This window comes from Rana temporaria, chromosome 1 (assembly GCF_905171775.1).
Source record: "Rana temporaria chromosome 1, aRanTem1.1, whole genome shotgun sequence".
NCBI classification, from domain to species: Eukaryota; Metazoa; Chordata; class Amphibia; order Anura; family Ranidae; genus Rana; species Rana temporaria.
In genome coordinates this window covers 620,141,936-620,214,024 of record NC_053489.1, presented here as the reverse complement: position 1 = coordinate 620,214,024, position 72,089 = coordinate 620,141,936, and positions in this window count along the sequence as shown.

Below are 72,089 nucleotides of genomic sequence, written 5' to 3'. Positions count from 1 at the left end.
GTATCACGTTGCACCCTATGGATCCATTCATGTTTGTTTTCCTGCAATATAACTTGCATGCATTTCAAGTTGAATTTCCATGTGCCGAGTTCCCACCTACTGTATGTTCTGCCGCATCTTGATCATTTTTATTGTGTTTACATCTTGTTAAAAAAAAAAAAGAAGAGGATAGGCAGTTTTTCTGGCACACTCACAATTTAAAATGGTATTAAATCCAAAACTAAAAATGTAATATTTTGCAGCTTACTAAATATTAGATGTGGCGGCTGCATTAGTTTACCTTTTTTCCCTCTATTTTCACCTGGTGATCTAGCGACTAACACACCTCCTGTATTAGAGTGCATCTACTCTGGATGAAGGAGCACAGGGGGCATAGCAGACAGCAGCATTGACAGCCTGAACGGTGTGTGTGTGTGTGTGTGTGTGTGTGTGTGTGTGTGTGTGTGGGGGGGGGTGTTAAATGTACCAGCAGATTTACAGGAACGTTAAAGGGGTTGTAAAGACAAAAATATTTTCCTCTTAAATTAAAGTCTGACAGTAGCTGATAAAGTAAAAAGTAATGTTTTGCATTATAACTAGTTTGATACCTGTTGAAATAGAGCTGTTTTATTCACCTACGTCACTCCTGATTCGTTAATCTAACTGACTTCCTGGTTTGCGGTGCGCATTCATTCTTGCTACATCACGGCCTAATGGGAACTACAGTTCCCATTAGGCTTAGCCTCCATGCCTGTGAGGGATAAGAGAGCATCTTCACGCAGGGCTGTAGTCATAGGGAGGGGGTGAGAACATTCTGCTTTCCACCATGCAAACGGCTCAGATGCTGGTGGAAAGCAAGAAGAGGAGTGACAGGAAATGGCATTTTCAAACCTGGATTACTGTATTTTGGAGGTCAAAAGGAAAAACGAGGTAAGTAATATTTAAGTGCTCTAGCTTACAGCAATCAATTGATCTAATAAAAAACAAACCTTTAGTGTTCCTTTAAAGACAATTATTTTTTTTAAATAACAAACATGTTGTACCTACCTCCACTGTGCAGCTCGTTTTGCACAGAGTGGCCCCGAACCTGGTCTTTTAGGTTCCCTCGGCGGCTGTCTCGGCTCCCCCCAGCAAGATCTTTCCACCTTCATGCAACCTCTCCAGCATGGTGGAAAGTTATTGCAGGCGCGTTCCCATGATACAACCGGCGGCTATAGCCGCTCACTGTATCACTCGGCCCCGCCCCCGGCGCGCAGCGTCATTGGATATGATTGACAGCAGCGTGAGCCAATGACGAGTCGGCTCAAGCTGGGGGAAACTGTCGTGGGAGCAAGCCCATGGAGTTTCTGGGCTTAGGTAAGTAAAACCGGGGGGCTGGGGGGGCTGTCATTGCCAGGTTTTTTTCACCTTAATGCATAGGATACATTAAGGTGAAAAAAAAACGAACCTTTACAACCCCTTTAAATACTGACTTTAACCACTTGCCGACCTCCTCATGTAAATATACGTCAGCAGAATGGCACGGACAGGCACATGCACGTACCTGTACGTCCTCTGCTTGACGTGGGTCGGGGGTCCGATCGGGACCCCCCCCGGTACATGCGGCGGTCGGTAAGCCTTGGGGAGCGATCCGGGACGACGACGCGGCTATTCGTTTATAGCCGCCCCGTCGCGATCGCTCCCCGGAGCTGAAGAACGGGGAGAGCCGTGTGTAAACACGGCTTCCCCGTGCTTCACTATGGCGGCGCATCGATCGAGTGATCCCTTTTATTAGGGAGACTCGATCGATGATGTCAGTCCTACAGCCACACCCCCCTACAGTTGTAAACACACACTAGGTGAACCCTAACTCCTACAGCGCCCCCTGTGGTTAACTCCCAAACTGCAACTATCATTTTCACAATAAAGAATGCAATTTAAATGCATTTTTTGCTGTGAAAATGACAATGGTCCCAAAAATGTGTCAAAAGTGTCCGCCATAATGTCGCAGTCACGAAAAAAATCGCTGATCGCCGCCATTAGTAGTATAAAAAAAAAAAAAAATGCAATAAAACTATCCCCTATTTTGTAAACGCTATACATTTTGCGCAAACCAACCGATAAACGATTATTGCGATTTTTTTTTACCAAAAATGGGTAGAAGAATACGTATTGGCCTAAACTGAAGAAAAAAAAAATGTTATATATGTTTTTGGGGGATATTTATTATAGCAAAAAGTAAAAAATATTGCATTTTTTTCAAAATTGTCGCTCTATTTTTGTTTATAGCGCAAAAAATAAAAACCGCAGAGGTGATCAAATACCACCAAAAGAAAGCTCTATTTGTGGGGAAAAAAGGACGCCAATTTTGTTTGGGAGCCACGTCGCACGACCGCGCAATTGTCTGTTAAAGCGACGCAGTCCCGAACTGTAAAAACCCCTTGGGTCTTTAGGCAGCATATTGGTCCGGGGCTTAAGTGGTTAAATACTGTACACTAACAAATTGAAGCCAAACTCCAGTTCACACGTTTTAATTAGTCACAACAACTTTTTTTTTTGTTCGTTTGGGATACACATTTTACATGAATAATATAAAATCTGATCAAATGTTTTTACTCATCCCAATAAACTGATACATCAGGAATGGAGCCGAGGAGAATCAGGAAGACGATAGCGACTATTAATTCACTATTGTCACACAATTGGGTGGGCTCAGGGAGCAGTGCTTACCCTTTTTTTAAGCCAATTAGAGCCTACATGGCAGTTACTAAGAAAACGCCATGTACAAGGCTGGAGGTGACCGGTTAGGATGTACCAGCAGCAAAAATAATTTGAACGAAGACCGCTTGTTGTAGGTAAGACATCAAGCGTGTCCCAGGGCCAGGTGTGTATCACACCTGGCCCTGTAACTGCCGCCTATTACCAGATAGGTCCCAGGGTCTTTAACCTTCAATACCTTTACACAGTCACCACAGGTCCTCTTTGTGCTGGGGTAATTTTACCAACTCAACCTCCGTGTGAGAATTTTTCTCCACGCTGGACCTATGCTCCCCTAGCAAGTGGATTTCTTGTGCACAGAATAATATCTCCTGACGAAGCTACCACAGTAGCGAAACTAGTAGAGATGAGATCCTGATCTATATGACCCCCTTCGCTTCACCGCCACCCTCAGATTAGGGTTCCATACCATCTCGGTGATGAGTTGGCTGGTCGTATAATCTGTCTGTTTTACATTACTGATGATGTATTTTTTAAAACTGTGTATTCCCTATTTTTTTATGTTACTTTCAATAAATTGATTCACTTTTTTACTTTTACTACATTTCTCTGTTTAACTTACCTACCTAGTACCGATATAGTCCCTCCGCCCCTACTTACCTCCCTGGCTTTTTTGGGCCTCTGGGGTCCCAACAAACCCTATTTCTATTCAAACGTATAACTCCACACAGTAATGCGAGGCTTTCTTCCTGGTGTGGAGAAAGCCTCTTGAGGGGGGAGGGGGCTAGCAGGAGTGTCAGGACGCCCACTAACACACAGCTCCTTTCTCTATCTGCAAAGTAAAGAGTGTCCTGACCCTCGCCCCCACCCCCCGCAAGAGGCTTTCTCCACACCAGGGTGAAAGTGTTGCATTACTGTGTGGAGTAACAGACAGAAGGAGAACATGACCAGAGTTCTTCGGATAGTTCAATTACCCCCCAAAACCATCACCCCCCATTTGTTACCATACCTTAACCCCTTTCTAGATTAACGAGAGACACAGATTTTTGTGTGAGTAAATTGGCCACGACAGCCAGTTTTTTATTTTTAAAGCATAATTAATTTAAATAAAATAATTAAATCACACTAACTTTTCCTTAAACAATTCAATAAACACTTTTAATAATAATAACCCAGCTTGTTGGTCTATGACGGTAACCCGGCTTAAACTTCCTTTCTTTAACCTTTAACCTTACACTGCGGAAACATTAACCATAACCGGCCCCCAGCCGAACCAGCTCGGAGACGAACCTTTTTCCACCGCAGTGCAACCATCACCGTATTCCAGCAGACACCGTTCCACTGGAATAAACCCCCATAAGGGTCCCATCCCACCGATGAGCCCACCACCATTTCCATCCCATCTGTAACTGCCACCATCAAAGACCAACGAACACCGCACACCGCCAACCCCACTTCACAGCTGTCATGACGAACTCAACCTTCCGACCTGAAAGACAAGAAAACACACAAACGACACCAAGAAAACACACAACACATAGGGAGGGTGGGTGGGAAAATCCTGCCTCCTTGGTCTTTTCCTCCCGCACTTTTCACCTGAGTCCACACCTCCCCTTTATATAATACCCCTCCCCTCTCCTCTCAGGCTGCCTTTTCCTGTTCCTCCAATCAGCTTCCACCTTTTATTTAACTCCTGCTTGCCCTACCTCCACACAGTCATGCCTGGCCCTGCGTTATTTTGCTGTGCTGTCTTTTCACTCCGGGCCTCCCTGGAAGTGAGGATTTCTCAGAAGAAATAAGGACATTTAAAAGCAAAATCGAAGGATGAGGTAAGTGAAGGAGGACTGCACTGAGGTTAAGGAAGCTATTTAGGGGACATTTTTTTTTTACCTTTACAACCCCTTTAATCTATTAAGAGTAAAGCCTGGTACACACTATGGGGTAGATTCAGATAGGAGCTACGACGGCGTATCTCCTGATACACCGTCGTATCTCTGAGTCTGGCCGGTCGTATCTATGCGCCTGATTCATAGAATCCGTTACGCATAGATTTCCCTAAGATCCGACCGACGTAAGTCTCTTACGCCGTCGTATCTTAGACTGCATATTTATGCTGACCGCTAGGTGGCGCTTCCGTATATTTCCGCAAGGAATATGCAAATTAGGTAGTTACGCCGATTGAGAAACGTATGTCCGGCCGGCGCTTTTTTTTACGTCGTTTACGTTAGGCTTTTTTCAGCGTATAGTTACCCCTGTTATATGAGGCGTATCCTATGTTAAGTATGGCCGTCGTTCCCACGTCGAATTTTAAAAATTTTACGTCGTTTGCGTAAGTCGTTCGCGAATAGGGATGTATGTAATTTACGTTCACGTCGAAAGCAATGATGTTTTGCGGCGTATTTTCGAGCATGCGCACTGGGATTTTTTCAAAAAAAACGTCAGATACGCGGGGTCACAGTTAATATACATAAAACACGCCCACATCATCCACATTTAACTAAGAGCGCAAGTTGTATCTGAATACGGAACTTGCGCCCTAAATTACGGCGGCGTAACGTATCTGAGATACGTTACGCCGGGCGGATAGATAGACCATTCTATCTGAATCCAGCCCTATGTTTTTTTCGTAAAACAAAAAACAAAACTGTCAGTAGTCAGAGCCGCTGTGCTAATGATCCGATGTTAGTACATCGATCTCCCCCACTGAGCTGTTTTGTTCTGACTGAGGGATGCCCCACCACCACCAGAACACTCTGACCAGGAGCCGGTCACCTGCTGGTTTTTCAGCATGCTCGTCCAACAGAATCTTCTGTTGGACAGATTGCCATACACACAGGCCGAATGTTGGGCGGGTTTTATTGAACGGTTGCTGTCATCTGGCATTCGGCCCATGTGTACAAGGCTTTAGTAATGCATATATTAGAGAGAGGAGAGATCAGAGAGGAACCAGTGCTTTGGATTGCGGTTAGTGCACACTATAGCAGGGTGTGCTTTGTTTATTTTTCTTGTCTGAGGCTTATAACCACTGTAGCATAGGTGTGCACAGCCTATTGCATTAGAGAATGTGGTGTATGTATTGCAATTGCTGCATTTTTACTTGCTGTAGCATTTTTGACATGTTATAAATTAAACTGAATAACTGAAAAAAGGCTAATAATAAACGATTGACAATGATAGTAATTATATCATAATAACATCAGATATTAAGTTACAGAGGATCTGGGTGGATTGTAATCCATTTGTTGGAAGACCGTGAAGAGCCGTGTGTTGCGTGTGACTGTGCTGAGCTCTCTCCTTCCTGTTTGGTCTGACACTGTGGATAATGACAGGGCTTGTCCATAGTAGGTTTCTTTTAAGTGACAGATGCTTTAGAAATTATCTGCTATTAACTGCATATTTTTACCACTCTGAATATATAAGGCGCCGAAGCTTGGAACTCCTAGAACAAATATTTACTATCATTGTTGGTGCACGCACAGGTGTCCTGGAGACTTGGATGCTCTGAAATCTGATTATCAGGGTGGAGACCAACAGGCACTGTGCCTAAAGGGATTAGAGGGAAACTATTACGTATTTTCAGTAAGACTATTATTGTAATGTTTACATTTCTACTTACTTGTGCTTGTGTTTTCATCATCCAATTTTTTTTACATGTAGCACCGTGGAGTTTAGGCAGGGATGCTCCTCACAAATTTACTCGCCAGGAGTAGTTATCCTGGTCGATTGTTAGAGATCCATTTCTCCCTAAGTTTGGTCTTATTGCACTTTTCTCTTCTACCACTAGGTGGCCGGGTACTTGGTGGTACTGGATATGAGAAGGGCAACTCAAGGTCAGGTTATGGATATGTGGGGTATCTCAGCCAATGGGCAGGGGTTTTCTTGGCTTCCTTGACCTGCTGGGAGAATCTATATATTCAGGAGTCATGTGATCACTGTTCTGTGCCACCTGGACGGCTGTCTGGGTGGACGTGTATAGTTTTGCCCGGGCTGCTAGGCCGGAGATTGGGCCTATCCTGGGGGCATCTGGATGCTAGGCTGTCTGAGGCCCATCCAGAAGCAAGAGAGAGCAGCGCAGGGTTGTGATTGCGGCTTGCAGTCCAACCAAAAGTGACGGTTCTGCCAGCCAGAGAACCTGTTGTGGTCAGAGGTAGAAGAGAAGCTGTCACCACTAAGGGATGATCCGCCTTATTACCCGGGACCACAGTGGGTAACTGAAGCAAGTACTTGAGCAGCATTCTCACCGAAGGGGCACAGTGGAGAATCGGGAAACTTCAGATGGTGATCAAGTTAGGGACCCAGAGCAGGTCAGAGCAGCCTTGTGTGCCAAGTCAGGGTCCGGGCAGGATATGGGGTCAAGCTTGAGAAGTATCGGGAGTACCAAGCTAGGGACCCAGCTACCGTAAAGATTGGAGGAGCTCAAGGGATTGAGTGGCAGAGAATCAGAGGGTATAGTGAGAGACCGGGAGCTCAGTGGGCTGAAGAACTACAAGGAGAAGTTGTAGTGAAAGGGAAGTAACTGTTACGTTTGGTGTTAGTAACAGTTAAAGACTGTTGCCATAAGAGACAGCATTCTTGCACGTGCAGATGTGGCTTCTTGCTGAAGGCCTTTCCCTACACGGCTGTCCTCCTACTGAAGTCTCAGAGTCTGTGAATTGAACTTGCAACTACTCAAGGGTGTCCTGACCCTAACCCTCTTTCCCCCATAAAAGTTTGTAAGAGAAATAAACATCTATTTTTATTATTATTATACAGGATTTATATAGCGCCAACAGTTTGCGCAGCGCTTTACAACATCCGGGAAGATAGTACAGTTACAATACAATTCAATACAGGAGGGATCAGAGGGCCCTGCTCGTTAGAGCTTACAATCTAGAAGGGAGGGTTAAGTGGAACAAAGGGCAGTAGCTGTGGGGGATGATCAGATGGACAAAATTAAAATACAGTTGTTAGGTGTGGGTAGGATAGGCTTCTCTGAAGTGGAGGGTTTTCAGGGATCCTCTAAAAGCTATTAGAGAAGGAGATAGAGGGACAGATTGGGGTAAGGAGTTCCATAGGCTTGGAGGCTCTGGAAAAGTCCTGGAGACGAGCATGGAGGAGGTGATGAGAGAGCTAGAGGTCTTGAGAAGAACGAAGAGAACGATTAGGTTGGTATTTAGAGACTAGGTCATTGATGTAGCTGGGGGCAGAGTTGTGGATGTCTTTGTAGGTAGTTGTTAGTATATTGAATTTAATTTGTTGGGCGAGCGGAAGCCAGTGGAGTGACAGAGCGGTTGGTAAGGTTGATGAGTCTGGCAGCAGCATTCATGATGGACTGAAGGGGGGTTAGAGTATGCAGAGGTAAGCCAATGAGGAGGGAGTTGCAGTAATCGAGGTGAGAGATGACCAGGGAGTAAATTAACCTCCCTGGCGGTATGATTCTTTCAGAAAAAAGGTGCTGAAAGCGGTACCATTATTTGCAAGGAAATTTGGTGATTTGTACTGTAGGCCTGTAATTTTTAGGAATAACTCACTTAAATCTGACCCGGTATTGTAGGGATCCCGGGTATGAATTTTTTTTAAAAACAAAATTATAAATGATAATATAATAAATAATTATAAATAATTATAACAAATAATAATATAATTCAAATAAAAATTATTCAATAATGTAATCAACTCAAAATCACTGAAATTTGCTCAGTTGCAGAATTGTCGCTGTCATTACTTTTTTGACATAAAGGGACACTTTTGGTTGCTATGGACAATCTACAGTTTGCAGGGAGAAAGAAAGGTTTTTATTATATAAAAGTACATGTAGGGCACTGGGTAGACCACTAGGGACAAGGGGGGTGTGTATTTTTTACATACAGTACTGTAATCTATAAGATTACAGTATACTGTATGTAATGTGTTTGTTTACGTTTTTGAATTTGGCGCCATTCTCCGCTCCCGTGCGTCGTAACGTCGCAGGGAACAGAGATCGGCGGCACAGCAGGACGCTGTGTGAATCGAGCGAGGTCCCGCTCGCTCACACAGCGCGGTGGTATCGCTGGATCCAGGGACAAGGTAAGAAACCACTGCCTGTGGATCCAGCGAGGCGAGCCCGAGTCTAAATCGGGGTTACCGATCGCAGCACAGAAATCTAACCCCGAGTCAGACTCGGGAATACCGCCAGGGGGGTTAAGAGCTTTGTTGTGTCATTGGTTAGAAAGGGGCATATTTTGGAGATGTTGCAGAGGTTGAGGGGGCAAGATTTGGACAGTGATTGGACATGGGGCTTGAAGGAGAGTTCGCCTTGAGGCGATTAAGTTTGCATTTGTTGCGCTATACAAGTTACTCACTCACTCACTCAGAGTCCAGGACTACTCCTAGGACCTTGGCATGTGGGGATGGGCTTATGGTTGTGCCATCAATTTTGACAGAGAGATCAGGGGAAGAGGCACGTGGGGGAGGAAAAATTATAAGTTCCGTTTTGGATAGATTGAGTTTGAGGAAGTGGTGTGACATCCAAACTGATATATCTGATAGTAAATTAGTGATACGTGAGGAAAATAAAGGGGCGAGTTGAGGGGAAGAGAAATAGATTTGAGTGTTGTCAGCATAGAGTTGGTATTGGAAGCTGTGGGAGGCTATAAGCTGACCCAGGGAGGAGGTGTAGATTGAAAATAGGAGGGGTCCAAGAACAGAACCTTGGGGGACCCCAACAGAGAAAGGAAGAGGAGAGGAGGAAGTAGAATTGTAAGTAATGCTAAAGGTGCGGTTGGATAAGTAGGTAGAGAATCAGCGAAGAGTACAGTCACGGAGACCAAAGGTGTGGAGTTTTTTGAGGAGGAGGGGGTAGTCAACCGTATCAAAGGCAGCAGAGAGGTCCAGGAGTAGGAGTACAGAATAGTGTCCCTTAGTTTTGGCTGTTAGTATATCGTTTGTTAGTTTTAGGAGAGCAGTTTCTGTGGAATGTTGAGGACGAAATCCAGACTGAAGGGGATCAAGAAGGTTATTATCGGCAAGGTCGACGCTCAGTCGGTTGTAGACTAGACGTTCAAGGAGTTTGGATAAAAAGGGGAGCAAGGAGATGGGGCGTAGGTTGTCAAGATTGGATGGGTCCAGTGAGGGCCTTTTAAGTATTAGGCTTACAAGTGCATGTTTCAAAGAGTTAGGGAAGATGCCAGAAGAGAGGGAGAGATTGAAGATGTGGGTTAGAGAGTGTAGAATAGAGCCAGAGGGTGAACGTAGCATTTGCGAGGGAACAGGATTTTGCATTCAAGAAGTGTCTGGCACCCAATAACTTCCACCTTGCACCCACTATGCCTCACAACCCACCACATACTGAAGGGTGTCAGCTATCTCTGGCCCTGGAGGTTCTCATTAGACTGAAGGAGGCCGGAGACCTTGCTACATACAGATTTGTATGTGCTGCCTTTTGTTGCCATATTCATGACGGATAGTGCAATCAGCATCCTTACCTAATGTCCGCTGCAAAAAAAGGCAAGATAAGTGGTAAAGGAATAGAGTAGACAAATTCATGTCCTAAAAAACATTTTTTTGAGAATTGCTCGCTGAGGCCTTTCTCCGTGGCCACCAAGTCCTCCATTGCTTTGATCTCTGTTACTTTTTGTACCCAGACACCGCTCGTTTTTAAAAATACAACTTACACAGTGTGCTATGCCAGCCTCTAATAGAGGGTCTGGCATAGACTTATAATAATGCATTAACAACCACTTTAAAGTGTTACTAAAGTCACAACAGTAAAAATCAGTCTGTATATGCAGTAAATCATGCTTGTTATACTCATTGTGGAATGTAATGCCCTGTACACAGGATCGGACCTTTGTCCGACCAAATTCACATCGGAATTTCCGACGGAATTCCATCGGAGGAAAAGAGAACATGTTCTCTATGTAATCTCTGATGGAATTCATCGGAATTTACGATGGAATTACTCCGATGGGGCATACACACGGTCGGAATTTACGATGGAAAAAGTCTGTCTGACTTTTTACATCGGAAATTCTGATCGTGTGTACAAGGCATAAGGGGTTCATCCTCTGCAGTGTGCAAAAAGTTTGGTTGATCCTGTATGCACAGATCTTCCCCTTCTTGCACTGACTCCAATAAATCTTCAGATAAGACAATTACTGGAGTAAGGCTGCACATGCTCAGTTTGGTGTGTATTGCTAGAGAGTTTTTTTCTTTTCTTGGGAGAATGCATGCAATCAGCACAGGGCCAATCAGCTCTGTCCAGACAGAGGGTCAGGGGTCCTGCATCCTGATAGCCAATGCAGTATGAAAACTCCTCCTAAAAGCTTTAACCAGACACTAATAGAAGTCACAAGACTGCTATATACTGCTGATGAGAAAAGGTATTTAGCAGTTTATATTTACTAAAATAATTGCATTTCCATGTTCTGTGTAGTGTGGGAGACCAGGTATAGTGAATGCAGGATTCTGGGTTTAGTAACACTTAAAAAAAATAAAAAAATGAAAGAACAGACCTGCAAAAATGTTTACGTGGAATAAAAAATGACTTTACGGTAAACAAAGAAGTAACTTACAATAAGTGTATACTGAGAATACACTCTACCTTCTTCTTCAGTGTAGAAAAGGGTTACAGATAACTGCAGCGTTTTCAGTAAATAAATCCAGACTAAACAAAGGCTTATAGAATGGCCCCAAGTTCATCTTCAGCAGACAATAAAAATAACCTATCTCTGTGATTGTGCAAATAGTTATTCTTTGCTTGCCTAAGCTTTACATTTATCCCCAGACAAGAGATTTTTTTTACTGTTACTTTACTTTAGACTTTGATGGATTTTCACAGGCTCAGCCGGTAAATATTTTGGCAGGTACACATACGTTTCTTGCACTGGGGAGCAGTTGCAGGGAAAAGTAGAAAGAATTTGTATTATTTTGGTTGTAACAGTCGGAGAGAAAGCACAGCAGGGTCAAGTAACAGGTAAAGCACCGTGACAGTAGATTGCTGGAGGGATCGCTGGGAGACACCAGGACAAAGCAGGCAGACAGCTTTTTTCTGACACTAAAGAAAGGCTGAAGGGGTTATTGGGTAATATGATCCACTTCCCTAGAGATATGAGCTTTCCTTGAAATATTAACTCTGTACAAACCACAAATATGGTTTCCATACACCTAAGTGCCAACTCGGACAAGTGTACTGATTTTCAACGCAAAAGATGCCAGCAAGATCCTGAGTTTTAATGTATATGTAAACCCTCACCTTGTAAAACAACCCATTCATTTTAAAGAGGTTGACCCCCCCCCCAAAAAAAAACAAAAAAACAAACCTGTAAGACAAAGGCATTATAAAATACTTACCTTAGAACAGGGGTTCTCAACCTTTCTAGTGCCGTGACCCCTTGATAAAATTTCCCAAGTTGTGGGACCCCTAACAGTAAAATTATTTTCGTAGCGTGGGATGTCCGCACCCAAGGCAAGGCAGGGGGATGAGTGGCAGTGCTGGCGGGGATTTGGGATGAGTGGCAGTGCTGGCAGGGATTTGGGATGAGTGGCAGTGCTGGCAGGGAGTTGGAATGAGTGGCAGTGCTGGCAGGGAGTTCTGATCAGCCGACTTAGGTGCTCTTGATCAAGGTCATCTGCTGATCTGAGAACTGTAGTGGGGACTTTTAATCGCAACTATAATCACAGGTTGTGTTACTTACTGTATCTCTGACTTTGTGGTATCTCATAGCAGTGACACCTATGCCAAAATCAGGAGATAGGGTCTCCAGCTCCTCCCATTTCACATTCCTCACCAGTCAGCTGACATCTAGTTTCTGTTCCCCAGCCAATGCCGTGAACTGAATGGGCGGCTGTGAAGAGGCTGTGTGGGTGGCCACGGGCCCCAGGAACAGCCCTGCTGGGCAGCCACAGGTTCCAGGGACAGCCCTGCTGGGTCACCGCAAAAAGGCTGGGAGAGCAGTGCAGGCTTCAGGAACAGCCCAGGATTTGGTGACCCCTGGCAAATCCCCATTCGACCCCCAAGGGGGTCCCGACCCCCAGGTTGAGAACCACTGCCTTAGAACAAAGCCATCTCCACAACGCCTGCACACTGCTAAGACGGTTGACATCTTCCGCAGTGTTTCTTCCAGGTTCAGCGCTGTGATTGGCCGGAGCCGTGAGGACGTCACTCCCGCACATGGCACAGGGCCCTGAAGAGATCCTGAAGGCACAGGGCCCCGAAGAGACGTAATGAGAATATATAAGGTCTGCAGTCACCAGTGATACACCTCCATCCCTATATACATATACACAAAAGAGGGTCGCCCTGGGTCTTTAAATGAGGTGGTCTCAGTTAGCCACTGAGTAACAAGAGTGGTAGCAGTATAAATATTTATTAAAAATAAATGTACATACATAAATATTGTAACATAATAGCTCAGCCAATGGATGAGCACATAAAGAAGAAGATAAAATAAAATAAATCAAATTGATACAGACATAACATATGCAGGCATCAGAATAACCCAACACGTGTTTTTGCGAGATCAATGCTTGCTCATCAGGGGTGGATGCAACTGAGATGTATCTGAATAAACAAAAAGATATATCACAGTGGTGAATGTATAAACAATTGTAGAAGGGGCCAAACAAGACGGCCCGATACTTACCAATGAATTAAACCAGAGTGTCCATCGCTGAACCCCCAGTGGACGGTAGCAGCAAGAGTCTGGCATGGGAGCTGAAGGGGAGAAGACGAACACGGGTGCCCCAGAGGGAAGCGCCAGGCATGGCATGGGTGAGGTGTGTGGTCCTAATTGTCTCAGTATTTAACTTGATTGATATCAGCTATAAACATAGATGTATACAGTCAGGTCCATAAATATTGGCACATCGACACAATTCTAATCTTTTTGGCACTATACACCACCACAATGGATTTGAAATGAAACTAACAAGATGGGTTTTAACTGCAGGCTTTCAGCTTTAATTTGAGGGTATTTACATCCAAATCAGGAGAACAGTATAGGAATTACAACAGTTTGTATATGTGCCCCCCACTTTTTAAGGGACCAAAAGTAATGGGAAAATTGGCTGCTTAGCTGTTCCATGGCCAGGTGTGTGTTATTCCCTCATTATCCCATTTCCAAGGAGCAGATAAAAGGTCCAGAGTTCATTTCAAGTGTGCTATTTGTATTTGGAATCTGTTGCTGTCAACTCTCAATGTGAGATCCAAAGAGCTGTCACTATCAGTGAAGCAAGCCATCATTAGGCTGCAAAAACAACATAAACCCATCAGAGAGATAACAAAAAAATCAACTGTTTGGAACATCCTTAAAAAGAAAGATCGCACCAGTGAGCTCAGCAACACCAAAAGACCCAGAAGACCACGGAAAACAACTGTGGTGGATGACCTAAGAATCCTTTCCTTGGTGAAGAAAACACCCTTCACAACAGTTGGCCAGATCAAGAACACTATCCAGGAGGTAGGTGTATGTGTGTCAAAGTCAACAATCAAGAGAGTGAATACAGAAGGTTCACCACAAGATGTAAACCATTGGTGAGCCTCAAAAACAGGAAGGCCAGATTAGAGTTTGCCAAACAACAACTAAAAAAGCCATCACAGTTCTGGAACAACATCCTATAGACAGGTGAGACCAATGTAGCGCTACCCCCGCAGGAGCCGCTGGCAGGGCTGCTGTTAGAAATCATGGGGCCCCATACAGCCTACCTGGAAGGGCCCCCCCCCTCAAATATATCAAAACAACATTTTCACAATAAATATACTAAAATCATTCTTAGCAGACAAACAGATAACAGAGAAGCTGTGTGAATTAGCTCCTTTTTCAATCGTTTTTTTTTTTTTAAATATAATTTTATTAAAAAGTTTAAATGTTTTAAAATAATTTTACAGTTTTACAAATTATTTTTTTACAATTTTTTCTTTTTTTGTAAAAAAAAAAAAATTGTAAAAAATTATAATTTGTCATTTCAACGTTTTAAAAAAATTATAAAATGTTTTTGTTCAAAAATGTTAAAAACTACAATTACAATTTTTTTTTAATGGGACAGAGAATCCGGCAGCTGTGTCTGTGTCTGTCCCTGCACCAGCTGAAAGTCGGCGGGAGGGTTTTCATCTGTTGCAGAGAGCCACACAGGGCATCCTGTAATTGCCCCTCCTTCCCTCTGGTGTTTGGGCCCCCTGTGTTACTGGGCCCCCTACAGGAGGACTGGTGGTCCCCCCCTATCAGCAGCCCTGGTGGTGAACAAGCAGCAGAGGGCCTGAGCCAGAGGTGGTGGAACTGAGTTCCACCAAGTTCCAGATGAAAAAAAGCCATGATATGTACACACCCTACCTGTTGTACATCCTATCTGTTGTCTTTGTGCCACTTGGCTAAAGTCTTTCTCTGCCAAGAACTCAGAGGTCACTAAAAATTAGCTGGTAAGTCTCCGGAGTAACTCTTGCAATGCAATGTGCCTGGTTTGCATTATTTGATAAATAAATACCTCCGGGGACTTTCCTTTTACTATATTTTTTACATTTTTGGTAACCATAGTGTTTGGTCCAAAGAAGCAATAAAAGTCCAACACACTGTGGTATGTTAAATTGGGGAGATAAAAGATGTTCTCCACAATGATTTTAGAAGAGAATCATAGAAGTAATAACTGGACCATGAGATCTAGGGATGTCCAGTGACCATGGAATTCTGGGACATTCCGATCTGGTATTGTTAATTGGTCAATTCATTCTGTAGGAGGACTTGTGTTTTAACCGATTGCCACCCGCCGGCAGTCAAATAACGGCTGGGCGGTGCGGCTCTTGTTCTGGCCAGGCGTCATATGATGTCCTCGGCTTTTTGGCCTCCAGGAGGCTCACTCGCGCCGCCAGTGCTGCGCAAGTGCAGCTGACGCGTCATTTGGGTATAGGGGCGTGTGCCCGACGGCCACGATGTCCACCGGGCACCTGCGATTACAAAAATCCATGTCCTGTCAGAGGAGAGAAGACCGATGTAGGTTCCCAGTACAGAGGAACACCGTTCGGTCTCCTCCCCTTGTGAGTCCCCTCCCCCTACAGTTATAATCACTCCCTAGGACGCACAGTTAACCCCTTGATCACCCCCTAGTGTTAACCTCTTCTCTGCCAGTCACATTTACACAGTAATTGATGCATTTTTATAGCACTGATCGTTGTATAAATGTGAATGGTCCCAAAATAGTGTCATAAAAAAATTGCAGATCGCTGCCATTACTAGTAAATAAAAAATATATATATTTTGCCATAATTCTATCACCCTATTTTGTAGACGCTATAACTTTTGCGCAAACCAATCAATATACACTTACTGTGATGTTTTTTTTTAATAATAATATGTAGAAGAACACATATCAGCCTGAACTGAGGAAAAAAAAAAAATATTTTAAAATGGGATATTTATTATAGCAAAAATTAAACAATATTGTGTTTTTTTTTTTTTCAAACTTGTCACTATTCTTTTGTTTAGAGCACAAGAAATAAAAAATGCAGAGGTGATCAAATACCACCAAAAGAAATCTCTATTTGTGGGGAGAAAAAACATAAAAATTGTATTTGGGTGCAGTGTTGCCTGACCTTGCAATTGTCATTCAAAGTACGACAGTGCCGAAAGCTGAAAAATGACTTGGGCAGCAAGGGGAGTTAAGTGCCCTGTATTAAGGTGGTTAAAAAGAAAACAATGCAACCAAAATGATTGAATGAACAGACTAACTAACAATTGTTCTGTGGGAAATTGATCAATGGAATCTCCCAGAAACCCACGGTCCAGGAACTACTTATTACTACTTCTCATTTCCTCTTTCCCTCTCACTTTTTCCCATCCTCTCTCACTTTTTTTCCGGGTCTCTGTTCCTTCCCCATCCTTTCTTTCTTCCTCTCTCAACTTCAAACTCTTTTTTTCTTGTCACTCTCTTTATCCTTTTTTTTTTCTCATTCTAGTATGAGCTGAAACTGCTAAATCAGTTCTTTATGCACTTATGTGACCCGTTTTTAGCCAACAGCGAGCTAAAACCTCCGGTCGGCGGACGTCACTCAGCCGGTTCAGGCTCGGAAAAGATCCCAACCAAATGGTTGGGATCCACCCAGATGCCTGTACCAGAATCTGGCTCAGGCTCTCAGTGATCCGCTGAGAGCCTGAGCCAGCCCTTACCGCCCCTTCACAGCCCACCACTTCAGTGAGTACTGGAGGGGAGAGCAGAGAGATGTTGAGGGACTGTCACGGCTTTCTACTCAAAGTGGAAGGGGAGAACTAAGTGATCAGTGGTGTTTGATCGCTCTGTTCTCATTGCAGAGCCGGCGGGGGACAGGGGCAGCATTGGACCAATGCTGCATCCACCTAGGCGAGTTAAATTATTTGTTTTTTAAAATCCTTAACTTATCTTTTAGCACTGGTTCATACCAGTGCGGCTTTGAACTAGCACTACTTCAGCATAATTCCAAATTAGCAGATTTTGCAATTTGGATCTCCGATTTCATTGCGGCTCGCGACCTAATTTAACAGAAGTCAACGCAAGTCGCAATGAGATCACAGAAAATTAGTCCTAGAACCTTTTTCAAAGTTGCTGCAACTTGAGTCCATTGCCAAAAATAGGTTGCAACTTGTCATGCAATTTTGAACTGTCTGTCAAATCACATGACAAATCGCATTAGTGTGAATGTGGGGCTTAATCTTTTTTTTAAAAAAGCTTGTATTATTTCTATACTGATGTGCAGCTATATATTTTTTTTTCTCAAACAAAGGTTTTTTATTGAGCATATATAAAAATAAAACAGTTTACAATCTCCAGAGCATATTCACATTGAAAATCACATGGGAGAGTACACACAAAACAAAACTTTGTACTACAGTCAAATCTCTGCATCGTGGTAAAATTCCCTGCAACTATTCCCGTCTCCTCCCCCTGCAGGGCTTATGAGGTTGCTCCCCTCCCGACTGGAAGAGGTTCTAAAATAACCTGTCGTATACCAAATCTATTGGGGCAAGCCCAGGAACATCCAGCCACTGGGCCCATAACTTCTCATATTTACCGCTTGTCCCTCGTTTCTGATACACCACCTTCTCCAACCTCAGAGTGACCCCCATTTGTTTAACCCATTCCTGGACTGTTGGTGGTTCAGTGTCCTTCCAGTGTCTCAGTATTATCAAGCGAGCCTGAAACAGAGCTCTGCCTATAGCCTGTCTAGGGATATCCTCTACCAGGAGACCCTCCGTGATCCCCAGGAGACACACCTTGGGCTCCAAAGGAACCTGAGCCTGAAAGGCCCTGTTAATCGTGTCCACCACCCCTGACCAGTATAGATGGAGCTTCGGGCATCTCCACAGGAGGTGAATGAGTTCTCCATGGTCTCTACAGCATCTAGTACAGCAGGGGTCTACCCCCAGTCCCATCCTCGCCAGTCTGGCCGGCGTGTAGTGAACCCGTAGGAGTATGTAAAGTTGTGAAAGTCTCTGTGCCACGTTCAGGGAGCAAGCGGGAACCGCCTGCAAGGCCTCTTCCCACTGCTCATCCTCAAATGCTCCTACATCCCGTTCCCACAGCGCCACCGCCTTGTGAGGGGCACCCGGTAAGAAGAGGTTTAGCAGCATAGCATAGCAACTGGATATAAATCCCTTGTAGGAGGACACGTCCGATAGGTAATTAAAGACCGGTGCCACATCCATGACCCATATGTTATCCTCCCGCTGAGCTTCAAATGCATGTTTGAGTTGTAGGTAATAAAAGTGCATGGATGTCGGGAGCTGAAAGTCAGCCCTGAGCTCAGCGAAAGGTCTCAGCCGGCCTGCCCTTACAATGTGTGACATGAGGGATATGCCATGTTGTTTCCACCTCGAACCATACGGTATTTTCGCTATCTCACGGTAGTGTAAATTATCCCATATGGGGCTATATTTAGTGTACCCTGTCACACCCTGCATCATCCTAACCTTGTTCCAGACTTTCTGCATGAGTACATATGTTGGAAACCGTTTGTTGGATTTCGCATACCGCAAGCAGCTATATATTTATGGTCAGTGTTATATGCTGGTTGCAGAAGTTCCTCTTTACCGATTAGATTCCTGGTTAATTTCCCAGGAAGGGAATCCCCTCTATTCACAGAGGCCCTGACTTGGGTGGAGGCACTGACAACTTTATTATCAAATCCACTCTTCCACTTAGCAAAGGTTCTGGTTCTCTTATTGACCTACAGGTTTAACAAACTATCCTGTTTGGGGAGGATCATTTTTCATAACCCCTCCTCAAGAGTGCTACAATAGTATGTTTGATTCCCTGTTGATCACAAATGGTTGATATTCCCTGAAAGTATGGGCAGTTTTTCTGTCTGTGCTATCCCTTATCTCTCTCCCTGTATGCCTTCTCCTCTCTCTCTTTCTCCTTGCCTCTCGTTTTCTCCATTGCTCTCCTCTCTCTCTTTTTCTAATTACTGACATCTCTTACTATAGTTACGGTAGAGATGTTTTTGGATACATGGACCCAGCCAGCTTATTTATACATGATTATAAGCATGACTCTATGGTAAATTTTTAATTAACACAGGAAACAAAAATAGCGTAGAAGCATCTGTTTCCAATATACGTGGTCGATCTAATTTACTCATTCTCCTCTGATTATGGCTGTTTACCTGTATCATATAAGGTACAGCAGAGACTGTTTTGGACAGGAGCAATGTAGCACAGAAGAGAGCTAAAGAAATGTGTTTTGAGTAATTTTCATTTATTTTAACTAAAGCTCAACTTTCCCCGGAGGATCGGTGACCGTCAATATTGAATTACAGCTGAATTATAGCCAAAACTTATATTTTTGTTTTTTGTAGGGTGGGAAATTGTTATGCCCTGTACACACGAACGGTTCGTCCGATGAAAACGGTCCGATGGACCCCATAGTTTTTTTTCCCATCGGTGAAAAAAAATAGAACCTGTTTTAAATTTTCTGATGGTTAAAATCCCGATAGAAAAAAACGATCGTCTGTGGGAAAATCCATCGGTCAAAAATCCATGCATGCTCAGAATCAAGTTGACGCATGCTCAGACGCATTGTACTTCATTTTTCTCTGCACGTCGTTGTGTTTTACATCACCGTGTTGGACACAATCTGATTTTTAACTGATGGTGTGTAGGCAAGACTGATGATAGTCAGCTTCATCGGATACCTGATGAAAAAATCCATCGGTCCGTTTTCATCGGATGAACCGATCGTGTGCACGTGGCATAAGGGAGATTTCTTCTCTCTTGGTCCCATATCACAGTAGCGAAAGGTTAGAATCTCGATCAGATTTTTTATTTTAATTTATTTTTCTGATTTTCGTTATAGAAAACAACACAAAGACTTCATTAAAGCGGGGTTCCAACCACAATTAGCATTTTTAAAATGTATGTCCTTTCATCATGCGTTTTTATAATATAAATCCGATCACTTACTATTTTACAATCCGCCGCCGCTCCGCATAGTTATTAAAAAAAGATGTAGCTAGATTCAGAGATGTTTACGCCGGCGTATCAGTAGATACGCCGTCGTAACTCTGAATCTACGCCGTCGTAAATTTAAGCGTATTCTGGAAACCAGATACGCTTAAATTAGGCTAAGATACGAGCGGCGTAAGTCTCCTACGCCGTCGTATCTTAGGGTGCATATTTACGCTGGCCGGTAGGTGGCGCTTCAGTTGATTTTGGCATAGAATACGTTGTTTACGTAAGGCTTTTTCCGGCGTAAAGTTAGTCGAACAAAAAGCTGGCCTAGCCAATGTTAAGTATGGACGTCGTTCCCGCGTCAAATTTTTTTATTTTTACGTCGTTTGCGTAAGTCGTCCGTGAATGGAGCTGGACGTAATTTACGTTCACGTCGAAACAAATACGTCCTTGCGGCGTACTTTGGAGCAATGCACACTGGGATATGTCCATGAACGTCGGGTCACTAGTCATTAACATAAAACACGCCCCCCTGTTCATCATTTGAATTAGGCGTGCTTACGCGGGCCCATTTACGCTACGCCGCCGTAACTTAGGAGGCAAGTGCTTTGTGAATACAGCACTTGCCTCTCTGACTTACGGCGGCGTAGCGTATATGCGATACGCTACGCCGCCTCAAAATTAAGCCAGTCTATCTGAATCTGGCTATTGGTTTGTAAAACTATGTCCACATCGTTGTCATTTTGCTTGTGGGCATTGTGAAGCCCACAAGCACTTACTTCCTGGAAGTCTTGGATGGGGAGTTATAATGAGGTAGCGCACTGCATCCTGGGAAATGATGACACACATTTCCCAGGAGCAATAGCGTGCTGAGGAGCCTAGGGAGATGATGTCAGAATCCTAGGTGATTCCGAAGGCAGATTTCGTGGGACCTCATAGCAACAGGCATTTCCAGGTGAGTAAAACATTTTTTTTTCTTTTTTAGGTCTAATGAGCACAATAATGAAAATCATTTTTGGGGATGGAAACTCCACTTTAACTACTTGTTTTCGTTATACCGGTTGGAATCTAAAACGTTTTCCAAATTCTATATTCTATTTTCAGACAGATCCAAAATCATTGTGAATATTAGCTGGTTGTTAAGGAGTGGGCAGCCGCAGCATCCTTAACAACCGTGACTCATCTGCTGTCATTGGGATTCCTCACTGACAGCAGAATGTAAACAAAAGAAGTGCTGGTTGAAAATGTAAAAAAACAACAACGTGGGGTTCCCAATTCATATAAGGCCCTTTGGGTCTGGTATGGTTTTTGAGGGGAACCCCACTCCAAAATGAAAAAATAAAATAGCGTGCCCCCCCCCCCCCAAATCCATACCATACCCTTAAGTCTGGCATGGATTTTAAGGGAAACCCCAAGCCAAAATTGTTTTTAAAAAATGGCATGGGTCCCTCTTAAAATCCATACCAGAACCTTATCCAAATATGAAGCCTGGCAGGCCAGGAAAGGGGAGGGGATTCCCATGATTCCCATGACTGCATGCCCTGACCATATGCTCCCTCTAAAGCACCTTGTCCTCATGTTGATGTGGGCAAGGGACTTTAACAAGGGGGCCACCACATCCCCCACCCCCCCATTTGAGTAACAAGTTCTTTATTAACAAAAGTAAAAACATGTCCCCTGCTGTAAATCCAGTGATGAACGTCAGCCTGCACAAAAATACGGGGTCACTTGTAAATGTACCAAAGTCTTTAACCCCTTCCAGCCTAATAAGCACCTTCAAGGCCAAAGACAGCTGACATCCTTCAATATGTAGGGGGCTGTGAGGCATAGTGGGTGCAAAGATGGTGAAAGTCATTGGGCGCCAGACAATTCTTGGATGCAAACAAGGTTTTATTTCTTTTAACAGTCCTTTTATATTTTGAAGGGAAAGGGGGTTAGGACCAGGACACCCAGTATTTGCAATTTCAATTAGCAGACTCAGAGACTTCAATAGGAGGACAGCCGTACAGGGAAAGGCCCCAGCAAGGTGGCACTTCTGCATGTGCAGAAATGCTATCTCCTATGGCAACAGTACTTAACAGTTCCTAACACAAAGTTCAACAGTTCACTCAGCTTCACTACAACTTCTACTTGTAGTTCTTCAGCCCCTTGAGCTCATGGTCTCTCACTGGACTCTCTGATTCACTGACTCTAAATACTCAAGGCTTTTGCAGTGGTATCTCCCTCAAGCGTTTCTCCCTCAGGCTAGGGACCCAGGTGGGCTCCTATCGAGAGGTCAGGGTGTGGGCCTGTGCAGCTTGAAGCTATAGGTAAAAGAGCCAAGGAAGTGATGGAGAGTTCCATGAGATGGGGTGGCTCAAGGCAGGAGCCTGTACATTTTAGTGGGCATTTTTGTTTGCTTGAAAGCCAAAGGAGACGGCATGATGAGCCTGGGCAGAGACCAACTCAGAGACAATAAAGTGATAGCTAGGAGGCGCAATATTTTTTGTTGAACTGATGCAGCACCGACAATCCCCCTGTGAGGGCAACTATGTTTGTTTTAACTGTCTTTTGTTTTTAATAAAAGTGGGCCAACAAGCCCTTAAATATAGTTCATGTCTGGCCTGAAGTGTAACAGCTGTACATTGAGTGACTTTCCAAAGAATATCACATAGTTTACAAAAGGCAAATGTTCAATAAATGAAGTAGAGTGCAATAAAGACAGCACTGTGTGGTCATTTATATACAGTTGAGTATTGGAGACACAATGGGCCTGATCCTCAAAAGGAATACGCCGGCGTAACTGCTGTTACGCCGTCGTATCCCTGTTTCTAACTATGGAACTGATCCACAGAATCAGTTTCCCATAGTTAGGCAGAAGATCCGACATGTGTAAGGGACTTACACTGCCGGATCTTAGGATGCAGTACCGCATCCGCCGCTGGGGGAATTTCGTGTCGAAATGCCGCCTCGGGTATGCAAATTAGCACTTACGGAGATTCACGAAGCTTTTACGCTTCGTTTTTTCTCCGTAAGTTTTAGTTTGCAAACGCAAAATTAGGGCTGCTTTTACAAAGTGTAAACTGTTTACACCATGTAAAAACAGACCCTTCTGTCCAGCGACGCGATTTTTTTTTTGTTTTGAATTTTTTTTTTCCGCCGTATCTTTTTTTTTTCCCGACGCAACTTTATTGACCCGACGCGATCCACAAAGCTCGGCGTAATGTAATTTCGCGCTATGCACGTCGGGAAAATGACGTCACGAGCATGCGCAGTACGGCCGGCGCGGGAGCGCGCCTAATTTAAATGGGAATTGCCCCCATTTGAAGAGGAACGCCTTGCGCCAGCGGAATTTAAGTTACACAGCTGAAAATTTCTAGGTAAGTGCTTTGTGGATCGGGCACTTAGGTAGAAATTTTAAGGCAGTGTAACTTAAATGGAAACATTTACGTTACGCCGGCTCTTTGTGGATTTGGCCCAATATGCAAACAGCATTGTAGTCCAAGCAAAAGAACATATAAGATTGGAGAATGTGTTATCAACACTTGTCCCAATTAAAGGAGAAGTACAGCCAAAGCTCAGGAGACAGGGAAGGGATGAGAATGGGGCACAAAGTAGGAGTTTCCCAGCTATCACACAGAGGCTTCATACAGTGAATAGGCTCTGTATATGTAGAGATCTATGACAATATGTGATCCATGGGTCCCAGAGCTTGAGAAAATGTGGGCGGGTTGGGAGCCCTGTATACCCGGGTCCTGCCCCATGGGACATGTAGCAATGCAAAAAATTTTTTTCAGGAGCAGTGATTTTAATAATGCTTAAAGTGAAACAATGAAAATGTAATATTCCTTTAAATATCGTGCCTGGGGGGTCCCCTTAGTCTGCCTGTAAAGTAGTGCATTTTTCCCATGTTTAGAACAGTACTACAGCAAAATGACATTTCTAAAGAAATAAAATGTATTCAAATTGCTCATGGCTGTAATGTATTGCCAGATCCCAGCAATATACATAAAAAAGGCCCTTTGGGTCTGGTATGGATATTAAGGGGAACTATACGCCAAAATGTTTTTAAAAAAAATAGTGTGGGTGTCCCTCCCAAAATTCATACCAGACCCAAAGGGCCTGGCATGGACGGGGGAACACACGCCGTTGTTTTCTTAGTTCTATCATAGGGCTCCCCTTAACAACTTCAATACACTTTATTATATATTTACACTGCAGTATATACCCTGCACTGTATTATATATACTACACTAACTGCACTACATACTCTGGACTGCAGTATATATTCTATAAGGACTGAACTATATACTATGAACTGCAGTATATATGCTATACGGACTGCACTATTGTCATGGATCCACAGTAATGTTTGTCTGTCAGCTTACCTCTCCATATGTTCAGCTTGAGAGACCAGCCACCCTTCACTGGGCTGCTTCAGTTTTCTCTCCTCAAAACATGGCTCCACCCCAGCCCCTATCAGGGAACACTATAATAAACTGTGCACTGCAAGCCAGCCCTACTGATCAATATTGTGTGTTTGGCTTCCATGTGCTCCTTACTGTGTATTCTACGTCTGATTCTAGTTACTGTTATTGGCTTGTTCTTGACTGTCCTTGTCTGCTTCATATCTCGACCTGCTTGTTGCCCCGACATTTGGCTATCTCCTGACTATTCTTTGTTGTCAAAGTCTGCTGCTTCCTCTCTACTTTCCTATAGTTTACCGTGAGCTTGAGTTCGAAGGGCCTGGGGGTTGTGACCTGGAGCCAGACTGCAGCTAAATTCATCCCCACCACTAGGGGCCTCTGGTGAACACCCGCTGGCTCATAAATTCTGTGCCCTGGGAAATCTCATGCTCTAGCTCCCAGTGTGATCCGTGTTGGTGTTCAAGAATACCTGCTCTCCTGAATCACCTAGAGCTCTATCCGCAGCAGTCAGCCATAGGGTCCACTACCTTGCGTTGCACTACTGACCCCAACGGGGTGCATTTGTCACCTGGACAACTATATACTCTGCTGAAAAATTAGGCCTTATGCCGCGTACACACAATCGGATTTTCCGTTGGAAAAACCTTGGATGGTTTTTCCGACAGAATTCCGCTCAAGCTTGGCTTGCATACACACGGTCACACAAAAATTCTCTGAACTTTCATCTGTCAAGAACCCGGTGACGACAACACTACGATGAGCTGAGAAAATGAAGTTCAATGCTTCCGAGCATGCGTCAAATTGTTTTCGAGCATGCGTCGGAATGTTGCGCGTCGGAATTGCTACAGATGATCGGATTTTCCGAAAGGAATTGTTTCCGTCTGAAAAATTGAGAACCAGCTCTCAATCTTTTCCTGGCGGAAATTCTGACAGCAAAAGTCTGATAGAGCATACACACGGTCGTAATTTCTACTCAAAACCTCACATCGGACTTTTGCTGTCAGAATTTATGATCGTGTGTATGGGGCATTAGGTGTTAGTGGTGGCAGAACATGGTAACCCCTCACAGTTACTCTTGTTGGGGGCGCAGGAATGGTCCCTGCTGTTAACTATTATTTAAAAAATATTTAATTACATGTCCCTGTTAAACAAGGGCAGAAAAATTGGGCCTTGGGTGGTGGTGCCACAACAATATAACCCCTCATAGGTACTCTTGTAGGGCGCAGGGGCCCTACTTTTAAATTGTATTTAAAACATTTTAATTCCTTCCCCTTGTTAAACAGGGGCAGAAAAATTAGGCCTTGGGTGGTGGTGGTGCCCTAAACCAAAAATATTGTTGGAAGCTAGCATCATCAAGATTAAGGAGGAATAGGCAGCATAGGCATTCAATGGATCCCAGATCCATAGCAAATTCAATAAGTTACATCAGCATCAGGTGCTTGATAGCTGCTGATCCAGGACTGATACATTTTTATAAATGTGAGCCTATCAATGGAGTCTGTGGACAGGCGCACTCTTTGATCCATTTCAAAAATCCAGCAGCACTGAACGTGCATTCAAAAAGCACGCTGGATACAAGACAGGCCAGTAGCTTAATTGCATGTTGAGCAAGTTCTGGCCAGTGGTCCAACCTCAAGACCCAGTAACTCAGTTCTCCGTAGCTCTTTCTCTGACCGAGCAAAGCCTCAGAAACACGTTGGTCAGCACAAGGAAATGGTAACCTCCCAATATCTGGAAATGCGTTACACACACTTTTCTTCAAGGCCTCCTGAAGATGTTTCATCCTATGCTCCCTCTGCAAAGGCAGGATAGGTTCTGCAACCTTACACTTGTAATGTGGATCAAGAAGGGTTGCCAGCCAGTAATTAGCCATCTCCTTAATACCACAAATCCTAGGATCCTTTAGCAGGCTTTGCAGAATCAGGGAGGCTCTGCAGTGTAAGTTTGCAGAGGCTTTCAATTCTGAGTCCTCTGGGTCACTAAGAATCACATTATCCGTAACTACCTCCTCCCAGCCACATACAACACCTTGGGTTTCTGGGGACTGAAAACCATCCCTTGAAGACTGCTGCGTGTTATCCTCGACATCCATGCTGACACAATCCTCCTCCTCCTCCTCCCCCTCTTCTTCTTCCTGTGTGTTTGGCAGACCCAAAGGAATGCTTTCTGGATAAAGGGGGATTTGAGAGGAAAGGAAGTCCTCCTCTTCCTGAATGAATGAATGAATGAATGAAAAACGTATAAAGCGCGGCGCATGCGAACTGAATTGCTTCTGGGCGCTAGTTGTTCGTGTCTCATGACATCAAAAGAGCAGAGTTTTGATCTGTCTTCTGAAAGTCAGGTGGTTTTCCTCCAACCGAATGCTGGTTGGTAAAGCGTTCCAAAGTCTAGGACCCTGAAAAGCAAACCTTCTTTCTCCTTTGGACTTGTATTTGGTTTTTGGTACCCTGACCAGATTTTGGTCGGTGGATCGCAGAACGCGATTCGAATTGTGAGGTTCTATCTTGTCGCAAAGATATTTCGGAGCCTTCCCATGGATGCACTTATGTGTCAGGCAGAGTGCTTTAAATGCAATTCTGTCTTTTACTGGCAGCCAGTGAAGGGTTCTCAACGAAGGTGAGATTGATTCCCATTTTTTTTTCCCAGTCACCAGTCTGGCGGCCGTATTCTGAACGACTTGCAGACGGGAGATTTGGTACTTTGGAAGTCCGAGGTACAGGGCGTTAGCATAGTCCAGTCTGGAATTCACGATTGTTCCCACCACGACTGCTACGTCTTCTTTGGGGATAAATGGAATAAGTCTGCGTAGTAGGCGCAACAGATGGTGCGCTCCGCTGACTACTGACCCTATTTGTGCGTCCATTGTAATGAAGGTGTCGAAGATGACCCCGAGACTTTTGACTTTGGAGCTAGGGGTGATGATTTGGCCCAGAATGGGCGGGGGTGTCCAGGTTGTTGCCAGTTGACTCTTTCGGCTGGCGTGAAAGATAAGGAGTTCTGTTTTTGAACTGTTGAGTTTAAGATATCTCTTTGTCATCCAGTTTTCTATCAAAGAGAGACATTTCTCTAAACTGGGATGATGATCCTTTTTGTTGCAGATGCGAAAATACAGTTGCGTATCGTCTGCATAAGAGTGATAGAGTAGTTCTTGGCTACTGAAAATATCAAAGAGAGGGCGAAGATAGATGTTGAAAAGCACCGGTGACAGGGGGGATCCTTGGGGGACTCCACATGACACTGTGCGCTTTTCCGACGTGAAAGAACCCAATTTAACTGTTTGTGATCGGTTTTCAAGAAAGGAAGAAAACCATGGTAAATCACCTTCTGCGACTTCTGCTACCTTGGCTAGTCGCATCAGTAACAGTTTGTGGTCTACCGTGTCAAAGGCTGCGCTTAGGTCCAGCAGAACCAGGAGACAAGATTCTCCTTCGTCTGCGGCCTCGAGGGCATCGTCCCATATTTTGAGTAAGGCTGTTTCTGTCCCGTGTCCGTGACGGAAGCCTGATTGTAATGGATCCAGTAGATTGTGGGTATCTAGATGCTGTTGCAGCTGTTGTACCACTACTTTCTCCATTATCTTGGAGAGAACATTTAGGCCTGTTATGGGACGGCGGTGAGTTGGGTCCTTGGGATCAAGGTTAGGTTTTTTCAAGATGGGCTGGATTGTGCCCTCTTTCAACAGGGATGGCACTGTGCCTTCCTTAAATGACTGGTTTATAAGCTGTGTGATGGGTGGTGCCAGGATGTCGGCACATTCCTTCAGCAGTTTGGTGGGGATGATATCATTGGGCGATGTGCTGTTCCGCAAAGCACCAATGATATTTTTTGTGGTATCGATGGAGATCGGTTCCGGAGTGAACTTTGTTGATTGTAGAGCGTTTCTGTGGGTGTTTTGTGGTTGATTGACAGTGGGGTTGAGGGGGGTATTGTTTTGCAAGATGCTTTCCCGGATTCTTTCAATTTTGTTGATGAAGAAATCCGATAGTTCATTACAGAACTCTTGGGTGTCTGAGTTGGGGACTTCAAGACATCCTGGATTCATGGTCTGGGTGACCATCTTGAAGAGTTCGTGGGGGCGGTTTAGGGCGCTGTTAATCGCCATAGAAAAATAATGTTTCTTGGCTTTGAAGATTTCTTTATGATATCGTGTTGTTATTGCCTTGTAGATGATGAGGTTATCCTCTGCAGGGCTTCTTTTCCAGGCGGCTTCCGCCCTTCTGCGCTCTTGCTTCAGAAGCGACAGCTGGTTGTTGAACCAGCCAGACTTTCTTTTTCGGATGCAGGCTTTGCGTTTCGGTGCTACTAAATCGGCTGACTGTAGCAGGGCTGCGTTTATGGCATCCAGTGTATCTGCGGCTGTTTGATGTGGATGGATTGTTTTGATTCTGTTTCCCAAGGTAGATTTAAAGAGTTCCGAATGGAGCTTCTTCTGAGATCTAGCCCAGTGTATTGTCACCGGCTTGGGTGCTTTTATCACTGGGGGAATTTTGGAGATTATGAAATTGATTGCATGGTGGTCTGTCCATGGCAATGGTTCATTTTCTAAAATGCTTATTTTCAGATTTTGTCTGAAAATTAGGTCGAGTGTGTGACCTGAAGCATGTGTTGGCCCGCATATAAGTTGCTGTAGCCCTAATCCCTCCAGGTGATCGATGCAGGCGTCCGCAATTCCTCCCTCTGTTTTGCCTCAAGTGACAATTGTTTTTTTACATTTGGCATGGAGTTCCCCTTAAAATCCATGCCAGACCCGAAGGGCCTGGTATGGATCTCCTGGTCGAAAATCCTGTACATTTATGGTTGGAGCCCTACGGCCGACACGGACATGGACACAGACTGACTAGGACTCACAACATACAATGGACCTGAAGTGTGCGCTGGCCCTAATGGACGGTACGCCAGAATAAGGGGGCATACCCTGTTAAATGATAAATGTTGTGGAGAGGAATGAACCTGGGAATTCCTGTGAAATGGGATGGGGGGGGTGGGCGAAGTGCGCCGGAAGTCTCGTGCTGAGACAGGAAGCCGACGGAGCCCGGAGGGAGGCGAGGAGATTATATAGGCTCCCCGGGCTCCTCCCATAAACACAGGCCGCTGCTCGGCCTTATTACTTATGGTTGGAGCCCTACGGCCGACACGGACATGGACACAGACTGACTAGGACTCACAACATACAATGGACCTGAAGTGTGCGCTGGCCCTAATGGACGGTACGCCAGAATAAGGGGGCAAAACATTCAGGTAGGGTTATAGTTTTATTGAGTCAGAACATTAGTGAGCAAGTATGGCGAAGGCTTGTGCCATCTCCGCCTGAGGGTCAGGAATGTACCTAGCGAAGCAGGCAGACTTCCACCTGCCTAGCTTCTTAATGATATGGTCGGGGACCCCGTGTCGCGAGGCGGTTGAGGCTGCTCCGATACGAAAGGAGTGGCCCGAATACTGGGTAGGATTGAGGTGCAGAGTCCGAAGGAGGATCCTCACGTGTTTAATGAACTGGCTGGTGTTCAGAGGTTTGTCCGGAAAAGGGAGTAGAGGAGCGGAGTCTGATTGGGCTGGCAAAAGTAAGAGTAGGCGGTCCAACACGGATACTGGGCACCAGGCGTTACCTGTCTTGTAAATGGCGATGTCTAAGCCGGGGCCTGATTGCTGTGTTTTGGTGGTAGTGAGGTGAAGCGTGAAGCGGTCTTGATGGCGGACCAAGTGTCGTCTGCGCAGGACTTGGCCGGCAGGGCTGTTGAAGGCAAACTCGCTGGGTCGGAGGAAACCATAATACGCTAGGTAGATGGCCGCTTGTATGACCAAGCTAGGCAGGAGGCCAAACGGGGATGTGGCGAGGATGGCGGACAGGTCTCTAAATATGGTGCTGGTAATGGGCAGGCGTTTGGCGTTGACAACTGGTTGTTGCTTCCGGACTGCGCGTAGGGCAGCTTTGACTGCGTGGGACGTAAACAGCGAAGGCTTCGCCGGATCGTGTAAGGCCAGAAAGTGCTGGACGCCAGCCAGGTAGAGACGGATAGTGTTGTATGAAAGGGACTGGCAAGTGTGACAGTAGGAGATGAAGGCCAATACGTGCTTGACACTCGGGGTGGTGTTAGCGGAGTGGTGCGTCAAGAAGTTGGTAAAGGTGTCCCAAGCCGTGTGATAGGTTTTGAGGGTATTGCGGGAGAGAGACTGGTTGATCAGCTGGGTAGCTTGCTGTAGGTGCTGTGTCAGTCCAGGGTCAGTTGAGACCAAGGAGGGATAGGGGCTGAAGATGGATCGGCTGCGGGTTTCTGCTGAAAAAAAGAGGCATAATTAAAGCGGGACAAGGCGTCTGCGGCGAGATTACACTTGCCGGGGAGGAAGGTACAATGCACATTGAATTGGTGTAGCAAGGACAGTTGCACTAGCCGACGTAGGAAGGACATTATAACAAGAGACCTGGACCTGCCCTTGTTAATAATGTCGGCTGTGGCCTGGTTGTCGGTGGTGAAGGTAACAGTTTGTCCAGCCCAGCTGTGGCCCCAGAGTTGGGCGGCTGCTACGATTGGGTACAACTCGAACAAGGAGGACGTCTGGGTGAAGCCCGGGATCTCTAGTTTTTCTGGCGGCCACGGTCCTGCGAACCAGTGGTGGCCAAAAATAGCTGCAAAACCTGTGGAGGCTGCGGCGTCGGTCACTACTTGTGGGGAAAGGGGTGACACTGACGGTATAAACATTGATATACCGTTCCAGTTGGTGAGAAATTCTTCCCACATCGAGAGGTCCGCTAAGGCTGCGGTATCCAACCTGAGAATCTGATCAGGGTCCTGTGCATGGGAAAGGAAGACCAGAAGGCGTGACACGAAGGATCGGCCCTGAGGGATGATCCTTACTGCAAAGTTTAGCATTCCCAGGAGGGACTGCAGCTGCTTCCTGGTGCAGCCCTGCGTTTGGGTGAAACTATGGAGGACTGCCCTGATGCGGGTCAGTTTGTCGGGGGGGAGGCTGGCTTGCATGGAGGTGGTATCCAGATTAACTCCGAGGAAGGTAATGGAGTGTGCTGGGCCTTCTACTTTGTGTTCTGCGAGGGGGACGTTGAGATTTTTGAAGACGAGTCTCAACTTTTGGAGGTCTCCTGGAGGCGTGTCGGGTCGTTCAATTAGCAAAAAGTCATCCAAGTAGTGGATGACTTGTTGACAATGGGCTTGGTGCACGAGAATCCAGGTGAGAGTCTGTGCGAAGGTGTCGAAGAGCCAGGGACTAGACTTGGAGCCAAACGTCAGCTTGGTGGCGAAGTAGTATGACTCTCTCCATTTCATGCCATGCCAACACCAGAGGGACGGGTGGATAGGCAAGAGTTTAAAGGCGTCTGAGATGTCGGCCTTGGAGAGCCAGGTGCCCGTGCCGGTTTTAATTATGGCTTGGATTGCCATGTCTACAGACGCGTATTTTAGGGAGAACTCCTCCGAGGGGATCAAGGAGTTCAGGCTGGGGGTGGGGGAAGAATGAGGCGCAGACAGATCGTAAACTAAACGTGTTTTATTTGAAAACTTGCCCTTGACAAGCCCAATAGGGCTGACTCTCCAGGTGCTGAAGGGGGGTGTGGTGAAGGGGCCTATGATGAAGCCTCGCTCTAGCTCTGTCTGTAAGAGCTGGTCTATGGCCTGCTCGTCTGTGGCGGATGAGCGCAGGTTTCAACATTCGTGCGTTGTGTGGGGTAGTGAAATGAGGCCTGTGTGGAACCCTTCTGTGAAGCCTTGGACGAGGAAGGTGGTGAGGGAGGGGGTGGGGTGGGAGGTGAGGTAGAGTTCCAGCCAGGGGATGTTAATGCGGCCTAGTCAGGTCTTCTTTTGTTGCTTGACTAGGCATAGGGTCCTGGGGTGCGCTCTATGGCACGTAAGGCAGACATGGAGCAGACGGCATTGGCTGAAGTTGCAGGAGCCATGGTTAAAATTATTGCAGATGGCCGCGCCGCCTAGCGTCTGTACTGGGCGCCCGAACTTGTCGGCCTGGGACGTCTGCTGGGTGGCCGGTAGGCACGGAGCTGCCCTCGAGGTCGAGGGGAGTTCGAACGGGCGAGTGTTGGAGGTGGTGCTGGTGGTGTTGGCGCACCAGGTGGCGGTGTGAGTGGAGGACTGGCAAACAGCGCATAATGGTGAGCGCAGGCCAGCAAAGTGACGGCAGAACAGCTCGGTGTCCATGAGACTCCAATCTGTAGCTGTCTGGAACTGCAGCAGCCTGGCCGCTGCTTTGGCTGAGAAGGAGCGGTGGTAGTCATAGAATGAAAACCCTCCGTACTTGTAGCCCAGATCCACTATGGTGTGGAGATAAAGGTCCAGCTCTTCCCTCCTACTGGGGGAGGCGGAGCATAGGACGTCTCTGAGCATGCCAAAGGCCAAGGCGAATTCCGGGACCGATAGTTTACGGTTAAGCCTTGGGTCTTTGGCCTTGAGGACCACTGAGACGTCTCCCCAGGCGTAGGCCTTGTTCTCGGCTAGGTCGTGTACTGAAATGAGGAGGGAGGCTAGGTTGATGTCCTTGCCGTCCAGGATGTCCTTCCTGATGTTGGCAGGTACCAAGTGGGCTGGGAGGACTACGGAGCACTTGCCTGCGGGTGTAAGCGGGAGAGGTATTTGCGGTTGTACTGTCGACGGGGTGAGCGTGGATGGATCGGGGGTAGCTGTAGGTGGGCGAGCCTCCAGAAGCATCATTCTCGTCTGTACGTCTGTAATAGTGGTGGAGAGTGTTGCGACCATGTTGTGGAGTTGGGACACGGTGGTGGATATGGAGTGTAGCGAGGTTCGCTGGGTGCTCGGTCCGGGTGAGGCTGGTGGGGAGTTGTTTGAAGCAGGAGGTGGGAACAGGAGCCTGAAGAGTTCTGCCTTCCTGGCTGTGGACGGAAAGGGCACATGCTTGCGCCTCAACTCCGCTGTTAACTTGGGGATGGTCCATCCCCTGAAGGAGCGTGCGCTGCCGCTCTCTGAAGCGGGGGGCGGTGAGGAAGGGGCAAAAAGGTCTTCGCTGCCGTCCTGAGACATGACTCAGGGTAAGTCGTGCCCTGGGCACGGAGTCTTGTCTACGAGGTCGGGGTGGGACGAGCGGGAACCTGCAGGGGTGAGATAAAACGGGTTGTTTCCGTGTCCTGCCGGACGTCATGTTCTTCACTTCTCTCCTTCTCCCGATGTTGACTCGCCGGTCCTCCTCGCTGAAATGACGGATGCGCGCCTTGCATCGGACCTATATAGGCCTCACAGTCCCATCATGCTCTGTACCTACCCATGTGATACCTACCACGTGGTAGGTATCACATGGGTAGGTACAGAGCATGATGGGACTGTGAGGCCTATATAGGTCCGATGCAAGGCGCGCATCCGTCATTTCAGCGAGGAGGACCGGCGAGTCAACATCGGGAGAAGGAGAGAAGTGAAGAACATGACGTCACAGCACGGAAGAAGAACTCATCACAGCACGGAAGGAGAAGACGTACAGCACGGAAGAAGACACCGGACAGCGAGACGAAGAACCGGGGTGCGCCGAGTCAACAACGGAGAGCGGCGAAGACAGAAGGAGAACCCCGGAGAGTTGAGAAGACCCGTCGGGATAGCGGAAGAAGAAGAGCCCCGCCGAAGACGCCGGAGGAAACCCGCCGGGGGGGTGGGGGCTTTTTTAAAAGCCACCCCCCCCGGTGGTGGAAGAGAACCAGACGGCGGCCCCCACCCACCCGAAGACGTCAAAGAAGAAGCCCCCCCTGGTAAAAGAGCTAATAAAGAAGACAGGGGGCGGCCTCCGGAGCAGAAAAATAAAATATTTTAATACACTGTGTGGTTTATTTGTGTTTTTACCACTTTTCTTGCAGGTGAATGGGTAGGGGTACGATGTACCCCATACTCATTCACTTAGGGTGGGGGGCCGGTATCTGGGGGCCCCCTTATTAAAGGGGGCTCCCAGATTCCGATAAGCCTCCCGCCCGCATACCCCGACAACCAACGGCCAGGGTTGTCGGGAAGGGGCCCTGTCCTCATCAACATGGGGACAGGGTGCTCTGAGGTGGGGGGGGCCGCAGTGCGCCCCCCTGCCCCAGAGCACCCAACCCCCCCATGTTGAGGGCATGCAGCCTGGTACGGCTCAGGAGGGGGGGGGGGGCGCTCGCTCGTCCCCACTCCCTTCCTGGCCGGCCGGGTAGCGTGCTTTGGATACGGGTCTGGTATGGATTGTAGGGGGACCCCCTACGCCGTTTTTTCCGGCGTAGTGGGGCTCTCCTTACAACCCATAACAGACCTAAGGGCCCGGTATGCTCCTGAGGGGGGACCCATGCCGGATTTTTATTTAAAATCCGGCGGGGACTTCCCCTTCAGGATTCATAACAAACGCCGCACACGTGTAGAATTGGCGGGAATCCAAGTCGGATCTCCCGTCGCTTCTATGACGGCTCTGTCTCCATCGCGGCAAGCCAGCTCGGCGCTGGCTCCCGCGATGGGGCTCGTAGGTGCTCAATCTCGCTGAGAAAGAGAGCGAGATTGACACAAAATCGGGTTCACCTACTGTATGTGGGATGGAGATATGCGTCCCTGCTCAGGTGGGGTTTGGGGATGAGCGATTCAGCTGCAAATGCAGGGAAACAGGGAAGCTGCAAGTTTGGTTTGCTGTGCGGAAGTGCGTGTGTGAAGTGGGTAAGAAAACAATGACAACAAAACACGAGAGAGGAGGAGAAAAAAAAAAAAAAAAGGCAGAGGGGAAGAAAATATACAGTTTAAAACGACATGAATACATGCAGCATGGAAAGTAGTGATGAGTGCCTGTGAATCAACATGTGCATGTACGGCATGTGGTAATCGTTTAACTCAGCCACCTGAGACACATGATTTATCCAAAACATTGCATGCCCTGGAGAGCCCTGCAGTGAACATTTATAAGAAGCCACGCAAGTGTTGCAGCACTGATAGGCATTCTGATTGTGCTTCTATGCAGTGAACCTATGAGCGTCTCTCAATATGCAAGACAAGTGAAGCTGTCCTAGGTTGGATGCACAGATTGTCAGTGAGCAATATTTAGATATTAAACGTGGGAACATTTAGACAAGTGGACGTGCAAGTGTTATTCCTGTGTACGGCCAGGCAACCATTACATTTACCGGACAGGTAATTGACAAGTGACAGGAGAATATGACCAAAGGAGAGACAGTGAAAAAAGGGGAGGGGGGTGAGCAGGACATGGGGCGACATGAAGAAATGTGTGGCCGCTGCAGCCGTGCGGGCTGTGCTGGTGCGGTGGGGGCCGAAATGGCTGGTGAGGCTCCGGTGCGGGCGGGGGTCGGGTGCTGGGGGAGCAGGCCTACCTTGTCGCGGTCGGGCGGAGGCGAACGGAGGGGCGTCTCGGTGTCTGCGGCGGTGTGTGTCGGCTGGATGACGCAGATGCGACGGATGACGCAATCGAAGTGCGCCGGAAGTCTCGTGCTGAGACAGGAAGCCGACGGAGCCCGGAGGGAGGCGAGGAGATTATATAGGCTCCCCGGGCTCCTCCCATAAACACAGGCCGCTGCTCGGCCTTATTACATACAGCGTCACCCAAGAGAGCCACCGGAGGCAAGCGCGCACCCCTGCACGGCAGAGAACCCAATGCGCATGGCCGGCAGGTGCGATCACGTGCACAAGCGGAAGCAAGGGGGTTTGTGTGTGTAAACACACAAATCCTATGCTGTCTGAGGAGAGAAGGACAGATCGTGTCTTTCTACAAAGTAGAAAACACAATCTGTAATTTCCTATAGTCAGTCCCAATCCTCCCACAGTTACAACACGCAATAGGGAACACAGTTAACCCCTTGATTGCCCCCTAGTGTTAACCCCTTCCCTGCCAGACATTTACATAGTAAATGTCAATGGTCCCAAAAATGTGTCCGACCTGTCCGCCGCAATGTCACAATACCGCAAAAAAAACACAGATCACTAGTAAAAGAAAAAACGCCCTATAAATGCCATAAATCTTTCCCATAGTTTGTAGACGCTATAACTTTTGCGCAAACCAATCAATATACGCTTAATGCGATTTTTTTTTACAGACAAAGGCCCGGATTCAGGTAACACTTAGGCCGGGTACACACGAACAAACATGTACGGTGAAACCGGTCCGTCGGACCGTTTTCACCGTACATGCCTGCCAGAGGGCTTCTGTACGATGGTTGTACTAACGGGCCTGCCATTTAAAGGCTTCCACGCATGCGTCAAAGTCATTCGACGCATGCGAGGGACGGCGGGCGCCTGGACATGTACGGTAGGGTCTGTACTGACGACCGTACATGTCCGAGCGGGCAGGATTCCAGCGGACGGTTTTAAAACACGTCCACGAATATTTGCCCGCTGGGAAAAGGCCCGGCGGGCAAATGTTTGCTGGAATTCGGCCCGCTCGCGCCTACACACGACCGAACATGTATGCTGAAACTGGCCCGCGGACCAGTTTCAGCATACATGTTTGGTCGTGTGTACGGGGCCTTACACCGACGTATGTGTAGATATGCCGCGTAAGTGCACAGATGCGCCGTCGTATCTATGCGCCTGATTCTTAATACAAGATACGCCTGAAATTTGGCTTCATCCGACCAACGTAAGTTTCCTACGCCGTCGGAGCCTGGGCGCATATTTACGCTGGCCGCAAGGGGCGCTTTCATTGATTTACGCGTTGAATATGCAAATGACCGAGATACCCCGATTCACGAACGTACTTGCGCCCGTCGCAATAGTATACACCGTTTACGTAAGGCGTACGTCCAGCGTAAAGTTATTTCACCTAAAGGAGGCGCATCCCATGCAAAGGTATGGACGACAGAACAGCCGTCATATTTTACATTGTTTACGTAGTAGTACGTGAATGGGGCTGGGCTTAGGTTACGTTAACGTCGTAGGCATTGAGCCGTTGTATCTTAGGGAGTATGTTCGACGTGATTCTGAGCATGCGCACGCATGCGCCGTTCGTTCGGACCATCATTTGCATGGGGTCACGGTTCATTTAAATTAATCACGCCCACCGTCCACCTACTTTGAATTAGGCGGGCTTACGCCGAATGATTTACGTTACGCTGGCGCAACGTAGGGAGCGAGTGCTTTGTGAATACTCTGCTTGCCTCTCTGGGATACGTCGGCGTAGCGCATATGAGATGTGCTAAGCCGGAACAAAGATGCGCCGATCTACCTGAATCTGGTCCAATATGTAGAAGAATACATTTCGGCCTAAACTGAGGATTTTTTTTTTTTTAAATAGTATATTTACTATAGCAAAAAGGTAAAAGATATTGGGGGTTATTTACGAAAGGCAAATCTACTTTGTACTACAAGTGCAAACTACAAGTGCAAAGTGCACTTGAAATTGCACTGAAAGTGCACTTGGAAGTGCAGTCACTGTAGATCTGAGGGGGACATGCCTGGAAAATAAAAAACACCATTTTAGCTTGCACATGATTGGATGTTAAAATCGGCAGAGCTTCCCCATATTTTAGATCTACCCCTCAGAATTACATTACAAATTGTCACTCTTTTTTTGTTTATGTTTTAAGTAACATTTTGATCTCATCTGACCAGAGCACCTTCTTCCACATGTTTGCTGTGTCCCCCACATGGCTTCTTGCAAACTGCAAACGGGACTTCTTATGGCTTTCTTTTAACAATGGCTTTCTTCTTGCCACTCTTCCATAAAGGTCAGGTTTGTGGAGTGCATGACTAATGCCGCGTACACACGATCATTTTTCGGCATGAAAAAAAAAACAAAGTTTTTTAAAACGTCATTTAAAATGATCGTGTGTGGGCCTCACATCGTTTTTCGGCTAATGAAAAACGACAATTTTTTTTTCCGAACATGCTGCATTTTTTAACGTCGTTTAAAAAAATTTCGTTTTTTGGGTTGTAAAAAATTATCGTGTGTGGGCTAAAACAATGTTTTAAACCCGCGTATGCTCAGAATAAAGTTATGAGATGGGAGCGCTCGTTCTGGTAAAACTACCGTTCATAATGGAGTAAGCACATTCATCACGCTGTAACAGACAGAAAAGCGCGAATCGTCTTTTACTAACACGGAATCAGCCCAAAGGCGAATAGAACTTCCCCTTTAGAGTGCCGTCGTACGTGTTGTATGTCACCGCGCTTTGTTCCTAATTTTTTATAAACGATGGTGTGTGGGCAACGTCGTTTTTAATGATGAAGTTGGAAAAATGTCGTTTTTTGAACATGCTGAAAAACAACGGTTTTTTTTTTCATGCCGAAAAATTATCGTACGCGGCATAATAGTTGTCCTGTGAACAAATTCTCCCACCTGAGCTGTGGATCTTTGCAGCTCCTCCAGAGATGCTTCTCTGATTAATGCTCTCCTTGCCCGGCCTGTCAGTTTAGGTGGAGGGCCATGTCTGGCTAGGTTTGCAGTTGTGCCTTACTTCTTTTATTTTTTGATGATGGATTGAACAGTACTCTGTGAGATTTTCAAAGCTTGGGATATTTTTCTATAACCTAACCCTTCTTTACACTTTTCCACAACTTTATTCCTGACCTGTCTGGTGTGCTCCTTGGCCTTCATGATGCTGTTTGTTCACTAAGGTTCTCCAAAAAAAAAACTCTTATGCCCCGTACACACCATCACTTTATGTGATGAAAAAAAACAACACTTTCTGTGAAGTAAAAAATGCCGTTTTTGAAACTTCAATTTTCAAAGACGAAGTTGCCTACACACCATCGTTTTTCTCACAATGTTCTAGCAAAGTGAGGTTACGTTCCACCACGTTTTACCATTGAAGCTCGCTTCATAAGTAGCTTCTGGGCATGCGTGGATGAAAAAACGTCTTAGAAAACGACGTTTTTTGCTACACACGGTCAATTTCTGTGAAGTAAAAAGTGCACTTTTGAAAAACGACACATAAAATTGAAGCATGCTTCAATTTTTTTTGGTCGTTTTTTACAAGACATAAAACGACGTTTTCCCCCACACACAGTCAATTAAAGTGAAGTTTTTAAAAACGTCATTTTTTTTCATCACATAAAGTGATGGTGTGTACGCGGCATAAGGCCGGAATCACACTAGTGCAGTGCGAATTTCAGCTCTCTTATCTCTGCAGAGAGATAAGAGAAGTGTTCAGCAGATTAGCAAAGTTTTAGATGTGAATTTGGAGACCTGGGAGAAGTTCCAGGTGAGAGGAGAGTGGGGGGGAAGTGTATTGAGCTGAATGAGAGAAATTCCTGAAGAGAACTGAACACATCTACGAATTAGATGCGTGCCCATAGAAGATAATGGGACTGAATTCGCACCTGAGCCGCACCGCAGGACATAAAAACCGCACACGGTTTGGAGGCAATGCGCAGTGCGAATGCATCGCACATATGTGAACCAGCCTCATTGAAAACAATGTATTTTGAAATGTCCTGCGAATTGGATGCGGTTTAAGCCGCGCTCAATTCGCATAGGTGTGAACCTGGCCTAAAGGCATCACAGAACATCTGTATATATACTGAGATTAAATTACACACAGGTGGACTCTATTTACTAATTAAGTGACTTCTGAAGGCAATTGGTTCCATTAGATTTTAGTTAGGGGTATCAGAGTAAAGAGAGCTGAATACATATGCACGTCACACTTTTCCGGTATTTATGTGCCACTTTGTGTTGGTCTATCACATAAAATCCCAAATAAAAACCATTTACGTTTTTTTTTTTTATCATAAAGTTTATTTAAGTTTCACAAAACAGTCATAAACAAGAGGGGTAGACATACATACAGACAGAGATCAAATAGTTATCATACATATCAGTGCAGGTATAAATGAGAATCATCAAATGTAACAATCAGTTGGTCTATTGCTTGTGACAGATACAACAAAGTCCACACGAATGTCACCGTAAAGAGAATCCCCTTCAAATTGGAACCCATATCCTATATGATAGAACAAATTGCAAAGAAGGCCTAAGGGTGCGTGTGGCAGCGAAGGGAGGAAGAGCCACCCGGCTCTACTCAAGGGTCAGGTGTTTCACCTTCACCCAGGCCGCCCAAATGTTGTCAAATTTTTTAGGACAATTTCTACCCAAGTATGTCAGTTTATAAAGCGGGAGGGCTGTATTCTACATTTATGTTTTTGGTTATACCATGACAAAATGTAGAAAATTCCAAAGGGTATGAATACTTTTTAAAGGTACTGTAGTCTCCCTGTAAAAGAGGCACTTAGGAAGGGATATGCTCTCAATATACAAACATTTAAATTGTGACTGTCTGTATCATTGGGAGAAAACTAGTTAATCTGAGTCACGGTGGCTGGTCGGCAAGCGGTTTAAACTGTGTAAGGGGTTCTTTACTGTTAGAACGGTAAGGATGTGGAACTCCCCTCCAAGGTCAGCGGTGAGCGTAGATAAATCCATAAAATGTAGATGTGTTTCTTAGGGAACACAATGGGGTAGATTCAGGTAGGGGCGCGCACTGATACGGCGCACTGATACGGCGGCGCAGCGTTTCGTTTTTACGCTACGCCTCCGTAAATTACTGGAGCTACTCTTCATTCACGAAGCATTTGCTCCGTAATGGATCATTTAAATTAGGCGCGTTCCCACGCCGAACGTACTGCGCATGCTCCGTCGGGAAAATTTCCTGACGTGCATTGCGGTAAATGACGTCGCAAGGACGTCATTGGCTTCGACGTGAACGTAAATGGCGTCCAGCGCCATTCACGAACGAGTTACGCAAACTTTGAAGTTACGCAAATTTTGAAAATCGCGACGCGGGAACGACGTCCATACTTACCATTAGCTGCGCCTCCTAATAGCAGGAGCAGCCTTACGGCGAAAACGACATACGCAAACGACGTAAAAAATGAGCGCCGGCCGTGCGTACGTTTGAGAATCGGCGTTAGTATGCAATTTGCATACTCTACGCTGACAACTACGGGTGCGCCACCTAGCGGCCAGCGTCAGATTGCACCCTAAGATACGACGGCATAAGAGACTTATGCCAGTCGTCTCTTAAGGCTACAGTCGGCGTATCGAGCTTTCTGAATACAGAAAGTCGATACGCCGGCGCTACTTAGCAATTACGCTGCGTATCTATGGATACGCAGGCGTAATTGCTTGCTGAATCTACCCCAGTGTACACAATGTACAAGGATATTGAAAATGGCAGTGATATAAACGCACACACACACACACAGTGGCGGCCCATCCATAAGGGGCGCAGCTCCCCTAAACCATGCACCCAGCCACAAATCTACATGCAAGCCACTTGACGCATGGATTTCAATGTTTGTTTGTTTTTTGAAGCACATGATTAAAGCCTGAGGCTCTAATTGACTTTAAAAAAGGGTGTGCTCGTGGCACAGAGCACTGAGCCCTGAACCCACCCAATTAATATTCGCTACTGTCTTCCTGATTCTATTCCCGGACAATCAGGAAGCAGGTCATGAGACACGATTGGCCAGGGAGTCTCAAAGTCTCAAGACCTACTTCCTGTTCGGCCGGGAGGAAAAGCCTCAGCTCTTCCCTCAGTATAATCTCAATCTTGCGCTGCCTGTGACCAGCAGTCAGGGGAACTGGGTGAACTGAGCACCTAAGGTACGGCCTCTGATCGCTGCCCCCTTCCCGTCCGTCTCCCGCAGGGGGGGGGGGGTAGTGGTGGCGGCTGCTGTGCGATTGAGCGGGGCAGGTTTGTTTGAAGCCCCCCAAAATATTGAGCACCAGCCTCCACTGCTTTTAAATCTGGAGATTTCTACCTTTAGTACTGGGTAGGCCAGGATGATGCAACTCCTGTCCATGTTGTGATTGTACATTAAGCTGTGCATGCACGGCTGTCTGTGTGAAGTTTGTAAGAAATGGTTGCAAGCAAGGGAAGAGGTTATATAGCAAAAGAGAAGATTCTAGTTTGCCATAAAATCTACCTACAAACAATTAGAAAAAAATAGTTCAGTTCCTCTTTACTATCAAACTAACAAGGTCATGGCCACACAAGGCACAATGGGCGAGATTTACCAAAGCCGATGAATCTGGGGCAGCTGTGCATAATAACCAATCAGCTTCAAACTTCAGCTTGTTCAATTAAGCTTAGACAAAAAACCTGGAAGCTGATCAGTTACCATTCACAGCTCCACCAGATTCTGTGTTCACCAGCTTTAGTAACCCCCCCCCCCCACTAAGACAGGGAATGGGTTAGCTAAGATTTTGTGCAATGACACCATACTCTTTTAGCAGTTTGAGTCGGGTTAAGAAGACCCAGGGTGGATGAACTGTAAATTCCAGGGGTCAAGTCCTAAGAAAAAAAGTGTGGGAACTCCCACCCAAGATCTCATATGAAGACGGGGGAAGAAACATAGTGGGTAGCTGTGCTGGCAAGAGCCGCTCACTTGTACAGCATCGCGAGGAGAGGGAGGGGGAGGTGGAGGGGGAAAGAGCCTGCAGCTGCAGTAGCGTTTCTAGGGTTGGTGTCACCCCCCTCCACCATCTATAGTTGCCCCTCAGTACAGACCCCCCTCCACTAAGTATAGACCCCCCTCCATCAGTGCAGACTCCCCACTAAGTATAAACCCCTCCCTCAGTACAGACCTTCCTCAGTACAGACCCCCCCTCCATTAGTACAGACCCCCCAGGACAAGCCACTCCCCCTCCATTAGGACAGACCCCCCACAAACCTCCCCCCTCCATTAGTACAGACACCTCCCTCCATTAGTACAGACTACCCCCAAAAACCACCCCCCTCTATTAGTACAGACCAACCCCCCACAAACCACCCCCCTCCATTAGTACAGACCACCCCCCTCCATTAGCACAGACCACCCCCCACAAACCTCCCCCCTCCATTAGTACAGACACCTCCAGGACAAACACCCCCCTCCATTAGTACAGAACCCCCACAAACCACCCCCCTCCATTAGTACAGACCACCCCCCACAAACCTCCCCCCTCCATTAGTACAGACCACCCCCCACAAACCTCCCCCTCCATTAGTACAGACCAACCCCCACAAACCTCCCCCCTCCATTAGTACAGACACCTCCAGGACAAATACCCTCCTCCATTAGTACAGAACCCCCACAAACCACCCCCCTCCATTAGTACAGACCACCCCCCACAAACCTCCCCCCTCCATTAGTACAGACCACCCGCACAAACCTCCCCCCTCCATTAGTACAAACACCCCCCTCCATTAGTACAGACAACCCCCCCCCTCCATTAGTACAGACCACCCCCCTCCATTATTACATACCACCCCCCACAAACCCCCCCCCTCCATTAGTACAGAAACCCTCAGGACAAACCACCCCCCCCTCTCCATTAGTACAGACACCCACACAAACCACCCCCCTCCATTAGTACACACCCCCCCTACAAACCCCCCCCCCCCCCCCCTTGACCATTGACTCTGAAATGCAAGGTGCAATTTCCTGCACATGGAAATTACATAGTATAAAAACATCATGCAGTTTCTATGTGGCTGCATTTTTAAAAGGATGCCAGAACTTTTCCCAGCAGAAAACGCAGGCGCAGCAGATGGTGTATCGTGCCTGCACGCCTGGGCTGTGATGTAAAGAATCTGAGTAATCGCACAAAACTGCGATTCGGACCTCGGTTGGTAGAAAATTTTACTAATCGGACCTCCATGAATTTTAATTCAATACCCCTGCTATAAAGGAAATACCTGTCACTGATACTGAAGTAACAGGCCAAATGTTAAACTGGTTGAATGTCCTTAGGACCCCTTACTACTTGAATTTGGAGAAAAAAATATTTTGGAGTGATAATAAAAACGTAAAAGAAAAATGTACCGTGGTTAAATTAGATTAAAATGTATTCAATTAAATAGTTACATTTAAAAAAACACACTATTTGCCACTCTAATAAAAAATAATTATAATTAAAAAAAAAATCAAAATGTGTTTACAGGCTAGTATGAAATACTCAGTGGTAAATCATTCTGAGTTTCTGCATTTTACACTTTTTCAATTACTGAGAAGTTTTGCTTTCAAGAAGCAAAAAAAAATAAAATAATAATAATAATAATAATGACATCCTTAATGTTGCATGAAAGAATAATGGAAGGAATAACCCTGCTTGGAGCTGTGCTGCATTATTCAAAGACACATTTCTGAGGCCAGAACTACACGGTGTCATAAAAGGCAGTGGAGCTCCATGATCTTCAGAGCTGGTTGTACACAATGCAGGCAGAGATGAACAGGGGGTCTCAGCAGGGTCTCTGATTTACATTTTCAACACAAGAGTGACTTATCTTTGCTTTTTTTAAAGCTCAAATCATTTTTAAATAAAGGTATGCTTGTATTTTTAAAATATATATTTTTCAAATCTTTACTCAAAGGTTAATTAAAGCTATGTTAATAGTTTTGCTGAGATGGATAAATAAAAGTTAACAGAACGGCTAAAATATTTTCCTAGAAAAGAATACTGCTTCAGGCTCCCTCCGGCGTCCACAGCCCAGTTATCTGGCCACATGATGCTGAAAAAGTAATTCTGAACTCTAACCCCACTTAACAAAAATCATGTGACCTAGTGCCTAGATTTTTGGTCATGTGAAGAATGGGTGAAGCCTTAAGCAGCATTTTTTCCAAGGTAAGTATGAAAACTCATTCGTTGTTCTTTATTCAAGAATTTAAGTTAACATTTACGTGAACATGTACAGAGAGAAATATGGGAGTTGTCAATGCTAACCTCCTTCTAAAAATACTGGTTGTCTGGCTGTTCCTGGATTCAATCATTAGCTAACCCATAACAAGTGTAGCGCCTGTGTACTTTCAGGTACAGGTGCTATTCTAAATTTAAGGGGGATGAGAGAAGTTAGCTCTCATCCAGTTGATTTGTTTAAATTGGGTCTCTGCTTCAGCTGGACTGTACTGTGGGCTCATTCTGTTGTTGCCAGGGTGCTATACCACCCCTGGGCGACAGGTGGCGCCAGTGGAGTCCAGGCTGGGGTGTCTCTTGCCGGCAGCCAATCGGGAGGGAGTTTCCCTCATGGGGCATGCTGGGAGAAGGTACTTCTGGAGCAGACGCCATTGGGCGGGGTTCTTTTTCCTGGTGCGGCACCCACCTTCAGGGTGACCACACATCATAGCCCCCGGCGTGTTCCTGGTTCCGGGACCATGTTGGCCCGGAGCAATTGAAGCTGTGTCGGGGCCCCAGTGATCGCCTCGGTCCCCAAGTTCTGAGGAAAGATCCCAAGCGAGATAGCTGTTCGGTGGGGAGTCAGCCTGAGGAGAGCCAAGAGAGGCAAGCAATCCAACAGGGCCTCGACAATCCATCGGGGATCAAGGTAACCGGACACTGAAAGGTTGGATGTCAGCCACCTGTCAGTCGGTGACCCAATTGAGAACTACCTGAGGGAGATTTAGGCCCAAATACTACTGAGGAGGATTTCCTCCATGATTTACGTTCTAGGGAAGGGTCCGTGGCAGAAACTTGTTTTCCCTCAAAGTTCCGAGTGATACCCTGGCTGCCAGGTTGGTGTGAGAGGCCTGTCTAGGTACACTACACCCACTCCGGCTGGAGTGGCAACGAAAGTAGAGTGTCGTTGGAAGCAGGATTGCTTCCGTACTGCTGAACCTGAATCTGTTATTTCTTCTCCTCATACATCTTTGCTATCTACCTCAAGTTTATTGTTTACCGTGTTGGGTAAAATAAAAGCAGAAGAAAAGACACCTGCTGTTTGGAGATTCCATCATTGCTGCTCTCATCAACTACCCTAGACGGCGGAGTCACAGAGGTAACAGGCCATCCCAAATCTATCCAGCGGCTCCTTCGGGGGTGAGCGCTACACAAGGATATAAATAAGAATGGTAGCACTTCTAATCTGAACATTTGTTCTAGGTCTTTAGCTTTGGGAGTTTAAAAAAGGAACTTTGCCCCACACTCCAATTTTTTTCTACAACCCCTCTTACAATTTATGGTGAGTTGTTGTCAGGGAATGCCCATCAGACGTTTGTCTCGCAGAAATGTCCATATGAGCGGCATTGTCCGCAAAATGGTGACCAGGCACGTGAATGCGCGCAGGAATGGTCACAGGCTCGCACTTACAGTAGGTGTTTGTGATATTGTGTTTTTAGCACGACAGCATCGCGCTGATTCTCGGCGACATGGTGCCGAGATCTCGCCGACATCGCACTCACTGAAATAGTGACAGCACATCCCAGCAAGCGCGTCATAGAAGCGACGGGAGATCCGACTTGGATTCCCGCCAATTCTACACGTGTGCGGCGTTTGTTATGAATCCTGAATCCTCACATCCAGGGTTGTCGGGAAGGGGCCCTGTCCTCATCAACATGGGGACAGGGTGCTCTGAGGTGGGGGGGCCGCAGTGCGCCCCCCTGCCCCAGAGCACCCAACTCCCCCATGTTGAGGGCATGCAGCCTGGTACGGCTCAGGAGGGGGGGGCGCTCGCTCGTCCCCACTCCCTTCCTGGCTGGCCGGGTAGCGTGCTTTGGATACGGGTCTGGTATGGATTGTAGGGGGAGCCCCTATGCCGTTTTTTTCGGCGTAGGGGGGCTCTCCTTACAACCCATAACAGACCTAAGGGCCCGGTATGCTCCCGAGGGGGGGACCCATGCCGGATTTTTATTTAAAATCCGGCGGGGACTTCCCCCTCAGGATTCATAACAAACGCCGCACACGTGTAGAATTGGCGGGAATCCAAGTCGGACCTCCCGTCGCTTCTATGACGGCTCGGTCTCCATCGCGGCAAGCCAGCTCGGCGCTGGCTCCCGCGATGGGGCTCGTAGGTGCTCAATCTCGCCGAGAAAGAGAGCGAGATTGACACAAAATCGAGTTCACCTACTGTAGTGCATGTTTCTGCCAGACGGGCTATTTAACCACTTCAAGACCAAGCCTATTTCTGACACTTATTGTTTACAATTTGTATTTTTTGCTACAAAATTATCTAGAACCCCCAAACATTATATGTCATTTTTTAGCAAAGACCCCAGAGAATAACAGTTGTTTCAATATTTTATGTTAAACGGTATTTGCTCAGCGGTTCTTCAAACTAAATTTTTTGGGGAAGAAATACACTTATTTGAATAAAACAATAAGAAAAGAAAAAATAAGAAAAGAGAAAAGTTAGCCACATTTTTTAGCATATTGTGAAAGATGATGTTATGCCGAATAAATAGATACCTAACAGGTTATGCTTTAAAATTGTACGCACTTGTGGAATGGTGACAAACTACGGTACTTAAAAATCTCAATTGGGGCTGCATGACTAGGGGAGGAACAGGGTCAGGGAACGGTCAGCTAGGTCAGTGAGGGGGCAGGGGTATAGACTGCTTACCTGATTGGAGGCAGAAGTTAGAAGGGGGAAGGGTCCAGTGGTGATGGTCTTGCGTAGGGGCGGATTTTCATCATTCCAGGAAGATTAGTAGCAGAGCCAATTTCCCAACCTCCCGCCCTGGTGTTAGTAGTTATCACATTTCACAGTTGGGGGTATGTGTTGGGGTCTTTAGAGGTGTGTGGTTTTGTTGGTTTTTTGGTTAATTTTATTTTATAGAGATATCGCAAAAAAGAAAATCAATTTTGGAAAAAAATGTTTTTGTTTTTTGTTTATATTTGTGTAGTTTTACTGATTAGTGGATATTGTTTAAATTTGTCACATCAGTCGGAAGTTCAAGGGGTTTGGGGGGTCAGTGATGAATTACATGGTTACAGGATTAGTGGGGCCCATCTAAGGTATGGCGCTTCCACTTGGTTAGCGGTGGTTCTCCCAGGAACTAGGTCCCCTGGGGAAAGGGAATATGGAAGTATGTGTGATGTCGGAGCATCTTTGAGCCGGTTGGGGCACGGCTGGGGACATAGACCGTTCCAGTTATAAATTGTGCATTAAAGACACCCAAAGACCTCTTGTTGTTGGGCATTATTATTTTTGTTAAAAAGTTGCACTTACGGTATGTTTTACGTGATGTTTATTTATTATTTGGTTAATAAAAATGTGGCTGCTGTGGCCATATAAAACGCATGTCACGCAGTCTGTGTCTTTAATGTTATTGGTAAGGACCAAGGTTGACAAATCCTTTAGTCAAGAGTTACAGAGGAGATCTTTCGCTAGAAATATTGCTATTGCGATACCTCACATGTGTGATTTGAACACTGTTTACATTTGCGAGTGCGATTTACATATGTGTTTTCTTTTGTGCGCGAGCGTACAGAGGTGCTTTTATTTCACTTTTATTGCTGTCACAAGGAATGTAAACATCCCTTGTGACATGAATAGGCAGTCACAGGTACTCTTTATGGATGGATCTGGGGTCCCCGAACCCCTCCTCTGCAATTCAAAGTATTCAAAATGGCAAAATTGGCATTTTTAAATACCTTAGATTTTTTTAAATCGGCGATGTTGGCTGCCGAGTAAACCGGAAGTGACGTCGCTTCCGGGGTTACTACATCGGAGACCCGATCAAAGCCGATTCTGGCTTCGTAAGGGACTCCGGCCAGCCGGCGGACGTGTCAGCTGGTCGTTTGGGTATCCAAGTGGGACAGAAGACCCAGGTGGAGCGGCAGAAGGCAGCGGGGGGGGGGGGGGGGGCGGTACAACAAGTTGAGTGAGATCAGAGTGTTAATTGAACTCTGATCCAGTTAATGTGTTCAAATTTGGGTCTCTGTGTCAGCTTGGCTGTGCTGTGGGCTCATTCTGTTGTTGCTGGGGTGCTCTTCCCACCCCAGGACAGTAGGTGGCAGCAGTGGAGTCAAGGTTTGGATGCTCTTCCCTAGTGGCCAATCAGGAGGGAGCTGCCCTCGCTGTGCATGCTGGGGGAGCGTATTTATGGGGCAGACACCATTTGTTCTGGGTCTTCTTCTTCGAGTGCGGCACCCACCTTTAGGGTGACTGCACCACGGAGCCCCAGCATTATGGTCTACCAGGCCGGGGCATGCGTGCCACGTGGTGTTCCTGGTTCCGGGACCATGTTGGTCCGGAACATTTGAGCTGTGGCAGGGAGCCCAGTGGTCGCCTAGGTTCCCAATCCTGAAGATCCCAAGCGAGGTAGTTGTTCAGTGGGGAGTCCATCTGAGGAGAGCCAATGAGAGGCTGGCGATCCAATAGGGTCTTGACAAACCACCGGGGATCGAGGTATCCGGACACTGAGAGGCTGGTCACCTGTCAGTCGGTACCTGAAAGAAACTTGAAGGAGATGCACAGAATTTCATGTTGAATCAATCACTGTTGTTAACAACAAATCCATTTTCTTTAAATGGATTGTAAAGGAATTTTTTTTTTTCAAATTACCTGCATGTAAGCGGGGTGAGGGGTGCGGCGATTCACTGAGGGAGACACACGTAAAGTTCTTTGAACAAGGTAATGTTTATTACCGAGAGGTGGTAGTAGTAACAGTCTTTACAATCAAACGGCAAATGGTTCCTCTCCAGGCATGGAGACACAGATATGCAGTACAGATACTGTTGTTCTAAGAAATGTGGCTTTCTGAGTATCACAGGCACTTCCCACTTAATGGTACATTATATACCCCAGCACACAATGCTTATTGGAAGAGACTGGAAACACATTACCCGTAGCAGCTGGGAGTCTTTCATCCGACCAAGGTTACCACTGCAGGACTCCGTAGGACCCCTAAACTATCCCTCACAGGCCGGAACACTCTCCCTGGCTTCTCCTCTCTCTCCCTCACAAGCAGGGTCTCTGTCCCTATCTACATCCACTTGAGTTCTGCCTAAAACGTGCCTGAGCTTTACTATAAAAAGAAACCACCCAAAAATGGTCACCCAAATCTCTCGAGATCTCGTGCGGCCTATCAGAACACAGGGCTCCTCCAAAATGGTGTTGGAGACACTCTAGAGGCAGAAGTGTTAAACATTAATACATACAAAAACATAACAATTCGACTGCAGTATGAACACATATGATTACTTTACCACTTTCTCTTGCAGCACTAGACTGCCCTATCACTGACAGCTGCTTACATGCAGACATTCCTCTTTTCACTTCCTCATTGTTCGTTTTTGCTCAGAAGTTGCTCTATTTCTTCTCTGTTCTGTTCACTTCCTGCTTGTCTGATTGTTACTGACCACCGTGACGGGAGACTTTACTGCGGTGGTCAGTAACGTGCTCACCCCCTCCTGGGAACTACATCTGTGTGACAGGACGCTCTCTACGTGTTAGAGACTTCAAGGAGGTGTGAATTACTGGGCGTGCCGCAATTCATACTGGGAAATGTAGTTCTTACATGAACGAGCGATGCAAACCAGGAAGAGAATGAGAGAACAGAAACTAGAACACCGGAGCTGATATAGATGAAGGAATTTAATAGGTATTTACGTTTTTTAACAGAATCATTACACTATTCTGTCTGTTTACCTTGCAGACATTAATTTTAGGCAAAAAAATGTTTTCCTTTACATCTACTTTAATGGAAAATTTGATTACTTCATATGAGAATATTGGCCAAGCTGGGGATAAAAGAAACAGCAGTTTCTGGTGGCTTTGGAACAAGCATTATTTTCCTTTTCCTTTTCTTATATGTATGGTGTGCGTTGGAGCTCCTCAATATTTTATATACTTTTTCACTATATAATGAAAGGAGGAAACATAATTGTCGCCCCAGAGTAAGTGAAAGAAAGTAAAGGTTAAACTCAGAGCCCTGGAGATTCCAGGTGCCAATGTAATCATCTGGTGCTGGCAGGCAGCATGTGAAGGAGACTATCCCACTGGGAAGATTGTATCATCTCTCTTGTGCTGCTGGGTTCCCCCCGGCAACACTGCTAGACAACCACATTTCTTATGGAAAAAAATACTTGTCATCCCAAAGGTCAGCAAGTGATAAAACATTGCTTTAATCTTCTGCAAGACTTCTAACATTTTATGTACAGGCAGAGCTTTCATTAATGCTGGCCTCTGATGTGAAGTCATTACAGCTTTGTCTGGAAAAAAATAATAATACTGCGCTATGTAATCTTCAATTATGAAAGGCATATTTAAACTTAAATCCGGCTGTTTCTTTGTAGCTGGACCCATCACGCACAAAAAAAAAAATGGTGTCAAAACTGACAACGCAGGTAACTCATTTTCTTAATACATAGAGCCAATGTGCTCAAATATTTGTAACCATTGTCAACCAGTCCAAATCCATTTTAATTTTTCATTGGTATGTTTTAACAACAATGGGGGCAGCACAGTGTCTAGTCATACAATGGTGTCCTTGATTTCGAATCTCAGCCAAGACACTATGGGCCAGATTCAGGTACAAATGTGGCGGCGTAACATATCGTCTTTACGTTACACCGCCGCAAGTTTTTCTCGTAAGTGCTTGATCCACAAAGCACTTGAGTATAAACTTGCGGCGGAGTAACGTAAAGACGTCCGGCGCAAGCCCGCCTAATTCAAATGGGGCGTGTACCATTTAAATTAGGCGTGCTCCCACGTTGAACGTTCAGCGCATGCTCCGTTAGTAAATTTCCTGACGTGCTTTGCGCAAAATTACGGCGCCCCGACGTGTTTGTGAATGGCGACGCGCGTAACGTACTTACACCGAAAAAAAAAAATTGGACGCGGGAACAACGGCCATACTTTAACATGGCTGTTGTAAAGTTAAGCCATGAAAAACATGGCTTAACTTTGCGACGGAAAAAACTACGTTACGCACGCGAGTAGCTTCGTGGATCGCCGTAAAAGCTAATTTGCATACCCGACGCTGGAAAACGACGCGAACTCCACCCAGCGGCGGCTGAAGTATTGCAGCCTTAGATCCGAAGGCGTACGAAGCCGTAAGCCTGTCGGATCTTAGCCAAAAGCCGTCGTATCTTGTTTGTGAATCACAAATTAAGATACGACGCGGCAAATTTGAAAATACGCCGGAGTATCAGTAGATACTCCGGCGTATTTGTTCTGTGATGTGTTCCTACCTAAGGTCCACAAAGACAAAGACCCCCTCGTGGGGAGGCCAATAGTGGCTGGTATTGGCTCTCTCAACGAGCGTCTGGGTGAATGGATGGATGGGCAGTTACAACCATTGGTACTGAACCTTCCAGGCTATCTTTGTGACACCAAAGATCTTTTGATTAAACTTCATGGTTTTACTTGGACCGACAAAAACAGATGGTTAAGTTGTGATGTTAGCAGTTTATATTCATGCATCCCACATCACTTAGGAATGCAAGCAGTTAACAGCTTCCTCCGGAAGGTTTTCCTTGGTTTTACAGGAATTTATACTACAAGCACTTGAGTATCTTCTGACTCACAAGTTTTTCATGTTCGACGGGGGCTATTACCTCCAGAACCGTGGGGCCTCTATGGGAGTCAAGTTCTCCCCCTCCCTAGCCAACCTTTATATGGGCTGGTGGGAGAGGTCCCGTATCTTTGGATGTGGTAGCCTCCTTCTACTGTCGCTATTTTGATGACCTGTTCTTCATAATTTCGGATGACACTGTCAATTTGAATACTTGGCTCAGTTATTTAAATGACAATGATTTAAACCTTCACTTCACAGGAAATCTACAGACAACCATGATTGATTTTCTTGATGTGAAACTCTCTGGCATCAATGGTGGCATTGTCACCAATCTCCATAGGAAGAAGACAGCTGGAAATGCCCTCCTTAGGGCAGATTCAGCCCACCAGCGTTTCAACCAGCATTACTACCTGCAACAACGCAGAGTGGCCATGGGAGCCAAGTTCACACCCAGCCTTGCAAACCTTTTTATGGCCAAGTGGGAGGAGGATGTCGTCTATGCCCAGAATTTTCCATCCCTGGTTTTATGGGCCAGATATATAGACGACATCCTCCTCCTTTGGAAGGGCAGCCCTGAATCCTTAGGGTCATTTTTTGACTGCTTAACCACTTAAGACCCAGACCAAAATGCAGCTAAAGGACCCGGCCAGGTTTTGCGATTCGGCACTGCGTCGCTTGAACAGACAAAATTGGCGTCCTTTTTTTCCCACAAATAGAGATTTCTTTTGGTGGTATTTGATCACCTCTGCGGTTTTTCCTTTTTGCGCTATAAACAAAAATAGATTCCCTGTATGTTACTTTAGATAGTTGCCGCTGCTTTGAGATTGCATTTGGAGCGCAATCACATATCCATAACGAGGCTTGGGGAATACACACGTGATCATCATGTGACACTCAAGTCCCGGCTCTGTTTTTCCACTTCCGCATTTGTGACGGTGCGGATGTTGATGGAATACACACCCTTCGTTTGTGTCATATCTTAAAACGAGGCTTGGATTACACACTGCGGCGCTTCCTATAGTGCGCGGCAAGACTCAGAGACCATAGTCTTTTTTTGTTTTTTTCTCCATATCCCGTTTTTTGCGGTTCACCATTGGAACACATGCATCACATTGAGGCTTGGAACGCACGCCGCTCTGCCATGTTTACACATGCCGAAAGTTGATGCTTCTATCGCCGTGATGTGATGGTGGGTTGGATTTTCATTTGATTGGGGACAATATTTTTTCTGTCTATAAATTGGAGGGGGCTACAGTGGAGCGACACCCCAGACGAAGTGTTGGTACACGAAACGCGTCGGGTCGACTCCACTGCCGCCTCACCTGTGTATACACGCGTGTTATTTCAGCCTACATGTGAGTGTAACAGCTGTTTAATAAATTGTTTTAATTGAATCAAACAAGATTACGCTATGTGGCCACTTTTCTCTCCTATCTCTTTACACTATTGATACCATAAGATCCGGGACTCTCCCTTCCATCGTATGTCTTCCTACTTTTTGAAGTACTATCCATCAGAGATCAGGATGTGTATATCAGCATGATTCCTTCTTCCATGATTGGGAACCGTATCTTACAAGCCTGATTTGACTTTTGGTGGCATACGTCCCCATAAGTCCATTCGCTCCGGTAAGCCTTAATTTCCACTGGTGGCGGGTTACTATCATACACGGAGGAAATCAGCATTCCATGTTTTGATCAACTCTCACTTATTCACTTGGTGGAATTTATCCATAAGGACTTTATTCACATTTAATATTTTGTTGCACCTAAATTTTAATTTATATGTAGTAATCTACCATATATATTGTATAAGCGCTACACTTTCCTGTACACTCTCGACACCATATAGCCTGGAGTTCAACCAAATAAAACACACTGTTGACAAGTATCTCCCCATCTTGTATAATGATGAGATTTACCAACAAATACTAAACAAAGGTATCAAAACAGTGTCACGGAGGGCCCCCACAATTAGGGGTACACTCTCACCCATTCTTTTTCAGAGTGAATCCACAGGTAGCAACTGGTTACAATTCAAAGGTACTTTTAAGTACTTTTAAGTGTGGCATAAGAGGTTGTAAATACTGCCGTCATATCAGTCAGCATGTCCATTCCTACACTACTGAAAAAAGCTTTGAGATCAAACAATTTATCAACTGTAATACTAAATTTATAGTTTACGTCATTAACTGTGACTCATGCCAGATTCAGTATGTAGGTCGTACAATTCGAAGATTGAAGGACAGACTCTACGACCACCTTTACGATATTGAAAAAAAACACAACACCAATGTGGCAAACCACTGGAACACCGTACATTGTAAGGACGTATCGAGTCTGTCCATTCAAGGCATCGAAAAAATCATGACCCCCATCAGAGGAGGCGATAAATTCAAAAAGTTATGCAAACAGGAAGTTTATTGGATTTTCTCTCTTCACACAAGGATTCCGCAGGGGTTAAATTTTGAGTGGGATGTCTTCCACGTTTATGATTAACAACAAACTACCCCCCACCCCCTCCTTACCATTTTGCATTCCAACTTGACACCTTCCTCTGTTTCCTGTTCTGTACACAGAAACACTGACATCATTGCATGGATTGTGACATTGCCCTTTAAACAGCTTAGTAACATTATCATGCTTCCTCTCTATACATATAAATTATTTTACATCTTATTTGGAGAGTGATAATGTTAACATATGTGACATAACACTTCACGTGGGTTCACCAGTCCAAATATTGGATCGGATATTCGACGATCAACCATACACGCACAATCTCGATTAGGCCCACAGAACGGCTGGTAACCATGGTTCTTTATGTTTCATGCATACATGCATTTGTCAAACATTGACCGACAGCATAGTATGCAATGCAACATGCATCTTGAGGGTTCTATCCATACATAATATTGAGGGCATTCATTTGGTCATTTTAGAGAGAGTATGCCTTTATTTATCTGCTCTCTCAACATTTTATTTACATGATGTGTATTATTCACAAAATATTAGTATTTTGAAACATGTCAATTTAGTTTTTATACTCTGACCAATATTACCCTGTGTGTTTTTTCTTTATATATTATATTTTTTCTTTTGACCACACTGAATTGAAGTGTGGGTTTGTATACCTTATTTAATGAGGTCTTTACATCATCTCCCAGTTTGTATCATGCAAATGGAGCAATTTACTATCTAATGTCGGTCTCGTGAGGATCTTTGCTCTTGGTTCTGAGATAACATTCATATACATAAGATCATTTCAGATCTTAGTGTCTCTTTTCTTTATCTGGACACATCTAGACACGAAGGGCCAGATCCAGAGAGAGAGTACGCCGGCGTATCTACTGATACGCCGGCGTATTTTCAAATTACCCGTGTCGTATCTTTAGTTTGAATCCTCAAACCGAGATACAACGGCATCTGGGTTCGATCCGACAGGCGTACGGCTTCGTACGCCTTCGGATCGTAGATGCAATACTTCGGCGTCCGCTGGGTGGAGTTTGCGTCGTTTTCCGCGTCGGGTATGCAAATGAGCTTTTTCCGACGATCCACGAACGTAAGCGCGGCCGTCGCATTCTCTTACGTCGTCTCTAGTCGGCTTTTTCCGGCGTATAGTTAAAGCGGAGGTTCACCCGTACAATATACCTTTTCCCCTTAGATTGATGCTCGTTTTGTCTAGGGGAATCGGCTAGTTGTTTTAAAATATGACCTGTACTTACGGTTTACGAGATGCATCCTCTCCGTCGCTTCCGGGTATGGGCTGCGGGACTGGGCGTTCCTATTTTGATTGACAGTCTTCCGAGAGGCTTCCGACGGTCGCATCCATCGCGTCACGATTTTCCGAAAGAAGCCGAACGTCGGTGCGCAGGCGCAGTATAGAGCCGCACCGACGTTCGGCTTCTTTCGGCTACTAGTGACGCGATGGATGCGACCGTCGGAAGCCTCTCGGAAGACTGTCAATCAAGAAGGAACGCCTGCTCCCGAAGACCCATACCCGGAAGCGACGGAGAAGATGCATCTCGTAAACCGTAAGTACAGCTCATATTTTAAAACAACTAGCCGATTCCCCTAGACAAAACGAGCATTAATCTAGGGGGATTGTTTAAAAAAATAGATTAATGGGTGAACTCCCGCTTTAAAGCTGCTATTTTGCGGCATATAGATAGACTTGCCATGCCGATCTGAATTCCGCCGCCAGAAATACACTACGCCGCCGTAACTTACGGCGCAAATTCTTCCAGGATTCGACTTAAAGCCAGGTAAGATACGGCGGCGTAGTGTATCTCTGATACGCTGCGCCTATCCATTTCTATGTGGATCTGGCCCATATACACTTTCGTTTTTTTCCCCCCCCCTTTTAGTAGTACTGTCTGTGCATGTTTATTGTTCTTTCAATCGGGCATATTTCACTGACTCTGTGCTTTGGACATACATGCACAGATCTCAGCAATCACATTCACTGATTTATTGATTTCCCAGCCGAATCCCATGAAATACTGGCCATTTATCCTCACTCTTCCTTCTCTTCTCTCATTCTTTTTCTCACTTTATTTCTTTTCACTTTTCTCTTCTTTTTTTTTTTTTCTTCCTTCTTTTTTCTCTTTTTTAACGTCCATCTTTTTCTAGATTTTTGGCATTAGTTAGCATTCCAATAAGTATATAACACTGATTTACACTTTGAAATCATGCCATATGTTCACTCCTTTCTTTCTTCTAAATTGCTACATTGTTTTTCTTGATACATTGTCACTCACACTTCATCTCATGTTCACATTGTTCATCACTACACTTATTCACATCTGGTGTTTCACAATGGTTTTTGAATAAACCACAACAACATTGATTAATTTGTTCTTATTTTATCAAACAATATATTTTTCCTCACATCATTCAAGCACTTTGTGTAAATGTATCAAAATACATCTATGTCACTTTTTGCACATATGTTTGGAAGTGCAAGTAGGTCAATGTAGGTAGGTCAGTGCAGGTAGGTCAGTGCAGGTAGGTCAGTGGTCAGCATTGATGGGCACTGGTAAGTCACACAACCTCACCGCCCAGCCCCAAAAAAACTACTCCACATACAACACTTCTAATTCCGCCACCCGAAAACCACCAACCACCCCCCCCCCCCCCCCCCCCGGTTCTGGCTCTGGACTTCGGGCTGAAGCCCCTGGTCTTTTTGCCACCTAGCAACGCTGCCTGCCCGGACCTTTATGCAGGTAAAGGATCTGGCCAGCTTTTGCGATTCGGCACTGCGTCGCTTTAACTGACAATTGCGCGGTCGTGCGATGTGGCTCCCAAACAAAATTGACGTCCTTTTTTCCCCACAAATAGAGCTTTCTTTTGGTGGTATTTGGGATCACCTCTGCGGTTTTTATTTTTTGCGCTATAAACAAAAGTAGAGCGACAATTTTAAAAAAAATTCAATATTTTTTACTTTTTGCTATAATAAATATCCCCCAAAAATATTTAAAAAAAAATGTTTTCCTCAGTTTAGGCCGATACGTATTTTTCTACCTATATTTGGTAAAACAAATCGGAATAAGCGTTTATCGATTGGTTTGCGCAAAATTTATAGCGTTTACAAAATAGGAGATAGTTTTATTGCATTTTTATAATTTTTTTTTTTTACTACTAATGGAGGCGATCAGCAATTTTTTTCATGACTGTGACATTATGGCGGACACATCGGACAATTTTGACACATTTTTGGGACCATTGTCATTTTCACAGCAAAAAAATGCTATAAAAATCCATTTTTTACTGTGAAAATGACAATTGCAGTTTGGGAGTTAACCACTAAGGGGCGCTGTAGGGGTTGTGTGACCTCATATGTTTTTCTAACTGTAGGGGGGGCTGGACGTGTGACGTCATTGATCGTGTTTCCCTATATTAGGGAACAGACGATCAATGACAGCGCCAAAGTGAAGAACAAGGAAGCTGTGTTTACACACAGCTCTCCCCGTTCTTCAGCTCCGGGGACTGATCACGGGACTCTGGCGGCGATCGGGTCCGCGGGTCCCGCAGCCGCGGTCATGGAGCTTCGGACCGGGTCGCGGGCGCGTGCCACGGCTGGGCACTTAAAGAGGACAAACAGGTACGTGCTTGTGCCCAGCCGTGTCATTCTGCCGACGTATATCTGCAGGAGGCGGTCCTTTTTTTTTTTAACAGGGAAAACAGGAGGCGGTCCTTAAGTGGTTAAAAGCAAAATTGAAGGATGAGGTAAGTGAAGGAGGACTGCACTAAGGTAAAGGAAGCTATTTAGGATTTTTTTTTTTTACCTTTTGTGTAGCGCTACCCCCGGAGGAGCCGCTGATTAGATTTGGGATCTACTCTCTTTTTTTGACTCACCCCTATTTAACTGTCTCGAACCCTCCCTTGACACATCGGATGTCTAGTGAATGTATTGTGACCTCTGCCTGGCTGGGGTCACAATAGCAGGCATATAGCATATAATGGCAATGTAATAACAGTATTACCTGTTCTCATGGGTGGTTCTTCCAGATGAGAAAATATACTTCACACAGTTAGTATATTTAAACCAAAGAGAATGAGTTTACTTTAGGTAGACTAGAGAAAGCAAACATGGGTTTAAATTACAAGTCAACAACTGTTATGCGATGACACACAATGACTCTGCAAGGGCCCTTGCAGGAATCAGTAAATAATGACAAGAAAAGATCTAGGCTAGAGAATGGTACCATTCAGTTAAACTAATATAGGGAGTCTATGCTCGCGAGCTCCCCCTAGCGGGCAGTTCTGCAGAACAGCTACTGAAAGAGACTCCTTGAGAGTAAAGTCCCCGTTGTACTTTATATTTATAATCCAAAAAGGGGTAAAACGATGGGAGGAAGCTAATCAAATTAGGGTGTTACGAATAACAGGGTGGGTGAGCTGATCGCTCGTCAGCGTTAGTCCCTTCTTCGTAACAATTTTCTGCTTAAAGGCCTCTAAAGTCTAGTCAGAGGTCAACACGGATCTCCGGCTTGTAGGGTGGTACTAGATTGTTTGTCTAGAGGGAGGGTTAAACGTTGAGCATGTGCTCTCTCACCCGAACGGGCCCGATCCGCCTGAGTTCTTCTCAAAGGCGCGTTGGTCAATCACTGTTCCAGCACGAGGTCTCCGGTACCAGGCTCTCCACTGTTTCAGTTGTCAGCTGGGCGGCTTCTCCGGTCTCCTGGAACACGAGCTGGGTACTGTGGTCTGGCTTCTCTCCGGGTGGTTGGTCTCCCGGTGGATCCAGGCCCAGGCTTCAGGCCTAGCAGCACGGCTGTGCTGTTCTCCACAGCTCCGCAGAGGAGAAGATGCAGGTCCCGAGAAAGCGAGATCAGCCCCTCCCTTTCCTTAAGTAACCTCCCCCATAAGTCTGTGCGGAGGTGTCTCATGTTCCAATAATGCAGGGCATTGTGGGAAGTGTAGTCTGTTTCTACAAAGAGTCAATGGAGTCCATATATCCCGCTACTCCTAGTCGCACAATGCATAGCTTCTTAAAGATATCTTAACATATTTACAGACGTGGATAAAGTTCCGGCGGGGATTCAGGCCTATCAATAGTCTCTGATAGGATGACCCGCTACATTTACAACCCCTTTAAGACCCTCAAAACTTTGGCCTCATGCTTAAGGTAAGCTAAGTTATATACTATAACTGTCACAGTGAACCAGAACGCGAGCAGCACCGAAGAGATCCAGGCACAATAAAGTAAAAATTTCAGAAAACTCTTAGGAATTATCCAAAGAAAATATAAGCAATATATAATATATAGTGGAGAAAAACCCTGATGTTTAGTTTATTCCCTTTATTTTAGAATTGTATAAAGCCTGAAAAGGGGATCTAAAACCCTGATGTTTAGTTTATTCCCTTTATTTTAGAATTGTATAAAGCCTGAAAAGGGGATCTAAGGGAACCTGAAAGCTTGCATATTTAACTGCTTAAAGTGTATTTCCACTTTTGCAGCCACATTTTTAGAAGACCTCACTGTTAGGTAGATTCAGGTAGATGGGCTTTACTTTAGGGCCTAGCCTAGCCTGTTTAGGCTACACCGCCGTAAATTAACTAGGCTAGTAGTGATTCTCAATCTACTTACCTAATCTACGGCGGCGTAGCCTCAAACGAGCGGGCGTAAGGGCGCCTAATTCAAATTGGTTGGAGGGGGGCGTGTTGTATGGAAATTAGGCTTGACCTCACGTTTTTTGCTACTGCTCATGCGCCGGGCGCCTACATTTCCCAGTGCGCATTGCGGCTAAGGACGCCGTACGGGCCTATTGATTTTGACGTGTACGTAAACGACGTAACTCCCGATTCGCGGACGACTTGCGCAAACGACGTAAAAAATTCGAACCTCGCGGCGGGAACGGCGGCCATACTTAACATTTGCTAGGCCACTAGAGCATAGCTCTAACTTTAGGCTGCCTAATGCCTTACGGAAACGACGTTAATCGACTGCGGCAGGCTCGCGTACGTTCGGGAATCGTTGAAAAAGCTCATTTACATAATCTACGCTGGCCGCAATGGAAGCGCCACCTAGTGGTCAGCCAAAACATTGCAATCTAAGATAGGACGGCGCAAGCTGTCCTATCTTAGATATGTTTAAGTGTATCTCTGTTAGAGAATACACTTAAACATAGGTCGGTGCAGATTCAGAGTTAGGTCGGCTTATCTGTAGATAAGCCGGCCTAACTCTTTCTGAATCTACATATATATGTTTATTTGTTCCCATTCACACAGCATACCTAAAAATAAATGTAAAATATTTCTAATGGGCCGTACACACGACCGAACATGTCTGCTGAAACTGGTCCGGGGACCAGTTTCAGCAGACATGTTCGGTCGTGTGTAGGCCCGAGCTGGCAGGATTCCAGCAAACATTTGCCCGCCGGGCCTTTTTCCAGCGGGCAAATATTCCTGGACTTGTTTTAAAACAGCCCGCTGAAATCCTGCCCGCTCAGACATGTTCGGTCGTCTGTACAGACCTACCGTACATGTCCGAGCGCCCGCCATCCCTCGCATGCGTCGAATGACTTCGACGAATGCGTGGAAGCATTGAACTGGCAGGGCCGCCCACGTCGCCGTGTCATCGTCGCAGCGACGGCGCGGACACGCCCCGCGTATTGTTTACGCGCGGATTTCTGTATGATGGTGAGTACAGCCACCATAAAAAGAAATCCCCGGGCAGACATGTACGGTGAAAACGGTCCGACGGACCGGTTTCATCGTACATGTTTGCTCGTCTGTACCCGGCCTTAGCCTTCTAGGCGTTTTTGGTGAAGGTCCCGGGGAAACTGCAAGCAACTCTAAAGTTTGAAAGCAGAGGAAACTCACTCTGCCCCCACTGATAAAGCAGGATGCATAGAGGTTTCCATAAGCATAAAATGCAGAAGGACAGCTTCTAGATTTTAAGCCTTTGTTGGAGCAGACAGTGTTCAAATCTAGATTACAAGTGATAATAAAATCTGCCTGGCTGGGTTAATTATGATAAACATCAATTTCCCAGTCCCCTCTACATAGCAGAGGAAATGTTCTGGTAAGCAAAACATTTAGAACATGTAAGGCTCCATGTACACGGGACATTTTTACAACTGCTCCTAAATGATTAAACTTGACAGATGGTAGCCCACGTTTAAAACGTCAGTTTTGCCGCGTTCTGCCGCGTTTGCGTTTAGAACGTTTAAAATAAATAAGTGTTTTTTAAATTGGCAAAAATGAAAAACGCCTATAAACAAAAATTTAGGAGCAGTTGTAAAAACGTCCCGTGTACATGGGGCCTTACACTCCCTGGGACTGAAAAGTTTCTTACTTACGTTGGGATCACCGTTGAGCAGAGGCAGCTCTTTAATTAGGCAAATTAGGCGGTCGCCTAAGGCCTCACACTCACAGGGGCCTTGCGGCCGCCTAACTTACCCAATGCATTACCCCAGTTTTGAGGGACAGGGGACCTTAACGTTACTGTGCTCAGGCAGCCAAAAGAGCCCTGATTTAGGAGTGGGGCCGCCAGCATCCCTAACAAGCAGTAAATATCGATGACACCACCCCTTGTGATGTCAATGACCCAGCATGCCCTCAGTCAATGACGTCACAAGGGGCGGGTTCAACAGATGACATCGCCGGGTGGCCCCTCCCCTTAGTTATTAAAGAGCAGGATCTGGGGGCCACCTTGTTAAAGGGGGCTTCCAGATTTCGATAAGCCCCCTGCCCGCAGACCCCCACAAACTCCGGCCAGGGTTGTGGGGAAGAGGCTCTTGTCCTTGAATTATTTTTCCCCATCATCAGTGTGACTGGGGCCCCATGTCAAGTTTTGCCTAAGGCCTCACAAAGCCTAGAGCCGCCTCTGCCGTTGAGGTTTGTATATCGCAATCATATCTCCATACACACAAAGTAGGTGTTATCCCAATTTGGCTGCAAAAGTGGAAATATACTTTAAACTTTCGCTTTTACTATTCCCAAGGAAATACTCTAAATATTGTGTAGCGCCTGTGTACTTTATAGTACCGGTGCTAGTTAAATTTAATGGTAGATCAGAGTGTAGTTAAACTCTGATCCAGATTGTTAAGTGCAAAAAGGGTCTCTGTCTCAGCGTGGCTGTGCTGTAGGCTATTCTGTTGCTCTGGGGTGTTCTTCCAGCCCTGGTGCTGCTGGTGGCAGCAGTGGAGTCGAGGTTTGGGTGCTCTTTCCCAGCAGCCAATCAGGAGGGTTTGACCTCGCTGTGCATGCTGGGGAGGGGTATTTGTGAGGCAGACGCCATTGGTTCTGGGTCTTCTTCTTCGAGTGTGGTACCCACCTTTAGGGTGACCACATCACGACGCCCTCGCGATATGGCCTACCTGGCCGGGACGTGCGTGCGTTCATGGTTACGGGACCGGAGCATCTGAACAGCGACGGGGACCCAGTGAGTGACTGGGTTCCCACCTTTGAGGATCCTAAGCTGTACTGCTGTTCGGTGGGGAGTCCATCTGTGGAGCGCCATTGAGAGGCTGGCGATCCAAAAGGGCCTTGACAAACCACCGGGGATCAAGGTAGCCGGACACTGAGGGATTGATCACCTGTCAGTCGGTACCTGGGCGACAAGTTGAAGGAGATCCAGGCGTAATTAATTTAAGGAGAGAGAGACTTTTCCTCAATTTCAAGTTCACCAAGGAGGGTCTGTGGCAGAGACAATTGTCCGAGTGATACTCCGGCTGCCAGGTCAGTGAGAGAGGCCTGTCCAGGTACACTAAACCCACTCAACCAGGGGTGGCGCAAAGAAGTGTTACACTTGGGAGCAGGACTGTTTCCCTATCATTAAGGCTGCATTCACATCTAGGCGGACGAAATCGCGGCGTTTTGTCGCCGCAAATCGCGGTAAAAATAGCAGCGTTTTGTACCGCGATTTGCGGCGACAAAACGCCAGTATTGTCCGCCTAGATGTGCCCCAAGATGACCCCCTCTATGGAGATGAATCCCATCTCCTAGCCGAACGCTCGAAGACGCCTGAAAAAAAGGTCCGGGACCTTTTTTCACGCGGCAGGCGACAGGCGTCCGGCGTTCAGCGTGGAGATGTGAACCATCTCCATAGAGGGACATCTGTTTTCAGCCCTCTGGCGGCAGCGGCGTAGCGCTACAGTCGTAAAAACGCCTAGGTGTGAATGGGGGCTAAGCCTGAATCTGCAGTTCTCCCTTCTTCTTCAACTTTACTTTCCTCACCACAAGTTTATTGTTTTTACCCGGCTGGGTAATAAAGAGCACAGCAAAGAACACTTGTTGTGGACATTCCTTTACTTCTCACCCCTAGGAATTTGGGGGAGCCATGAGGTAAATGTGCCACCCGAAAAACCAGCAGCTCCTCCGGGGGTAATGCTACAATTGTTATATATATTCTATGTTCTGAGTTATATTCTGACTATAAACATAGGAAAACCAACCGCATCAAACAAACAGACTTTTAGGGTATCCAGACAATATATAATATATAAAAAAGTATAATTCTATCTACATACAAACAATTAAAGTGGTTCTAAAGGCAGAAGGTTAGTTATCTTCATGCATTCTTTAAATTTTTTTCAATTTCTTTATTCATTTTCTTTAAGGCCCCGTACTCACGACCAAACATGTCTGCTGAAACTGGTCCGCGGACCAGTTTCAGCGGACATGTTCGTTCGTGTGTAGGCAGTAACGGACAGGATTCCAGCAAACAATCGTCGGCCAGACCGTTTTCCAACGAACAACTGTTTCCTGGTCTTGCTTTAAAACAGTCTGCTGGAATCGTGTCCGTCAGACATGTTCGGTCGTCTGTACACAAAAGCATCGTACAAAAACCCCGCGCATGCTCAGTCCAAATGAGGAGACGGGAGCGCTCGTTCAGGTAAAACTCGCGTTTGTTTGGGATATGGCACATTCGTCATTAGAAACCTTTTATTCTAGCAAGAGAACAATGTCTTAAAAAGGCGCACTAAACCACATTTTCTTGCCTCGTTTTATTAATTCTTCTCTTGCTAGAATAACCCCGTTCTCTTGCTGATGCAATTTCAATAGAGTTGTCCCATACTGAAATGTCACATTTCTTGCTTGTGATGTAATCCTTTAATAATGTTTTCTATGCCAGACGTGTGTTTTGGTTGGTGGTCCTCCATAATTTATAGTAGTCATTTTTGTAAAGGAATGTGCATCTTTTTTTTTTTTTTGTTGTTTCTAGTTATGTCACCATTTAGTTTATTTTTTTTTAACATGTTTTTTTCTTTTTATTTTCTTATTTTTTTTTTTTTGTGTTTCATTTGAGAATATTAAACCATGTTGGCACACCAAATGTCCCCCCCCCCAAGGAGTGTGTCCTTTGTAAATGACCCATTGTATATTTATTAAAGGTTTGCTGCCTAATAATCCCCACAGTATAACAAACAATAGACATGTTTTCAAATGAAAGCAAAAAGCCTTTTATTCAGGCAAATGTCATCACAAAAAATAAACAGAACGGCAGCACTAGAATAGATAGCAAACTATATGCAAACTTGCATTTCCAACATGGTGAAGGATAAACTTCCAAGCCTCAGGAGCCAAACCCAAAAATATGAAGCAGCAGCACAGAAACAAAGGAACCCAAACTGTGGTAGTCCAAACAAGATGTCCTTTATGTGGAAGGAAATGGAAGGCAGAGAATCAACGTTTCCTCCTCTTTCCAGCCTTCCCTCCAGGCAGCCTTCCAACGGATCTAACACGGGGTCTTGCAGGTGGGGTCGATGTGGCAGCAGGAGGATGGTGTTCCGCAAGCCGGGCCGGGTCACATAGCCCAGTGTCTGGGGTCAGCAGGCCCTTCTGCATCCACCAAAGGACCTGGTTCATCAGGGCCTTTGCCAGTCTTCTCTGGTCCTCCTCCCCTTCATTCAAATCGTGGGCCAATGAGGCACTGAAGGCCTCTGTGGGGTTGAGGGGGGCCCTCATGATGGCGCTTGCCTCCTGTATCATGCGGAGGCTTGCCTCCTCCACAGGCCTCAACTGCCTCCTTCGGCCTGATGGCCTCACCTGGGGGGGAGAAGACTGGCTGGTGGTGGTTCTCCTGGCCGGGGGGACCTGCTGCAGGCCACTGGGCCCAGCCTCCTCCTGGCTGCCACTGACCCCGGCCTCCTCCTGGCTGCCACTGACCCCGGCCTCCTCCTGGCTGACAGACACCTGAGGATCTGCCACCTCCTGGCTGATCTCTTCTTCCTGTGTGGAAAAAAAAGGAAATTTTTTACAATTTCGCTAAATAAAACCACACTCATTTTCATGTTTTTCGTTTAGTATTTTCTGTTCATTATTACTTGAATACACTCTACTTCTGACCCCTGCAGTTGTCATCTCTGACACCTATTTGTCTGTACACCTTTTTTTTAGCTTTTTCCCAGCTTGGCTTTTCTTTTACAATATCAAATCATTAATCCACCAAGAATTATTTACGCCAGAAATATAGAGGAAACTACTATACCTCCTCATCGAAGGGTGGCAGATCTGCATCTCTGTCAGCCAGGCCCTCTTCCTCCGACTCTGCAGGGCTGTGGTCATCTGGGGAAGGTCCGCTGGAAGGTAGCATGGAGGAAAGGTTGGAAGAAAGACTCGACATCGTTTTCCTGCCTTCCATTTCGTCCCGCAAAAAAGCCATCTGTTTATAATACCACAGTTTGGGTTCCTTTGTTTGTGTTGCTGCTGCTCCCGATTTTTTGCTTTTATTAGCTTTGTATGCTCTCCTGTATGTGCTTCTGAGGTTGGCAAGTTTATCCTTCACCATGTTGGCAGTGCATCCTGGCACCCATGTTTGCATATAGTTTGCTAGCTCTTCTAGTGCTGCCGCTCGTACATCTTTATTGCAATATAATGCGTGTTTTGAATTCCACAGGATGGGCGTGTCCTGATATTTTTGAAGTAAGGCCTCTATAGCTTCCTTGGTTTGTAGTTGGTCCATTTCACTTTTTGAAAAATGATATTTCTTTTTGAGTCTAGATTCGCAAAACATAAACCAAAGAAAAATAAATATTCAAAAGGATCAGCGTTGACCTTGATATAATATGTGTCTTCAAATGTATTACCTATATCTAATTACAAACACAGTCTCTCTTGATTAAACAATGATTGGCAGCTCGGCCGCATTGGTTGTACCAAACATTGATTTGCTAGATGCAGAGCCATTGTTAACATTGCAGTAAATATTTTTAATATAGAAAAATAAACAATGCTTACAAATGACAGTATTCATCTAGGCACTCTTTCATGTGTAAATCTCATGCCCCTGACAATGGATGACATAAAAGACACTTCCTAATGACCTCTGTACAACCAACACTTGAACAATACTTTGCCTGATCTGAATACACCATTCAAAAACTTGTCAATGAGGTACAGCATTGTTCACATCTCTATTTTGTGAGGTGTCCAAAAGCATTTGGATACCAAAATAACATTGTGGTACCCCATAGACAGAATAGCTTAAAAAGGGTGCAACCAACAGCCCAAACCCCCATCCCATGTGTCTACATTTTCCAGGCCTCTACTGATCACATTTTTAATTTCCTTACCTTCCTGTCTCTCGCTCCTCGTTTCTCACGCTCGCCTAATTACCGCGTAAGATGCGTAATCACGGCGTGCACCTTTTAAACACTCCGCGTATTTATTAAACCCCGCCCTCGTCACCTTTGCTAGGCCCCTAATCAATGAGTTTAGGAAATATGGCGTTAACTGTGTATGTTCTGGATGCGCTCGAAGATTCTCCGCGTAACCGACGTAAACACGTTGTTTGCATTCTCTACACTCCGCGTATGTATTAAACGCCGCCCTCTTCTCCGCCCATGGCGTAAGAATTCATCTTTTCCACGCCCATAATCTCTGTGGGAAAGGAAAGATGGCGATGTCACACGAGCGGGCACGATGCTCTCATGCCACAAGTGAAGGGACAGAGGCAGGGACGTCCCGATCAAGGCCAAGAAGATACAAAGCCACTAATATGCGGTTCCAGGAAATGGTGGAGTTAGTTTACATCATGCGAAAGAAGGACTATGATGGTGAATTAGGGCCATACAAGACCCCTAACCGCCGAAAGGCACATATTATGGACAAGGTGGCGAGGAGAATGCAGAGGATGTTTGGGATCACCAGGTCCAAGGAACAGCTGAGGAAACGCTGGTCAGACTTAAAATTGAGGGAGCCACATCAGATGAAGAAAATACTTAAAATTCTGCGTAAAAGTAAGTAAATATATATTGGGGCTGGGGGGGGGGGGGTGGGTGATTGTCTGCAATAATGTGTTGCCATGTATATTTCACCATCTGCCTCCTTGGCCTGCTTGTAATTTTAAAGACATGTTGTCATTTATTTTTTATGACATAAATACCTACATATTTACAAATAGTGTTCTTAGTAAACCACGTAACATCACATAGTTTCTCAGAAAGGCTCGGTTATTCCAGGAACAACACACCTGGACATGGCTCACTGGCCAAAAACTTTGTTTGTAAACATTGTGTAAAAGCTAGTTCAAAAAAATAAAATTAGGAGAATGGGAAAGGCAAACAGGATACATTCTAAAAACAGTGGTAATAAAGCAGATGTTTTCACATCTGCAATGCAGAGCACCTGTGTCTCCCCAAACCAAAAATGGGTTTTGGTAGGGTCTCCCAGAAATACTGTTTAGGGGGGACATCCATGTGTGTCACTTTGCTAAAAAGGGGCAGGATCAGAGCTTGCCATAGAAGTAATTGCAAAATGTAGGTTTGGTGAAAGATAAAAGTAACTAAATGAAAGCATCTTCTAAGCAATGTGTGCGATTTATGCTCTCCAATATCTGTGTGCTGATGAGTCTACATTTTTTTTTGTTTATTTCAGGGGAAAGAAGTCGCCAGCATTTGGAGGAGGCAGAGAGGGCCAGACAAGGCCAAAATCTTCCATCTCAACATGTGGAGGAGGAGGAGGATGTGGAAGGAGAAGAGGATGTGGAAGGAGAAGAGGATGTGGAAGGAGAAGAGGATGTGGAAGGAGAGGAGGAAGGAAGAAAGGAGGAAGGAAGAGAGGAGGAAGAAGTAATTTTGGACTTAGAATTTATAGCAGATGAAGGGCAAGTGGCGGAAGAACAATTTGGCGAATTGAAAGAAGGTGGATTGATGGATGAAGGAGGAGTCCAAGATGATGGGGAAGTGGTGGAAGAAGGAGGAGTGATAGAAGATGATGGGGAGGTGGTGGAAGAAGGAGGAGTGATAGAAGATGTCGAAGAGGTGGAAAGGAGAAGCCCATCAGGTCAGTGTCACCCTAGCTTGATTAAAAAAAACATATGTAGATAGGCCTCATCGAAAAATACTTTTGTAAATGACCAGTTTTTTTTTTTTTTTAGGGGAGGAGGATGGTGTGCCAATATTTTCACGTGCAAGTGCTGCTATAATTATTCAGCAGGTAATGGAGTGCAGCACTGAAATGCACAATATGCGTGAAAGGATGGTTGTCATGGAAGAGAATTTAACAAATGTCCTTTTGGAATGCTGCACGGAAATGGACAATATGCGGCAAAGAATGATGGTCATCGAATCTAATTTTAAAAATATTATTGACATGATGGGCCGTGTCAAAGACTGAAACACCCCCCGCCCATCCCCCGCCCCCACAAACATTTTTACTGTTTTAATAATGAATACGCCAAAATTTGAAGATACACACACAGTGTGCCAACATGTGCTATCTGCCATCACAGAATATCTAGTGTCTGTGCTTTGTGGGTCCAAAGTTGAGAGGAAGGGTTTGCTCCCACAGAACACAGACATTGATCACCCATGATGTCAGATAGCACATGTGGCCATTTGTCTGTTGAACCAATGACATTTGGCGAGTTTGCACTGAATGTGTGTATCTTCCAATTTTGGCGTGTTCCAGTGTGAAAGCACACCATGACTGACTGCTGTTGTGAGTTTTTATATTTTTATAATTGTATTTTGTTACTTTTTGACCATGTTGAACATTTTTGGATACTATAAAGTTTAGACCATAAAGAATAAACACCGAAAAAAAATTAAAAAGATATATATATAGAATTATAAATCTCTCTAATCACTGAATTTAGTGAAGTCGAGATTTGACTCCTAAATCTCAACAACAAATTTTCTTATTGAAAAACACACCAAAAAAAATCAAACTTGTTAAAAAAATATTGGTTTTTGTGCATAAAAAATATGCAGAAAATAAAAAATACTAAGGCGGTAAACACCCCACCAAAAATATTCAATATATATATATATATGTAAACAATAAATCTAACTATATTTGATAAACAAAAATGTGAACTTGTTAAAAAATGTATAATCTGCATAATATTTTTGGTTGAATTACCTGAAAAAAAAAAAAAAAAAAAAAATAATTTTGTAGACTCCCAAGTACAAAAGCAGGGAGTAATGAAAAAAATATAAAATAATTTTTGGGGTCATGAACAAGCAAAAATTAAAAAACTTGACCTCAAAATTTACAAATGGAGTTGCTTCTTATTTCTAGACTCAATACCCTGTTTGTAGATGAGTGAATACTGTGCAAAATGTGGTTATTTACTAAAAGTGGAGAAATCAATTATGCAGTAAAATTGAAGAAGTTAGTTAGAGAACCAGGAAGACAGATAAAAAGAGAAAAAGCATTAATGACAAACAACTGTATAAAGTCCAATGGTCTAATTATTTATTATTTGAGAGAATATTCCTTTCTTTGGGGGCCGAATTAGAAAGAAATATGATCTGGCATAGCAATGGCCCCCCGACCCATGAAGTACTCAACATATTTGTCGCGTACCTCACGAGCTGATTGGGGGGCCAAGCCAGCGCGACCAGTGTCCAGCCCGGGAAGGGGATCTGAGGGTAGTCTTGCCTCAGAACCGATGTCGGGTAGGTACGTCTGGGAGTGCCTGCGTAAAAAGTTGTGCAAAATGCAGCAGGCAAATACAACGGTGTCCAATTTATATTCCGCCAGATGTATCGATGTCCTGAACAGGCGGAACCGGTTGGTGAGTATCCCAAAGGCATTCTCGACTACCCTCCGAGCCCTGGCCAACCGAAAATTAAACACACTCCTCTCTGAGGTGAGGGTCCTCTGGGGAAAAGGCCGTATGAGGTGAGGACCAAGCCCGAAAGCCTCGTCCGCTAGGAACACAAACGGAAGTCCTTCCACATTATCTTCATCTGGTGGCAATGCCAGACCACCAGCTTGGAGACGATCATAGAAATCAGTCCGTGCGAACACTCCCCCATCAGACATCCGGCCATTCTTCCCCACGTCCACATATAGAAACTCATACTGTGCCGACACCACCGCCATCAACACAATACTATGATAACCCTTGTAATTATAATAGTAGGACCCCCGAGTGGGGTGGGGGCACAATGCGGACGTGTTTCCCATCTATTGCTCCACCGCAGTTTGGAAAATCCCACCGCTGGGCAAATTGGGAAGCCACAGACTGCCATTCCTGTGGTGTGGAGGGTAGCTGTGGGGACAAACAAAAAAAGAGATTTAGTACTTTGTAACAAAAACATCCTACAAGCATCCTTGTGACACTTCACAGTATTAAAATTGCATTACAAAAATGTGCATGGAGAATTTGGGAAATGAAATATATAGGGCCACTTCATTAAGAGACTCCACAGCCCTCTGATGGGGACAATAAAAGTTTGAAGGGGGGGGGGACACAAAAACCAAAAAGTCCTTTTTTTAAAAATGGCAAGGTGGGTTTGTCCCTAGGATAGCATGCTGGACAGGTTAATATTGGGTAAGGGACAAATATGCAGGTAGGCCAAGAATAAAACATGTAAAGCTTATATCAACATGCATAGGGAGAAAAGGGAACGTTAGTTAAACACACAGCATATCTGGGAAATGAAAAATAAAGTTAGTTAGCAAAATTATTACAGCCAGGAAACTTACCTTAATATACTCCTCATGCAGAACTTTGATGATGGCAGCACACGTGTCCGGTATGATGACCCCAAGCGCCTGCGGAGAGATGCCTGTCGAGAACTTGAGGTCCTGCAGGCTCCTCCC